Here is a 72,089-nt window from a genome sequence, read left to right on the forward strand (position 1 = left end):
TGGAAGTTAGCACCCATCTGTCACACTGACATGGCATTCCAGGAGGTATGCTGCCTGCCAAGGGCCCATATCTGAGATGTTACAAGGGATTGTTGAGGATCATCCAGCCCTCTGACTACTACCCCATGCTACTCAAACACATGGGCACTAATGATACTGTGAGGTATGACCCTCAGCAGATCAGAAGTGACTACAGGGCTCTGGGTGAAGGAGCTGGGAGCACAGGTGGTGTTCTCTTCAATCCTTCTGGTTCAGGGTAGGGGCCCAGGCAGAGAGAGATGCATCCTGGAGGTGAAAGGCTGTAAAGATGGTGTTGCCAGGAGGGCTTTGTCTTCCTTGACTACAGGATGTTGTTCCAGGAGGAAGAACTGCTAAGCAGAGATGAGGTCCACCTATCGAGGAAGGGGAAGAGCACATTTGGATACAGACTGGCTAACCTAGTGAGGAAGTCTTTAAATTAGGTTCAAAGGGGGCAGGTGACCAAAGCACACAGGTAAGTCAAAAATATGGAGACCTGAGAGAAAGTCAAAATCTGGGGGGAGCCTGGGTTGTTATAGCAGGTATAAAGGAGAGATAAGACAGAACTGGCGGGGGAAATAAATCAGTGTCTTAGATGTCTCTATACTAATGTGAAAAGTATGGTAAATAAGCAGGAAGAACTTGAAATGCTAGTAAATAAACACAACTATGACATAGTTAGCATCATAGAGACTTGGTGGGATAATACACATGACTGGAATATTGGCATAGAAGGGTACCACTTGCTAACTAACAAAATCATCCAAAGTACAGGACTTGGTGGTGCTGGGGGACTTCAACTACTCAGATATCTGTTGGGAAAACGAGACAGCAGACACAGATTATCCAGCGAGTTCTTGGAATGTATTGGAGACAATTCTTTTTATTTCAGAAGCTGGAGAAAGCTGGAGGCAGTTCTAGATTTGATTATGACAAATAGGGAGGAACTAGTTGAAAATTTGAAAATAGAAGGCAGCTTGGGTGAAAGTGATTATGAAGTGATAGAGTTCATGATTCTAAGGAATGGTAGGAGGGAGAACAGCAAAATAAAGACAATGGATTTCAAGAAGACAGACTCTAGCAAACTCAGGGAGCTGGTAGAAAAGATCCCACGGGAAGCAAATTGAAGGTAAAAAACAATAGAAGACAGCTGGCAGTTTTTCAAAGAGAGATTATTAAGGGCACACGAGCAAACTATCCCACTGCATAGGAAAGATAGGATGTATGGCAAGAGACTATCCTGGCTTAACCAGGAGAACTTCATGGATCAAAAATAAAAAAAGAGTCCTACAAAAAGTGGAAACTATGTCAAATTATGAAGGATGAATATAAACAAGTATGTAGGGACAAAATTAGAAAGGCCAAGGCACAAAACAAGATCAAACTAGCTAGAGACATAAAGGGTAAAGAAAGAAAACATGCCACATATACATTACAAGCAAGAGGAAGACCAAGGACGCGGTAGGCCTGTTACTCAATGAGGGGGAGAAAATAATAACAGAAAATGTGGAAATTGCAGAGGTGTTTAATGACTTCTTTGTTTCGGTTTTCACCAAGAAGGTTGGTGGTAGTTGGGCATCTAACATAGTGAATATCAGTGAAAATGAGGTAGGATCAGAAGAGGCTAAAATAGGGAAAGAACAAGTTAAAAATTACTTAGACAAGTTAGATGTCTTCAAGTCATCAGGGCCTGATGAAATGTATCCTAGAATACTCAAGGAGCTGACTGAGGAGATATCTGAGCCATTAGTGATTATCTTTGAAAGTCATGGAAGATGGAGAGATTCCAGAAGAATGGAAAAGGGCAACTATAGTGCCCATCTATAAAAAGGGATATCAGGATAACCCAGGGAATTACAGACCAGTGATCTTAATTTCTGTACCTGGAAAGATAATAGAGTAAATAATAAAGCAATCAATTTGCAAACATCTGGAAGATAATAAGGTGATAAGTAACAGTCAGCATGGATTTGTCAAGAATAAATTGTGTCAAAGCAATCTGACAGCTTTCTTTGACAGGATAACAAGCCTTGTAGATAGGGGGGCAGTGGTAGACATGGTATATCTTGACTTTAGTAAAGCTTTTGATACTGTCTCACATGACCTTCTCATAAACAAACTAGAGAAATGCAACCTAGATGGAGGTACTATAAGGCAGGTGCAAAACTGATTGGAAAACTGTTCCCAGAGAGTAGTTATCAGTGGTTCACAATCATGCTGGAAGGGAATAATGAATGGGGTCCCACAGGGATCAGTTCTGCATCTGGTTCTGTTCAATATCTTTATTAATGATTTAGATAATGGCATAGAGAGTACACTAATAAAGTTTGCGGATGATACCAAGTTGGAGGGGTTGCTTTGGAGGGTAGGATTAAAATTAAAAATAATCTGGACAAACTGGAGAAATGGTCTGAAGTAAATAGGATGAAATTCAATAAGGACAAACACAAAGTACTCCATTTAGGAAGGAACAATCAGTTGTACATATACAAAATGGAAAATGACTGCCTAGGAAGGAGTACTGTGGAAAGAGGTCTGGGGTCATAATGGACCATAAGCTAAATATGAGTCAACAGTGTAACACTGTTGCAAAAAAAGCGAACATCCTTCTGGGATGTATTAGCAGGAGTACTGTAAACAAGACACGAGAAGTAATTCTTTTGCTCTACTCTGCGCTGATAAGGCCTCAACTGGAGTATTATGTCCAATTCTGGGTGTCACATTTCAGGAAAGATGTGGACAAATTGGAGAAAGTCCAGAGAAGAGCAACAAAAATGATTAAGGATATAGAAAACATGACCTATGAGGGAAGATTGAAAAAAATTGGGTTTATTTAGTCTGGAAAAGAGAAGACTGAGAGGGGACATGGTAACAGTTTCAAGTACATAAAAGGTTGTTACAAGGAAGATGGAGAAAAATTGTTCTTAACCTCTGAGGAAAGGACAAGAAGCAATGAGCTTAAATTGCAACAAGGGAAGTTTAGGTTGGGTATTAGGAAAAAACTTCCTAACTAACTGTCAGGTGATTAAGCACTGGAATAAATTGTCTAGAGAAGTTGTGGAATCTCCATCACTGGAGATTTTTAAGAGCAGGTTAGACAAACTCCTGTCAGGGATGATCTAGATAATACTTAGACCTGCCATGAGTGCAAGAGGACTGGACTAGATGATCTCTTAAGTTCCCTTCCAGTCCTATGATTCTAAATCCCTCCTGGAATAGAACAGAGCTTAATGTCCCAGCAGGTCTTTTAATGTCCTCTGGACTTGGGAGACTTACAGAGACCAAATCACCAATGCTTTGAGGGCTTTCAACTCCTATGCTGCTGGAGGTGCTGTCCTAGTGTAAAATTACCAACTGACTACAATCAAAGCTACAGGGTCTGCATCAGAATCAAACATGCTTGGGCATAAACAATATGCAGGTGGTATGGAGTGAAGGCTAGTTTACAATACCAGTTCTTTAAGGAAACTTATTCAGCTCTTCCTTTCCTAGCAAGGGCATGGTCTTGGCTCCCTCAGGGGCAAGACTGAAGGGGAAGAAAGTGGAGGGCAGGGCTGGGAGCAGACTACAGCTGCACAAGGTGCAATTCATTGGTTGCAGGGGGTCCCATGCTAAATAACTGCTGCTAACTAACCATCGAGTTCTCCGTATTTGGCACTGATGCGACCACTGCTGGAATAGTTTGTCCAGTTCTGGTGTCTACAATTTGTGAATGATGTTGATAAATTGGAGAGATTCAGGGAAGATCCTCAAGAATGGTTAAAGGATTATAAAACATGCCTTATAGTGAAAGACACAAGGAGTTAAATCTATTTATTTTAACAAAGAGAAGGCTAAGGGGTGAGTTGATTTCAGTCTATAAGTATCTACATCAAGAACAAATATTTTATAATGGGCTCTTCAGTCACGCAGAGGAAGGTCTAACACATTTCACTAACTGGAAGTTGAAGCTTGACAAATTCAGACTGGAAATAGGCGTATATTTTTAACAGTGAGAGTAATTATCCATTGGGGTACAATACAGCTACGTTCTCATCATGCACCCTGTAATTACCATTCAGGGGAAATCAAAGCTGCAATGAGCAAACTAAATCTATTGGATCCTGGTTACTGTAGACCTAAAAAGAACAAGAAAATGTTATAAATACACTAGGTACGACAGTTGAACATCAAGGGTCTATCAGCCGCAAAGCACTCTGTTCCTGCAAACACTGACTCCCAACACAATGTCAATGTCACCTACCTTCAGGAAACCTGGGTTATTTCTTTTCGTGTTGGGCTTCCTTGAGGTCTTCTCAAGCTGAACATTGTGGACTTAGAGGCCACTGACTGGCTCAAGACTATTCATCTGTTTTCTACATTTAGCTTTGCTTGGCTTGCCCACAAGCAATCACTATCTATCTAACAGGAGAGGGGTCACTTCCTGTGGACTTCCTAACTGCTATGATTCAAGGGGTTGCAGTGCCCTCTATGGTTCCAGACTGTGGAATTTTCTTGTGCTATTGCCAGTTTTTTTGCAAGCCAGCAGATTTCTCAGTCTTGGTGGGTGAAGCGTCTCCTTTTAGTGCTTTTCCTCATGTCTGCGTATCTGTTTTTAATAAGAAAAAGCTAGGAAATTCCAGACAAAAAAAACTACAAGAAAAAAATGTTACAGAGGAGCGTTTGGCACAAAAAGTCAGGAAATTTCATTTTATTTTTGCTATTATGTAATTATTATTTATAGAATGGCAGTTCTCAGAGCACCTAATTAGTTGTGCTAGGCACTGCACAAGCAGAGGTAGACACAGTCCCTGGCCAAATCACTTGCAACCTCAAGACAAACATAGAAAGTGTGGTAGGAAATGGAGAACATCCAACAGATACAGTTGTCTAGATGTATATACATTTGCATTCTTTCGTATTACACAAACAAGTAAAGAAGTATCCACTTCTCCCAGCTGTCCCTCAGCTAAGCCTTCCTATACTGTGTCATAAACAGATAGCTAAGGGTTAATCAAGGAGCTGTGCACTAGCTTCGCCCCATTGTTCTCAGCCACCCCAGGACGGACTGAACGGGCATACCACTCCATTGACACAGGTAATGCTCATCCAATTAGAACCCCACCCTACCGGGTGTCTCCTCATGCCCAAGCTGCTATAGAAGGGGGAGATCCAGAACATGCTACAGATGGATATAATCCGCCCATCTACCAGTGCATGGGCATCTCCAGTGGTTCTGGTACTCAAACCAGATGGGGAAATACGCTTTTGTGTGGACTACCGTAAGCTAAATGCGGTAACTCGTCCGGACAACTATCCAATGCCACGCACCGATGAGCTATTGGAAAAGTTGGGACGTGCCCAGTTCATCTCTACAATAGACTTAACCAAGGGGTACTGGCAAGTACCGCTAGATGAACCTGCCAAGGAGAGGTCAGCGTTCGTCACCCATGCGGGGGTGGATGAATTCAATGTCCTTCCTTTCGGCCTTCGAAATGCACCCGTTACCTTCCAGAGGCTGGTAGATGGTCTACTAGCTGGACTGGGAGAATTTGCAGTTGCCTACCTCGATGATGTGGCCATTTTTTCAGACTCCTGGCCCGAACACCTACTACACCTGGAAAAGGTCTTTGAGCGCATCAGGCAGGCCGGACTAACTGTTAAGGCCAAAAAGTGTCAAATAGGCCAAAACACAGTGACTTACCTGGGGCACCAGGTGGGTCGAGGAACCATAAACCCCCTACAGGCCAAGGTGGATGCTATCCAAAAGTGGCCTGTCCCACGGTCCAAGAAGCAGGTCCAATCCTTCTTAGGCTTGGCCGGATACTACAGGCGATTTGTATCACACTACAGCCAAATCGCTGCCCCATTGACCGACCTGACCAAAAAGACCCAGCCAAATGCAGTTAAGTGAACTGATGAGTGTCAAAAGGCCTTTACCCAACTTAAGGCAACGCTCATGTCTGACCCTGTACTCAGGGCCCCGGACTTTGACAAGCCATTCCTAGTAACCATGGATGCATCTGAGCGTGGTATAGGAGCAGTGCTCATGCAGGAAGCAACAGATCACAACTTCCATCCTGTCGTGTTTCTCAGCAAGAAACTGTCTGAGAGGGAAAGTCACTGGTCAGTCAGTGAAAAGGAATGCTATGCCATTGTGTTAGCCCTGGAAAAGCTACGCCCATATATTTGAGGACGGCGGTTCCAACTACAAACTGACCATGCTGCACTAAAGTGGCTTCATACTGCCAAAGGGAACAACAAGAAACTTCTTCGTTGGAGTTTAGCTCTCCAAGATTTTGATTTTGAAATTCAGCACATCACAGGAGCTTCTAACAAAGTAGCTGATGCACTCTCCCGTGAGAGTTTCCCAGAATTCAGTAGTTAAAAAGTGTTCTTAAAATGTAGAAGTCTGTTAGTTATATACTTAGTGGTATATGTAAAGGTGCATGTGTTGTAGTAATCTGTTTATTTTAAAGTTCTAGACGGAAATCGCCGCCAGTGAGCTTCCCCACTGTCTGCAATTTGGGGGGCGTGTCATAAACAGATAGCTAAGGGTTAATGTCTCTTTCACTTGAAGCACCTGACCAGAGGACCAATCAGGAAACCGGATTTTTTCAACTCTGGGTGGAGGGAAGTTTGTGTCTGAGTCTTTTGTCTGTCTGCCTGCTTTCTCTGAGCTTTGGAGAAGTATTTCTGCTTTCTAATCTTCTGTTTCCAAGTTGTGAGTACCAAAGAGTTTGTTTCTTTTGTATTTACATGAATATAGCGCTGGAGTGCTTTGATTTGTATTCTTTTTGAATAAGGCTGTTTATTCAATATTCTTTTAAGCAATTGACCCTGTATTTGTCACCTTAATACAGAGAGACCATTTTTTATGTATTTTTCTTTCTTTTTTACATAGAGCTTTCTTTTAAGACCTGTTGGAGTTTTTCTTTAGTGGGAAACTTCAGGGAAATTTAGTCTGTACTCACCAGGGAATTGGTGGGAGGAAGAAATCAGGGGGAGATCTGTGTGTGTTGGATTTGCTAGCCTGATTTTGCATTCCCTCTGGGTGAAGAGGAAAGTGCTTTTGTTTCCAGAACTGGAATTACAGAGGGTGGACTCCCTCTGTTTAGATTCACAGAGCTTGTGTCTGTGTATCTCTCCAGGAGCACCTGGAGGGGGGAAGGGAAAAAGGATTATTTCCCTTTGTTGTGAAACTCAAGGGATTTGGGTCTTGGGGTCCCCAGGGAAGGTTTTTCAGGGGGACCAGAGTGCCCCAAAACACTCTAATTTTTTGGGTGGTGGCAGCAGTACCAACTCCAAGCTGGTAACTAAGCTTGGAGGTTTTCATGCTAACCCCCATATTTTGGACGCTAAGGTCCAAATCTGGGACTAAAGTTATGACATACTGGCAGCCTTTTCTCATAGTTGTTGCAGCAGAAATAGGGCTGAAATGCAGAGCAGCCTTGCACATCAGTTCAGGGAGGGCATACTAAGAACAATGGGCAGTGCAGACGAAAACAAGAAGAGGCATGCAAAGCGAACAGCCAGAGAGTTGAGGCTGGGAACACCTGGGGCCTGAGCAACGCCAGCGAGGACTAAATGATCGCTTAGCTGCAAAATAAGCAAACACACTGAGGTTGGCTCAGCTTTAGCTCTGCCCTCTGTCACATATTCATAATACAATCGTTAACTATGGTTAAATAAGATCACAGTGATGGTCCCAATCGTGTAAACATATATGCATGTGCTTCAGTTTACACAAGGGAGTCATTCCATTGACTTCAATGAGCCTGCTCATGCGCTTATAGGTTAAGCATGAGCAACTGGGTTTGCAGGACCAGCAGGCCTAAATTGGCTTCATTAATTACTTTAGCCCCTCAGCTGTATGTAAGGAAGGTTGCTGCTTGGGATTATCTTCCCTACTCTGCTGTACACCTAAGCCATCTACCCCACACACATCTGCTTTTATCAGGCTAGTGTCATAGGCCATTATTTAAAGGTGTTTATTTTTAAAGCATACTATTAATCTCCTACAAGTCTCTTCTATTAAATATTTATTTTCATTGGCTTTGTGATGTGTGATTTGTGCCCATCTCATTGCAGTGACAGATGACACATGATTTGCATGTTTTAGCAAAGGGTGCACTCTTGGCAAGAACAGTGAATAATGAACCAATTGGGCCAAATTACTCTCCGATGCAATACTATTAAAGTCACAAGGGATAGAATTCGGCCTCCTCTGAGGACCTGGCTAAAAGATGTATTATTGGCATTGATTTCCATTGTAGCTATCTTTTATCGGCAAATGAAACTAGCCACAGTGCCTATTGAGCTCCAGTAAAAAGTGAAGTGTAGTATTGTATGACATATTCCTTTTCCTACCTGGCCTCTGCTGTTACACAGTGTTTCAGTTTCACAGTACATTGATGCACCAAGAGCTACTCAGGAATGGAAAGTACACTGATGTGGAACCTCCAGCTTCAGATGTTTTCCTGCTCCAGGCTATGAGATTTGGAGCTGAGCCACACAATTTATTTCATCTCTTCACCAAACCTGATGCTGCAATTCATAGAAACAGAAGACGAGCGAGACTGAGACCCCACCATCCCAGCCCATCTGTAATAACAGCAAAGCAATCTTCTCGATACACCCTTCTTATAACAGATGAACTCTGCTCTGTGTCCTGAATATATAATTCCTTTCACCACCACCAAACACCAGCCACAGTGTTGAACGGAAAATCCCTCCCACGCTCAAACTTTTGCTTCAGTGGGATCAGCATCAGGCCTCTGATCCCTGCGCATCGGAACAGGTCTCACAATGACGGACATTGATCTATTGGCAGCCTTGACAGAATTTCAATTCATAATTTCAATGAATAATATTGATATTTATTTTCAAGCATTTTTATTTTTATTGATTTAAATTTTCATAATTGTTGGAAAATATGTAGGGTGAGGCAATTATTTTCTGAGTGAAATGTTGAGATTCAAAAAGTTAAGACTTTATAACCATTAAAACTCTACTTGTCAAAATATATTAAGTAAATATCCTTAAATCAAACTCTAAGATCTCAAGCAACATTTTTCTTTGCCTACCAGTAAATTTCTATTGTCAATTAAAATATATTTTCATCGTTTGTGTGTGTACAACTACCTCTATCTGTGACTCAGCCACCACTAGAGGGGGACAAACACATTCTGCTTACATTCCTGGACTCACCTACCAGGAAATGAATATACCTATTGAAAGGTACCCATCCCACCAGTGAAATGTTATGTTGCCAGCTCTGCTGCACTATTATTCCCTGAAATAATGGTCTCCGCAGATACGGCAGCCCAGAGCCTCAAATGTATTTATACAGGTATAAATCAATGGGAGTTAGGTTCCTAAATGCCTATGAGTACCTGGGCCAGCATGCTTGGGAATGATGGTTCAACCACACCAAACCATTTGGCAAAAACACCTACATGATTTAGGAGCACAAATCCCATTGCGAGTAAGTGGTCCTAAGTCACGTCCAGAAAATCCCACCTGGACACACAAATGCAACCCCAAAACACAGCCTGTCACTACAAATCATGCCTATATGTTGTCCGTGCTTTCCAATGGGGTTATGTATAGCCATCAATAATGACCTGGCATTTGCTTTGATTCCATAAGTATCAAAAGAACAGAAAAAATGCATTTCTCTTTCACTGGTAAGAAGAATAAAATGCAAAAAGAACTAAAGTGCCCTGATGTTGGGATAATTAGTGCCAAGCAAACTAAACTGGATGAAGTGTGGAAGGACATTTATAAGACATATGACACTAGAAGACTGGCACCATGTATTCAGTATTAATATTTTGATGAATGTTAGATGGAATTTGACTTGAAACGATGAGAAGACGCCATAATTGTTAATATTTTAAAATGGTTATTTCAGCTTATAAGAGGCTATCATGGAAATCCAAATGGAGCTGGTGATGACTGCATCTAATCAATGGGGCCAGAGCTGACTGAAGCAGCAGAGGAAACATTTGGAGAACAGAATGAGGAAGAAGAGAATATGACCTCAGAGACGACATGAGGATGATCTAAAAGCACCCTGGAGAGAAACATGGGACTAAAAACTTGGTTGGAATTAATTAATGGAGAATTTTAATAGGAACAGTGTGAGAAAGTGACTGTGGTAGGAAAGAGAAGTCTGTACTTACATGTGTAATTAAAGGCTCCATCTTGCAGAGTGCTGAGTCCCCTCAGCTCCCTCTGAAGTCTCAGTGAAAGTGCTCAGACAGCAATCACAGGAATAGGCCCAGTGTAACTGCTGGGAAGCCAATGAGGCCTGAGAGGGTAAATAGCCATTTGTTATTCCAATTACAGGGCAATACTGTTCTGACAGATGTGACTCTAACTTAAGGGACAGGTTCCTGCCAGGGTTCACAAAAGCTCGTAAGCAGTCTGAGTGGCTAACTCACATTGATTTTTGAGTACCTGAGACAAAAAATGGCTTATGAGTATGAAAAACAGTCTCTTGTCTTGCCTCTCACTCTGGCTAAAAACATACCCATCCAACCTGCACAGCATTTTGTGCAAGTATTAGTTAGTGAATGTGAAAATCTGAACTCCCCTTAAGATCTCTAGCTAACACAAAGGCAGATTACCATTTCGTGGGGCACTGGGTCAGACCAAGTGGAAGCCCCTCCCCACTCCTTCCGTCTGCAGTCCTCCCAATCCCGGTGCTCCTGCCAGGGAATGGGATTGGGATGTGGAAGTAGGTTGGAGTAGGGTGAGTGGGTGCTGGGTGGGCAGAGCAGGTCAGGACACGGGGGCACCCATTTTTATGGGACACCCCCCAATTGGCTAGGGGCCCTGGGCATGGGCCCCATTAGCCCAGTGGCGGATTAGCCACTGGGCCAGTAAAATGGCTGACTGATGATTCACTAAGATGGCAGTGCTGATGTCCTCTTATGTTATTTATAGAAAAGTCTCCACCTAGAAGAAGCTGAAAATAGGGACTATAGGTTGATTGGGCCTGATTCTTATTTAGCTCTAGTGTAAATTCTCTGAGATCAGAATCAGGCTAACTATCTCCTTCTACAAACATATTAAAGCAATGTAAAGAATGACTACCGTAAATCCAGTGTGTTACACAAACCTCTTCATTTAATAGACAATTCAAGCTCTCTTTCCTTTTTCCTCTCTCTAATAGAAGCAAACTTTAAATCACAAAATATTTATAGAAACGTCTCCCAGGGCTACCCCAAGAATCTTATGGAATGAGCTACTGACTATCCTAGACACAATGAGAGTGTCATAGGATCTTGAAGAAAATCATCCCTGTCTGACTTTAATGATTAGCTGATACAATGAATCTAGCAGCAGATGGAATCTGTGCCAAGAAAAAGTGCTGACCCATTCCTGGGAAATGAACAAAACATTCATTTACCAAGCAGAGATTTTATATAAATAGAATGGCAGTCACTAAGAAAGTAAATGGTCTCCTGGGAAGATAAATAGGTGGTTGTGCTCCTGGCGGTAAGAACACAGAGCTGAGAAAATAGTGCTCCCATTTACTTTATTTATAACGACGAGGAAGTATTACTGAGAAGAATTGTTTTCAGAGGTGGTGTTTGCCTGGTCTGTTTGATTGGGAAGAACAAAAAAGGGCCATAGGACAGCTAGTGCTCGTGTCCACGCCACAGTGCAGCTTAACTCAGTGCAGCTTCCGAGCAAACAGATCCCAATTCACCTCACTCCTACCCTTGTGTCTCTCCATTGATTCAGTGGAGATTAGCTATCTTCTGGGGGAAATTCTACAGCCTATGTTATACAGGAAGTCAAACTAGATGATCATAATGGCCTTCTCTGGCTTTAGCATCTATGACTCTCTTAAAGACATATAGTTCTTTCAGATGGATTGGAAAGGTAACTTTACACCACTCCTGAAAGTAGAAAATAAAGTCAGCATCAATGTCATAGTATCTTGATAGACTTATAGTCACAGTTTCTTTTTAAAATAAGCACTAACTATTTACTCAGCACTATACAAGATACAATCAGAGCTCCCAATCTTGCAAAAATTAAAATATGTCTTTTAGTTTAACTCCTGCCCTAAGAAAGTTATAAATGTCAAAGAGAACATAAGAACAGCCATACTGGGTCAGTAGTCAAGTGGGCAATGCCAGGTGCTTCAGAGGAAATGAACAGAACAGGCAATCACTGGGTGATCCATCCCCTGTCATCCACTCCCAGTTTCTGGCTAACAGTCACTAGGGGCACACAGAACATGAGATTGCATCTCTGACCATCCTGGCTAATAGCCACTGATGGACCTATCTTCCATGAACTTATCTAGTTCATTTTTAAATCTTTTTTTTAGGATTTGGCTTCACAACAGCCCCTGGCAATGAGTTCCATAGGTTATCTGTGCATTGTGTGACTCTCTTAATGGCTCTTCATGCATCTCTGGATCCTCTCAGTTCTAGAGCTCGGACGGTAACATTGCCTGAGGGTAGTGAGAGGATGGGTTATCAGTGAGGTGAGGATGGGCATGAGCCTAGCCAATAGGGGTAATCCTTACCAAGATACGAGCCTTTTCTTCACTCCTGTTAGAGTGATTGGGACCCCTCTTCTTGAGGAAAGCCTCTGGTGAGAGTCGATAGCCAGGCGGATTGCAGAGGATGAACACACATCCCTTTGGGGGAGTGGGGTGGGGATGGGCAACCCTTTCACGTATTTGCCTCCCTGGTAAGGGTTAGTTTCTCCCTGAGAAGGGTTAGTTTCCTCGAGAAGGGTATATCTGTTAATTATGGAGAAAAGTAATTTATATTTATATACCAGATTGGCGCTGGACCGGGTTAACAATGCCCCCACTGTCGGCTTTAATGCCCCGGCTGACAGTGTAAAATATATTAGGGGTGTGATTAGGGTTGCTGGACCGATGAACAAGACTGGGTGGATTGAAATGAAGTCTCAGGAAAATGAGGTTGAGAACCAAGTCCTTCCAGTTGAGACGAGAGTGGAGGAAGAGGAGAATATTGGTAAGGACCAAGGTGAGGAGATTTTATCTATTTTACCAATGGTTTTACAGGAAATGCTTTTAATAATTTATTTGTGGACAACATTGATCCAGATTTTAAGTATTTGAGCACATTTGATGATCCATATTTTAGAGAACCTGGAGATTTTAATTGTGATTTAGCAAGGAATTTTAATTTATTAAACCTATCTAGTTCGAATAGAGATTTTGATAGGGATTTGAGAAATAGTATGGGTGATAAAGTTAATTCATCAGAAAGTAGCTCATGGAAGGATGGGGTTTTCTATTGAGAATATCCCGTAGATAATTTTAGTTGTCCAATTTGTCCTCAGATATTAGCATCATTTGGTAAATGGGCCAAACACATTAATGTGGTACACAGAAGTAAGGCCATACGAGCATTATGCAAAAAATGTGGGAAATCTTCTCTATTTCATAATATAGCTTGCCACTACCCCAAGTGCATGCCCAGGGAGGTGGATACCCCGTTGAAGAGTCATGCCTATACTGTTTGTGGGCTTGCTTTCCATACCAAATCTGGCTTGAGTCAACGCTGTAGACATAGGCACCCGGTTGTTAGGAATGAGCAAAGGAAGGATGCTATAATTGCTAAGAGTAAGACTAAAGAGGGATTATCCCAAGCATGGATATGGACCGATGAGGAAATTAAGCAACTTATAGAATTGGAGAGGAAATATAGTGGGAAAAGGAATATAAATAAATGTATAGAGAATGAGTTGAGGACTAAAACTAATAAACAAACATCAGATAAAAGACGTGAGTTAGCAAAGAAAAAATTAGTGATTGATAAAGATAAGGATGGAGAAATTGAGGTAGGAGAAATTGTAGATAATATATTAGAAGTCCCTCCTCCGAAAGAAAGGATTTTACTATTAAAAGGACATTTAGAAGTGGATTTAGTGGGTCAAATTTGTAAGTGGCAGAAACAAAGTAGGGAGGAAAAGGAAATAATAAATAGCTTAATAGAAATTGAAGGGTTATTGAAGGAAGATTCAACTAAAGCCCTTGGATGGGCTAAGTTGGAAAAAATATGTCATTCATTAGCCGAAGGAAAAGATATTGGTAAGGAAAGACAGATTGAGCTTAGGGATAAAGGGAGAGGGAGGATAGTTAATAGTGAAAGAAGAAAACAGTCCAATGCGATTAGGAATTATGCTAACAAAAAAGCTAAATATAAGTTTTATCAGCAATTATTTGATAAAAATAGAAGAAGGTTAGCTCGTGTTATAATGGGGGAACCAGATAAAGTGAAGTGTGAGATTCCTATGGATGAAATAGAAAAATATTATACAGATATTTTGGGAGAAATTGGACATGGGAATATAGTAAGGTGGCCTTCGTCTACCGAGAAGGCGGATAATGATATATTAATGAGTCCGATCTCTGTGGACTAAGTTAGGAAGGTGCTAAGGGAGATTAAGAAAGATAGTGCCCCAGGCCCGGATAAAGTTAAGGTGAGTGATTTATGGGATATTTTTAACTTAGACTCCTTAATTCTCACAAAAATTTTTAATATATGGTTTTTAAATAGACAGGTCCCTGATTATTTTAAGGAAAATAGGACGATTTTAATTCCAAAGATACAGGATGAGGAGGAATTAAAGAAGTTAACCTCCTGGAGACCATTAACAATTGGGTCTGTATGGATACAAGTTTATACTAAGATTTTAGCTAAAAGGTTATCGGAGGCAGTCAGAATATGTAGTAGACAAAAAGGTTTTATAGCTGCCCCTGGATGTGAGGAGAATATTGTTATTTTGGATAATTTGATCAAGGGAGCCCAACGCAATGGAGATGAAATAGCCATAGTATTTGTAGACTTGGCGAAAGCGTTTGACTCTGTTGGACGTGGACATATAATAGCTGGTCTTAAAAGATTTGGAGTAGAAGAACATTTTATTGAAATTATTAGGGACCTCTATGATAATTGTACGACAAGGGTGTGGATTGGTGATACATTTTCTGAGTCTATTTTAGTTAGAGGGGTTAAACAGAGTGATCCTTTGTCTCCTATTTTATTTAATATTGCCATGGATCCCCTTTTAACTAGACTAGAGTCAGAAGGGAGTGGTTTTTATGTCCAAGGCCTTTTGTTTGTTCTAAACCTGCTGCCTATTAATTTCATTTGGTGACCCCTAGTTCTTGTGTTATGTGAAGAAGTAAATAACAGTTCCTTATTAATTTTCTCCACATCAGTCAAGGTTTTATAGACCTCTATCATATCACCTCTGAGTCTCTTTTCCAAGCTGAAAAGTTCCAGTCTTTTTAGTCTCTCCTCATAAGGAAGCTGTTTCATACACCAAATAAATGTTGTTGCCCTTCTTTGTACCTTTTCCAATTCTATCTTTTCTGAGATGGTGCAACCAGATCTGCACACAGTATTCACGATGTGGGTGTACCATGGATTTATATATAGACATTATGATATTTTCAGTCTAATTATCTATTCCTTCCCTAATGGTTCCTGCACATTGAGCAGATGTTTTCAGAGAACTATCCACAATGATTCCAAGATTTCTTTCTTAAGTAGTAACAGCTAGTTTATACCCCATCATTTTATAAATATAGTTGGGATTATATTTTTCAGTGTGCATTACTTTGCACTCTGAAAGTTTAATTTCATCTGCCATTTTGTTGCCCAGTCACCCAGTTTTCTGAGATCCCTTTGTAACTCTTTTCAGTTAGCACTGGACTTGACTAGTTTGAGTAATTTTACAACTTCATTGTTTACTCCTTTTTCCAGATCATTTAGGAATACGTTGAATAGCTCTGGTTTTATTACAGATCCCTGGGGGACAGCATTATTTAACTTTCTCCATTCTGAAAACTGACCATTTATTCCTACCTGTTGTTTTCTATCTTTTAACTAATTACTGATCCATGAGAGGACCCTCCCTCTTATCCCATGACTGCTTACTTTGGTTAAGAGCCTTTGTTATCAAAGACTTTCTAAAAACCCAAGTACACTATATCCACTGGACTCTCTGTTGCTTTTTACAGATCCAGACTAACAGGGCTACCCCTCTGATATATCCACTGGATCACCCTTGTTTGTCTACACCAACCCCTCAGAGAATTCTAATAGATCGGTGAGGCATGATTTCCCTTTACAAAAGCCATGTTGATTTTTCCCAAATAAATTGTGTTCATCTATGTCTGAGCATTCTTTTCTTTACTGTAGTTTCAATCAATTTGTACTGAAGTCACGCTTGCCAGTTTGTACTTGCTGGGATCACCTCTGGAGCTTTTTTGAAAAATTGGTGTCACATTAGCTATCATCCAGTCATTTGGTACAGAAGCTGATTCACATTCATCACAGTAAAGACAGATGCAAAAATTCATTTAGTTTCTCTGCAATGGCATTAGCTTCCTTGAGTGCTCCTTTAGCACCTCTATCATCCTGTGGCCCCACTGGTTCATGTACACAAAAAAAGTTTTGCTGTTAGTTTTTGAATCTTTTGCTAGTTGCTCTTTAGATTCTCTTTTGGCTTGCCTTATTATATTTTTGTACTTCAATTGCCACAGTTTATCTTCCTTTCTCAGTAGAATTTGACTTCCAATTTTTAAAAGATCTGTTTTTGCCTCTAACAACTTCTTTTATTTTGTTGTTTAGCCACGGTGGCACTTTTTTTGGTCTTCTTACTATGTTTTTTTAAGAGACTACACAAGCCATTGGGAAGCAGTTACTTTGGAATGTATTGTTATTTTAATTTCTGTCTCTTCCATTACCTAATGTTGAAGTGAAGAAGAGAGCTGATTTCGGCTGAGGTTTGTGAGCCTCGTGGAAGAAATAATGATGATGATGATGATGACCTATTGTTTTATACTTTGAACTTTTATAGTAACTTTTAGCTGAGGTTCCCAAAGTGCTTTGCAACACTGCACAAAGATGAGCAATTGGCCTTCCCAGAGAGGCATGCGCGGAGCCATCATATAATAACAGTACCTCGATCTTTTCATCCATGCAACTCAAAGCACTTTACAAAGGAGGTATAATTAGCTCCATTTTACAGATGGGGAAACTCTGGCAAAGAGAGGGGATGCAATTTGCCTAAAGTTACCCCACAGGCCAGTGGCATAACCAGGAATAGAATCCAGATATTCTAAGTCTAGTGCTTTAGCCAGTAGTCCACAATGACTCTGTGCAGACTGGTGAATGACAGCAGATGTGTGAACAAAATCTTGTGATCAGCAGTATCAAAGGTACCTAAGATATCCAATAAAATCAGCACAGGTGCTTTACTTGTACTCATAACTAAGAGAAGATCAACTAATTGCAATCCATGCATTTTCTGTTTGATAGCCAAGCGTAAAGCACCACTGTCCTCAGAATAATCTAAGGATGCTAGAAACCCCAAGAGTTGCCTTGATCCAATCTTTTCAATGACCTTTCTCTCTTCACTTTTTCTCCTCCTCAACCTCCAAAAGGAAAGAAATTTGATAATGGTCTACACTTAGCAAGACTGCTGCCATCAAGAGATGGCCTCTTGAGCAGAAGCCTCACCACAGCTTTCTTGAAGAGAGGTGGGTTCTTAGGTTATAATGTTAAATGTTCCTTTTCAAGAAAAGAAAAATGCTGAGGTTGATGGAAAGATAGATGGAAAGAAGTTCCACAGAGTCAACACATTGACACTAAATTTTCCATGTTATTAATAAGTGACCCCATTAATCAGATTAAAATCACTGGAGTCATCCTAATGGTAAACATGGCCCAATCCAGTGAAAGAAATACGTTAAAAGACGTTATATGAGATTTCTCCCCATTCCATACTCACTCAAAAGTGGTCCAAGTTTGATCGGAAGATACGGAACTTTAGCCAATCTTCTGATGAACTTGTTCTGATCTTTGATTTGGAACAAAACCAAATGAGTTTAGCATGTTTTGAGGTTTGGTCGGAAATATTTTGTACAGTTCTTGCACTGATTCTCATTAGTTATACCAACTACAATTCAGTATTTGTAAATTAGTCCACTTTTTAGTTGTTTCACCCTTTTCTTCCAACATAGCTTTGGGATACATTAATATCCAGTGTAACTGTATTAAAACCCGTGAAGTTACAGATGCAATTTATTTGATCCTTTGTGTGTCTTCTTGCTTGATAATGGAACATTATACTCTGCCAAAACACTGATCCAAATTCAGTGGTGTTAGCAAGCGCGTTTCCTTTCAGCTCAGTGGAGTTTCAGTCACTTACAGCACATGTGAATCTGGTGCAATGAATGAATTGCTTAAAACAGTATGTTTAACTTTCTTTACAAGTAGAGTTGAAATTAGAAAGCTCATCTATGGAGGCAAAATTAAGAGGTGAATTTTTATGACCTTAGTTGCACACTCAGCTGAAAAACTTCCATTAAAAGTAGCGAACTTTGCTTGACTAGTACTAATTAACCTAAATTAAGTTGTTTTACATGCAGTAGACTTGGAAATAACACTCCTGAGAATTACAAATGGGTTCTTATTACTGGTAGATAAACTTAAGGGCTCAGTTGGGATAAGCTATGGAAAGTTTGGGTGCCTATCAGCACTTTTTTCCCCCTCAACCATACTTCTCATACTCTATCCTCTTCTTTCCCCAAATTGTCACAGCTGGGTCATGGGCAACCAAACCTAGTAGCTGAAACCAGAGTCCGTCATCAGTTGTGTCAGGATACCAGGAGATAAGCAGCAGAAGACAAACTGGAGATCAGAGCCATGAGTTACTAATCAGAGTCAGACTGGGTCAGGATACCAGGGGTTCAGAGGCAGGAGACAAACTGGAGGTTGGGATCAATAAGTCAGAAGCCAGGAGTCAAGCAGAGAGCAGAAGCAGGAAGCACAATGAACACAGTCCATGGAACCCAGTTGGTAAGATAACTTTCTGTTCCTGTTGCTAGCTTAAGTAGGGCCAGCAGGCCAGTCAGACACTCTGGAACTCCACCAATGGACATCTGCAGTGGAACCACACAATGGGGCTGGGCTTCATGGTCCTAGGTCATCTATTGTCAGCAGGCTGCCATATGGAGGGATGGAGCATGGCTTTTTCCCATGAACCTTGCAGGCCTGGGTCCAAAACCTGTGGGTCATGACACAAATCTCTTCTTCCATTTTCTTAAACCCCAACAGGCCTCTTTGGGGAATTTTAATGAGGGCAGAGGGGGCAGTGATAATTTTAGAAGTTAGTATACTACTCATCAGGTACAATGCTTTGAAACTTTATGACACCATAACCCATTAATCAATTGCAACTCATTTGACCTAATGACTGAGCAACTGCAATCTGCGTAATCTCAGACATTTTCTTAAGCAATCTCAGTTTCCAATAAATGGGCACATCTTTTCTCCCACACCTCAAAAGAGTGAATGTATTCCATGTACCTATTAATACCTTCCACTCATTCTGACTTTTACTCTTCTTGGTTCTGGACAGTTGCTGTCTTAAAATCTTGCTTGTTCTGGATCTTCTTCAAGTCAGAAAAAGCAGAGAAAGCAAGGCCCTGAAATTCACCAGGGCTAAAGACTGTTGCCAGCTCAGCAGATTGCCATAATTCTGGGATCCAGAGGCAGTTTAGTCCTTTGGCAACCCTGTCCCTTCTCCTTGACCTACAACAGCCTACTTATCATTGATAAAAACTAAGGACCTTGAACAGGATGGAATTTTGGTTTGAGGTTGGGTTTAGGTTTGGACTGTTTTTTCCTAAACCATTCTCTAATTTTGTGACAATTCAAGAGGAAACCAGAATGTGGACCAGAGTCTACCCTCGTAACCCATATAAAAAAAACGTGATGTCCGAGAGGGGCTGTACACAGGGCCAGATTTAGGGGCAGACAACCCAGGCAACTGCCTGAGGTGCCAGGTTTCAGGGGCACCAGGTTTGGGGTGCAGTTTTTATTAGCAACAAAGGAGAAAATAGAATGTTTGATGTAATGTGTTTCAGGTTTCCGTATGTGGATTCATTTTTCACAAACCTCCTGGAATGTTCTGGACCTTTGTAAAAATTTCATGGAACTTTCCAGACTTTCTGAGAACTACATTTTCCTTGAAGCTTCTAGAATGTTGTCACCCATGCCCTCACAGGTATATAAGGGCAAGGCATCGCCAGTCAGTCAGTGAGATATAAGAACAAAGTGAAGTGAAGTGAGAGTCCAGCTACAATATTGAGAACCTTGTTTCATCGTGTAAGTGTGAAAGTGTTCTTGTGTCTTAAGACTTGAAGCGAATAAGTAGCAACTTATAAAGGACATATTTAATAAGAAGCCAGAGATATCTATCAAACCCCTATTTATGCAATAGTATAAAAGAAATACTGTTACTTCTTTTGGCAGGCTTAACACATAATGTTTGATGACTTTCTAAGACTGTGGAACATAGACTTTTGCTCTCCCTAGTATTGTCTGTTTTCCTCCGAAGAAAATAAATGATGACTAAGTTCTTCATCTGAGCTGATTTGGCTTTGTGACGGGGTGTGCTATGCACACTGGCTTGGCAAGAACTGAAGTAGGCCAGGTGAGCCCAATCTGCTAATTAGGCTGGAGGCAAGTAATTAGAGAGAAGCTTGCCTGTGAAGGACAGGTGGAGCTTCTACAAAAGAGAGGATATGGGAAGCAGAGGGGTCTGCAGGGAAGGAGTCTGTAGTCACTCCTTGGGGAAAGGGAGGTGTGTTTGGGAACTGCAGAGATGAGTTGTGTAAAGTTACTCCCTGGGAGGAGGGAGTGATGAGACTGGCAACCCCAGAAGAATGGGGAGGGCCAGGAGATGTAGAAGCAGCTCAGGAAAGGCACAGGGAACAGACCTTGGCTGTTGTGTAGAGAGGGTCCCTGAGCTGGAACCTGGAGTAGAGGGTGGACCCGGGTTCCCTTGACAGCCACTGCAGGAATGGCATTGAGAGCAGGAACACCTCCCCACCTGGTCAGAAGGCTGAGTCACGAAGAGGGCAGCTGCAGCTCCTGGGAGTGGCTGCATAGGAGACATTCATGGGATGTAACGGTTGAAAGGGGCATCAGCCTGACCGAGCTAATCCCAGAACTGCCAGCAGGCGGCACTATCCAGCAGTGAGTAGAGCAATCTGCTTTCAACTTTTTATTGTCCTTGCATATTTTAAATGCGATCAAGACACAATTACTTTTATCTAAGGTACCATTAATTTTTAGTTCTGTGATCAGTTCCTCTTTCTGTCAAGACAAGGTCTAATATAGAATTCCCTCATGTTGGATGAAACACGTTTTGCATTAGGAAATTGTGATCTATAATACTTAGAAATTCCAAAGATGTTTTAGTACTGGCAGCATGAGACCTCCAGTGTATGTCACTCAAACTGAAGTTCCTCATCATCATATAGCTTTTATTCCTACACATTATAGATATGTGCAAAAGGAAGCAGTCATCCTGTTGCCTACTGTGATTTGGTGGTATGTAACTGACACTAATACCCCATCTTGTGATTTACCTGGTAGGACACTGATCTATAAGCATTCACAATCATTTTCCTCCAAGTTATCGAAGAGTCAGAAACTGGTAATGCCATTTTTGACATGGAGTGCCACTCCCTCTCTCCTTTTGCCCACTCAGTCCTTCCTAAATAAGTTATAACTATTGATTTTAATAATGTGAATCATCCCTCCAGGTTTCAGTCATACCAGCTAGATGAAGTTTATGCTCATAAATGAGCAAATTCCAATTCCTCTTGAGTGTTAGTTACCAAGGCTCCTAGCATTGATGTATAGCCAATTCAAGAACTTTTCTTTTTGTCCTTTGGTTCCTTGATTAATTTTATTCTCAACATCTTTTATTTTGGGGCTAACTACAATCCGAAAGAAAAAACAGTGAATTCAAACCCCTGGGTTGCCTGAGACATCTTCAGCAGAACCCCACCCATCAGCTCAGGGCTTGTCTCCATGCAGCCAGTCCTTTTGGTCAATATTCCTGGGCCTAGCTATCCTATCGCTGGTAACAAGCTGTCTCAGGCTCTTGGCTGGAATCAGGCTTCCCTCGGCAATGAAGAAGCAATGATCTTCTCTGCTTCCTGGTCACCCCTGACTGAGTTGGGCCTCTTCCTTTTAAGTCCCCTCTCCACTCCTGACAACTGCTGCAGAGGTAGCAGGATGAGGTCAGTTGTGTCCACAGGCTCTTGTTATCCCCCTCCCTGCCAGCGTGGGGCATAACTAGCCAATACCCAGATTGGTGCCCTTTGGTACCAAAAAACAGTTTGTTTTTTCTCAGAGCTTCTCATCTTATATTAAATTAGCCCAAGGATGATATATAGGCCTTTAAAAAATAAAGTAGAAAAAACTTAATAGTTATTCTTTTTATTTTAAGAGCCCCCTGTCAGCTCAGGTTCCCCTTTCTCCTCTTCCACCAGTTGCTAACCTTTTCTGTGGGCCTCTCAATCCCCTGAAATGGCTACTCCTGAGCCCACCAGCCTGTTAAGGTCTGAACGTGAAGATACTTGGACTATATAAAGGTAGGTTCATTACATCTTTGCTAAACTTCATTGACAAAACAACAGTCTGATAGGTAAGCAGCAGAGCCGGCTCTAGGTTTTTTGCTGCCCCAAGGAACAAATTTTTTGGCTGCCTCCCATCCCAGCCCTGGGCTCCCCCCCAACCCTGTCTACCAGTGCTCCCCTCCCACTGCCCCAGCACTGGGCTCTCTCTCCCCCCCATCCACACCCCCTGCTGCCCCAGCATTGGGCTCCCCACCCCCAAACATGGGATCCGCTACCAGCACACGGCAGCTGAGCCATGGCCCAGCCGCGACTCCATCCCCATGCGGGTGGAGCTGCTGGGCGGTACAGAGCGGAAGTACTTCCAGGTGGCGGTGCGGCATGGGCTTCCTGGGCTTCGCGGTGCTGCTGGTGGCCGAGGTGGATCAGTTCGTGCTCACCGCCCTCACGCCTGGCATGCTGGAGACCAAGGACCTGGAGAGCCTGCCAGACCTGCTGCTCTTCAGCCTCATCGCGCGCTGGCCCAGCCCCGATGGGCGGGAAGGCGAGGATCTCCAGCTGCAGGGCTACCTGCTCAGCCTCGACGAGCCCAGCTGGCTGCTTACCTCCTCACACACTCCGGGAGCCCCTCTCACCACCGCAGACCAGACTTAGCTCCAGGGGACCCCGCTTCCCTCCCTCCCTGGCTCCTCACATACTCCAGGAGCTCCTCTCGCTGCTGGAGCCCTGGCTCTGGAGCCAAGCCTGGGCTGCGGCGACGGAGAGAGGGGCTCCCAGAGTGTGTGAGAAGCCAAGAAGGGAGGGAGGGCCGAGCCTAGGCTACGGCAGCAAGAGGGGGGGAGGTCCTGCTGCCACTGCCACTCTGAGTTTCCCCTGGGTGGCGCCGCGTTTCCCCAGCCGAGTGGGCTGTGCAGGGCGCCACTGGGTTGAGCAGGGGGTGTGGATCCCGGCTCGTGTACTGACAGGGCACGTGGCTTTTTGCAACTTCAAGCAAAAAAAAGGGGGGGGACAGAGTCCCAACCCTTAGAAAGTGCCGCCCCAAGCACATGCTTGTAGGCTGATGCCTAGAGCCGGCCCTGGTAAGCAGACTATAGATGCAGATAGCTGATATCCAAGATCACTGGATAAAGAACGTGTTATTTGAGTTACTTGAATTTTCCTAATGCATTAAGTCCCTCATGAATGCTTTTATACAACATTCAGAGTTTACAGTAGCTGCAGCTGAATGTTGTACTTTAGGTTTTGCACCAAAAGAAAAGAGGAAAATAAGTCATTTGATAGATAGAACTGGTCAAAAAATAAAAATTTTCAAGTTTGTTTGCCATCTTCAGAGTTCAAAATGGACCCATTTTTTGTTTTTCACTGAATATTTTCCTAAACTTTTTATTGCACTATTTCCCTAAATGTTGAGAGACTTTTTTATTTACTGAAAGCTGGGTTAAACAAGAAATCTGAATCATTTCTATAACCATTTCAGAACTTCTGATTTTTTTTTTTAATTTATTTACCCTGTGTTTTTGGTAACCAATCATGGTTTCAATAACAATTTCAAGTTTAAAATGAATGAAAAAGAAAAAAGGTTGATAATGTCATTTTTTCATACACAAAAAATCAATTTTTAAACTAGACTTTTTTGCAATGGAAAAAATTCTTTGGTCAGAAAAATGTCAATGAGCTCTGATTGTTCAAGGATTGATCATGCACCCATTGGAATCAGTGGTGCAGCTCTCATTGGCTTCTGTGGTGCAAGATCAGGCACTAAGACTGGCAATCTGTGGAGATACTCATTGAAAAGATATCACATAATGTTGAAAGTTGCAAGACCACATGCTTCCCTCCTGCTTGGACCTGAGAGGAGAAAACTGATTCAGAAAACCCCCAAACCTGCAGGAGAGCGGGAACATTGCCTCCATAGCATTCTCCTGCATGCCTCCAAAGACTGCAGAAGCTTCTCTAGAAGAGAGAAACATGGGGTAGGCACTCTGCACATCAGGAAGGGTTGGAGCTCAAACATGAGGGATAAAGACAGAGGGAAGACTGTCTCTCTCCATGGTATTGGCTCCCTGTGAATTTTATACTTACCTGTGTAATATAATGCTGGCCTATTCCGTATTTCCTGTGCAGGTGCCTTTCCCAACATAACTCAAAAGGAAATGTTCATGGAGAGCCATAGGGATCATAGGTATATGGTCAACTACGTAAACCAAAGGAGCAGTCTGAAGGAAGCTTTGAGAGTGAGAACTCAGGGGATTCCTGTCCCCTTTCCTGCAGAGAAGATAACTTGACCCTTAATCATTACACAGAAAAGATATATAATATGTGTGACACTCTGTACCTCAGGGGAACACCCTGCACCCCCATGTTAATCCTTATAATATGATTGTGTGGTATCCAATGCAAAGTTTGTCATGTCTAGTGTCTTCAGAAGGCTCATGACGCACTGAGCAATGATGTTACAGTGATGTTATAGGTTGTAATTTCACATATATAGGTATGAGGATGAAAATGTATTCTCATGGCTTGAAACAAGCCCAAACAAAACTCTCCAGGAGCAGAGGGGCAGTTCACACCTCATCAGGGCACATATGGGACAAACCCAGCCCAGCCTCACAGGAACAAAGGACACTGGCCTAGGCAGAAACAAAGGATCTGTTGGACTTTTGAGTGAGTAACTCCCCCTTCCCTTGGTCAGTTCAGGACTACAATGAGGTAAAGCTCATCTGATTCTGAAGCAGGGGGAGCCAAGAGGGAAGAAAGAACATGATAAAAGGGGGAGACATTTGCCATGCTCTCTCTCTTCCACCTCCATCTACAGACATCAACACACAGTGACTGAAGTGCTGATCAAAGGGGAGAGCCTGGCTGAAGGGCAACCAACCAGCCTGTGATGAGAAGCATCTAACTTTGTAATGGCACTAAAAGTGTTAAGCTCAGCTTAGAATGCGTTTTGCTTTTATTTCATTTGACCAAATCTGACCTGTTGTGCTTTGGCTTATAATCACTTAATCTCTTTTTTGTAGTTAATAAATTTGTTTTATTCTACCTGAAGCAGTGTGTTTGGTTTGAAGTGTGTCAGAGGCTCCCCTTGGGATAACAAGCCTGTCTAAGTGGGGGCGTGGCCGGGGCTCGACCCTCCCGGAGGAGGAGGGGAGTCACACCGGCCTTGACCTGTCGTCTGAGGGTCTAGGTCCTTGGAACTGCAGCCCACCATCTGGGTGGCTCAGTCTCTGGGGATAGAACCGGGTGGCGGCACACTCAAAGGGGGCCTAGCCCTTGGTTTGGGTGGGGCACCAATACACAGTTATCTCAGCTCCGGCCCTCTTGGTTCAGGGACGGGCTGGCAAGGGTGCGGGTCGCTCGGGCCCTTTGGGACAGGACCGAGCAGTGGCACAGTCAAAGGGGGCCCAGCCCTTGGTTCAGGCAGGGCACCAATACACAGTTATCTCAGTTTAGCTGGCCTCTTCAGGCCGAGGGGGGAGAGGGATTCTGCCACCCATGGACGGGTGGCAGGGGGAACACAGGCCCACCCACTCCACTACGTTCCAGCCCGGGGCCCTAGAAGCAGTGATCACGGCTGCAGGTGGTCAGTGGGGATCCTGACCGCAATACACTTCCATGGGTATCGGGAAATCTGCAGCCTGACTTGGGTCGGCTGCCCCCGGGCTACTTCCAGTATCCCCCTCCGAGCCTACCTGGTTTGTGGGCCCCGCTTCGGAGACATCCCACCACGGAGGGTCCTCACGGCCAGGGCTGGGCGGCAAGTCCGGCAGCTCCTCCGGGAAGCCCAGCCAGGCCTGTTCCGGGGCTGCAGCAGGGGCGGGATGGTTCTGGCAGCTCCTCGTTATAGCCAGTGCAGGGAAGCTCTGGCAGCTTCTCGTTATAGCCAGTGCAGGGAAGCTCTGGCAGCTTCTCGTTATAGTGAGCGTCGGGAGGCCCCGGCCAGTCCAGACACCGGCCTGCGGCCTCAGCAGCTTCCCAGTCAGGAGCTCCCGCTGACAAGTCTGCTCCTGACGGTGGCTGGCCCCCAACTGAAGGCTGAGGACCGGCTTTTATTCTTCTGGGTCGCCACTTGACCCTTTGAGGGGCGGGACTTCTGCTTAGTGGCCCCGCCCCTCTGGGTGAGTGACGGGGCTCGACCCTCCCGGATGAGGAGGGGAGCCACACCGCCTTGTTACACCTGGTATATATCAATTTCTTTGTTAAATTGACAAACTCATATAAGCTTGCAGCTTCCAACGGGCATAACTGGATACTGCAAGATGGAGATTCCTAGGTTGTGTCTGGGACCCGAGATATTGGCTAGTGTCATTCAGTTGCACAATCCAAGCAGTGGCTGGCCAAAAGTGCTCACTCACTTAGCTGGGAGCAGCTTACATGCTAGAAGCTGTGCACGAACAGTCCAGGAGAGGGGGTTCACACAGTGGAGCAGGGTAAGACTTGCTCCCAGAGTCAAGGATTGGAGTGACCTTCAGATCACCGGTCCAGATAACACCAGGGGAACATTACAATATGGCATGAGTTAAACATAATTAATTGCTGGTGTAATTGAAGGCAATTTTCCAGGAGGAATTTACAGCCAATGTCCTAAAATGTTTAATGTCATTTGCAGTTCACTTAGCTAGACAAATCATTAATAAAATGTATTATAGTAAAATCAAGGATTCCTTAGACTGAGTTTTTTAAATCCTGCTCAGGTTCAGGGCGGGATGTACATTCTACTGTCCAGTCAAATCCATGTTTTTCTAGATTTTTGTCTCTGAAATATTCTTGAAATTCTATGCACTGATCACCTTAGCCACAGCTGTTCTTTCTTGTAACATGTAAAGAGACTGATGTGTAAGTCTAAATGTACCATACAGAACCCTCAGTGATGTGAGTAACCCCTGATGATATAGGTAGCCCCACTGAACGCTAATAGGATTAATAGGGTGAGTATGGATTGCTGATGTAAATAGAAGCTGCAGGATCAGCTTGTCTCTGGCTTTCATGCCAGGACCTAACAAACCAGAAAAGTTCTGTGTTCAGGGGATGGCAAATCAAGTGCCTGGGAGCACAGCTGAAATATTTATATATTCAGTCTAGTTGCTAGGAAACAAAGTATTTTAAAGTATGCAAGGTTACAAGGCTACCCTAAAGTTAGACTAATCCTGTGTAGCATCTCTATGGCAACCAGGAGTGAACGGCATATGAGGTGAAAGTAGAAGAGAAGATAGCATAATCATCAGCAATAAATAAACCTTGACAGGGCTTAGTCTGATTATGTTGTCAACCTGTTAAAGAATACGAGTGCCCTGCTATAGTTCAACCACTCGGCTGGGAACAAAATTTTCCCTTTGCAGGTCCTGAGGAAATGACATTTTAAAAGTAGAAAGATAATGTCTGATGCTGTGGATGCTGACAATTGGAAGGATCAAATAAGGGAGGGATGACATGAGAATAACCCCTATGCATGCTACATAATAAAAGCCTTCTTCCTTAGTACTTACTAGCTTGAACCAAATTTCCATAGCAGATCTAACTACATTGCCCACCGTGGAAACCTTTCCAGTTTCGCCTGGGATAATGAGATGATGTTGCCGTATTATTTGCAGGGTTCCTTATGAACCATTTAAACACTGTGTATGGAATTCAGCCAACGCTGTGATAATATTAAAGTAGTTAAGCTAACTCGATATTATCACCCTGTAGACAGGGTTCACCACTAAAAAGTCAGTTTTGCCAACAGTTAATTCATAGTGATATATGGTATTTATTATACTGAATTAGTGCTCACAGACCCTAACCAAGTTCAGGCCTCCATTGTGCTAGGTACTGCTGAAACAGTCCCTGCCCTGAAGAGCTTACTGCCTAAATAGCTGGGCAACAGAGGTACAGAAAAATGAAGCATCATGCCCAAGGCCACATGGCAGGTATGGTGGAGTCACCATCACTGGTGGTTTTTAAATGAAAATTGCTTCTCTATTCAAACAAGTATTAGTTCAGGGAAATCATATGGCCTGTTCTATTCAGGAGGTCAGACTAGACGATCAAAATGGTCCCTTCTGGCCTTATAAAGTCAGGGCCTTAGCTACAGAACAATATGAGATATCACAGTTTTCCCATCTGCTCTGAACTTCATAGAGTGTGAATGATTAAAGACCATTTGAGAAGGTGAATTGGGCCCCAACTTCTCACTAGTTTCACATGCGCTTATTCAAGGCTGGTCTTGCACCACTGAATTCAATGGGAGTTTTCCCCTTAAATTCAGTTGGGCTGGCTGGCAGTGCAAAGTACCTTTGGAAGTTCCCCTCAGTCTTCTGCACTGGTGGCCATACTCATTTTTGACTCTGCCATCTCAATGAAGATTTGCTGCTGCTTTGCAGACCCCTGAAGGAATGTGCACTAAACAGTTTGGGGCTAGTCCTCTGCATCATGAAAACACGGTGGGGTTGCCCCAGATTTGCAAGGAGGCAGTTAATGGGGGCAAAAATTGTCCCTTTTAATTTATTTTTGTTTCAGAACAATTCTACCATAGATAGAACAGCCATTAGAGCTGGCATCGGCTGAGCTAGCTGCGTGGTCTATCTAATGCACTTATATGGCCCCTAATGTCAGAAGTATCTGAGTACCTCACAGACATCTCTGTATTTATCCTCACAACACCCAGTGAGGTGGGGAAGCGTGATCATTCTCATTTTATAGAGGGGAACAGAGGAGACTGAGATGCTAATTGACTTGTCCAAGGTCACAGAGTAAGTCTGTGGCAAAGCAGGGACTTGAATCCAGGACTCCCATATCCTAAGCTGAGGTTCTAACCACTCTACCATCCTTTCTCTCTGTCATGTTATTCTATGAAACCACTAGGGATGGGAAGGTCATTACTGTTCACTACAGCAGCTTTGCCTTTATGACAGAATATGGACATCGCAGTGGACCCCACTGCCCTTGAGACAAATGAAAAAAAAATAATCCAAATTCTGACAAACACTGAGCCTGACTGAAAACTCACTGAAGTCAATGAGACTTTTACCACTGACTTCAGCGAGCTATGGATCAAGGTCATTGTGAACCGCAATAAAATATCTAACATTCACACAGAGAGTCAATATACCACAGTACTGCATGGAGAAGTTCTCATCATAGACTTAAGCTAATATGTTACGACAGTCAAAGTATTATCCGAACTGAGGATGCAGAACTATTTTGTGCTCAAATCAAGATATGCCAGTTCTTAAATATATTTATCATATTTATGTTATAATTTACATTTCCCATATTAACATATTTCATACTTTGTTTACTTGGACTGATGGTGAATTTTTTCTGAAATAAATCCAAGGATCTCACTAATTAAAATAATTTTTTTTCCAAATTAAGTTGCTCAAAAAAGCTCTTAGTTTTGAATGTAATTGGGCAATTATGATATGTTAAGTAAATAAGAATTGACTGTTCAAAGTGCCTAATTATGTTGATTAATTATAAGTTTAAATCCAGAGGAGCTATAATTAACAAATTACTGCATATTTTTATTAATATATTAAAACTTGGAAGAAATGTAGATAGGACCTGATTTGAAGTCTATAGAAAGAATCCCATTGACCTCCATGGGCTTTGGATCAGGCCCATGGAATAAATAGGCAGTGCTTTGGGATCCTCCAGGATTGAAGGCATTGTATAAAAAAGGTTATTTGTGATCTTCAAAGGGATACAATCCAGAATTGCGGTGGGTCAGCAAGATGCTATCAAAATGAAGTGGGCAGCTTGAAAGTATTTCCAGTCCGGAAGCTTCATTGCCTGCAGATCTTTTTTGTGGTGCATGGCATCAGCCTTCTAGGGGAAAGAACAACTTGCTATTTTAAGCCAGTGAAGACTGTTATCAAAACATTTCCAGCCCTTAATTGGCTCTCTGCTTTTAAGCCTCCAGTTAGGCTTCAGCTACAGGAAGAGCTTCATTTTTTAATAAAAGCTGCTTTACAAACAAAATCCACCTGCGTCTTTTAATTAATTAATTTCTAAAAAACTCAGATTCAGGAGCGATTTCATTCCATGGTGTGCTCATATCCTCCTTCCTATGTCACCTTTATCAGGGAGCTTTTACGTTTTAAATACCTGCACGTCGTGCTGTTTTCATTCAACATGCAGTGTTGGGCAAGGTTGGTGGATTTTTTTTTCCTTTTTGCTTGCTGCATTAAAATGTTCTCCAAGGATGAAATTTCTCATTGTGCAGAGTGGAGCGGTTGGGGGGCAGGGACAGCCCAAGGTCCTGGGGGACATAGGTCTCATGCTGGGCTTCTACATGGGGCCGAATTTCACAGTAAATTAATTGATATTAATGAAATTACCTAATGGAACTATATTCTGATGAGATATTTACAGAAACCTTGAGTTATTCTACTTTAAGAATAAATATTCTTTAATGCCTAAAAGTTAGACTAGATGACCCTTGCGGTCCCTTCCTATCCTAAAATTCTAATTAATCTCAGGACAGATTGTTTCTGATGCTAACATAGTTGCATGGATTGGGAAAAAACACAAGACCACCTCCCACACAAACACCCTGAGTGGAGGCTGTGACTCTACACCCCATATTCTTTACAGAGATATTGTTATGATGTCAGTATGGCATAACTAAGATGTGGTTTATGCAAGATGGGCCTTGTGAGATATTGGAAAGGTTATGATTTATTGAATATGATTATCCTATCTGTATGCATCTATCATTTTTGTATTTAAATTTAGGAATATTGAATATACATCTGTACTACAAAACTGTTTGCACCTGGGGAATGCGCTCCAGACAAAATGCAATCAGTCTGGCTGGTTGGAAACAAGTCAATAGACCATTAGGGAGAACAATAGGTCTTTGAAGGTGCTAATTTCCCACCTTCCTCGGATGCTACAAACAGCCTTTGACTCATGGCTGCTTTGAATGTATGGCTCCCAAGAGACATGAAACACGTTCAGTGTGTGTGGGAACTGGGGCAGGATGTGTTTATCATTATAGAGCCAAGGAAGGGGCTGGGGAAAAGGTATGAAGACAGGCAGATGCTAGGAAAAAGCAAGGATGCAATGGCAACATGTCAGACAAAGCAGACCTTGGCTCCTCATCCTCAGGAACTTGGCCTGGAACCCAGTGTAGAGGGTGAGCCTAGGTTCCCCTACTAGCCACTGGGACAGTGGTGGGAAACCCCTTGATACAAGGGGATAAAGACAATTAAAAGCCCTGAGAAAAGGGTGTGAGGAACATGGTACCCAGAGTTGAGGGCTGAAGACCGGATATAAGTGTTGAGACTATTATTTGTTTGACGTTTTGTTACCCTGGAAGGGGTGGAACTGGAACAGGATGTGTCCAGAAGGCCAAGCCATGAGAAGAGACAGACAACCAGAAATACCATCAGCATGGCGTGTGTAGTAGAGTGGTGCCGGGGCTCGACCCTCCTTGAGGGGGAAGGGGAGCCACACCGGCTCACCTCACTCCTTCTGCCTCGGGCCCGTCCCTTGCTGCTGAGTTGAGCACAAGAGAACAGTATATAAGTACGCCCCGGCCCTTGGGCGGGGCGGAGCAACACACACAGTCTATGCTCAGGCCTTTCAGCAGGGGCTGAGCAACAAGGTAACAATATATATATAAGCTCAGGCCCTTAGGCAGGGCAGGGCAGCACACAGTCTATACTCAGGCCTTTCAACAGGGGTTGAGCGACAAGCGAGTGGAGACGGCCTCCCCAGGTCAGGGGAGGGGGAGTCTGCCACCCTTGGAGGGGTGCCAGGGGGAACGCAGGCCCTCCCACTCCACTGCATTCCAGCCCGGGACCCTAGCAGCGGTTAACGCTTCTGACGGTCAGTGGGGAATCCTGACCGAAACACACTGCCATTGGCTCAGGCGAGCCTGCAGCCTGACTGGGGTCGGCTGCCCCCGGGCCACTTCCAACCTCCCCCTCGCTGGGTACCTGCCCTCTGCCAGCGTCGTCCAGGGCGTCCCAGATCATGGGTTCCTCAGGGTGTCCGGCGTCGGGAGGTCCAGTCCACTCCTCAGGGTACTGGGCGTCGGGAGGTCCAGTCCACTCCTCGGGGTACTGGGGTTCAGGAGGTCCGGTCCACTCCTCGGGGTACCTGGCGTCAGGAGGTCCGATCCACTCCTCGGGGTACCGGGCGTCGGGAGGTCCGATCCACTCCTCGGGGTACTGGGTGTCGGGAGGTCCGATCCACTCCTCGGGGTACCGGGCGTCGGGAGGTCCGATCCACTCCTCGGGGTACTGGGCGTCGGGAGGTCCGATCCACTCCTCGGGGTACCGGGCGTCGGGAGGTCCAGGCAGCTCCTTCACAGGCCGAGCGTCGGACCGCTCAGTCGGCTCCTCTGAGTGCTGGCCCCAGGGGAGGTCAGGCCAGTACCCCTCCGGGTACCTGGCATGGGGTAGGCCGGGCCCAGCAGGAGCTTGGGCCCTAGCGTCTGCTCTCTCTGGCCGCCTCCCTCTAACTGAGCCCTGGGGCTGGGCTTTTGTACTTCCTGTTCCGCCCCTTGACTTCCAGGGGGTGGGAACAGGCGGCGGGGGCTTCGCCCACGGCTTTTCCCTTTCTGGCTTGTTCTCCTCAGGAGCGCGAGGGAGTGGGGCCCCCTCGCTACAGGGTGCTAGAGAGGAAAGAGCTGCTATGCCACACCCTGCCATGAAAGGGCGCACCAGCAGTGAGTTTACTCTTCTACACACCCCAAAGCTCACCCCTGAGGGCCATATCCATAAGCCTACCCTCACCACACACTTGAAATGCCCTTCAATCCCTTCCTGCTATGCACTCCTCGCTGCTGGCTGCCAAGATAGCTGACACCTTCCTGAGCATGCCAGGGAGGGAAATGGCAACAACATGGGCAAGGTCTCCTCTCCCTTGCCCATAGTGCAGCTATGCTGGAGCAGCCTTAGACTTATCAATGATTCAGGAGCATGTAACTCAATCCACAGTAACTGGCTGGGACCAATGAACTAGTAACTAGTAACTCTAGGGATGTTAACTCCAGCACCTTGGCCAAATTCTAGTTGGGGTATTACATTCCACCCACCTTCAATTTCCATTGGTTAGAGTACAACATTCTTCTTCACTTGGGACCTGATCCAGATCCCCCAGGCTGAAAAGTACTGTCTGGACTTAATGAGAAAGAGATGTACAACTGGGCTTCATTGACATATCACTATGACTGAAGTCCACAGCATTTCAAGAGTTGTTCCTCAGTTTAAATCCTTCCAAACTGTGCTCTTTTTTATTCATTATGTGGTAATTGTACCATAAATGGAAACTCGGATTAAACTTTCACATTTCCTTTTTATGGGCATGATCTGCAACACATAGATATACATCTTTATGTAGAATACTACCAATTTCATCATTCATTTCACAAGTAATTCCACTGATAAAATTCACACCAGGCAAAAACATTCCTCATTGTGTGTTCCATTCATTGCTTAACTTCTTAGCCTTTTACAGTTTTCACTGATTGATTGTATCCTGTTGGACAGTGAAATTAGAGTGTTCAATAAGGAACAAGCAACTTTTTATTGACCTATTATCCTTCCATCTGAGTTGAGTATTGGTCTGCTGGTGGTTAACGCTTAAACTATACATTATCCCTCAAAGAAAGAAGTGCTGTTTTGGTTAGTATCTGTTGTAGTCTTATCAAGGAAGACCAAAATATCAAGGTCATATTTCAGCAATAGAATTTACTCCTAGAAATAAGTGGGAGATATTTCCTTAGGCTCATTCTTCCTCTGCAATGGAGTTATCCTTGATCTTCCCATGATAAGAAAAAAATCTTTTGATCAAGAAGAATCTGTTAGAAGTGTTCCAACTAGGCCACTTTTTTGTGGTTTGCTTAAACTTTAAAGAATTTCAATAGTCCATTTTCATCTGACTGGAATTGTTCTATTAAACTGAACCGATACACAAAGTGTATGAAGCAATCCTTCAAGATCTAGCCTTGTGATTAGTTAAGGGATCTGGAAGTCATGACCTTTGGGTTCCAATCTTCTCTACCACTGATCTGCTGTATGACGTTGGGAAAGTCACAAAGGTGAGGGAGGAGACAAAAGCAGAGAGTTATATCATCACGTAAAGATCGAATGAGCAACTACAAAATGGGAATAACTGGTTAGGTGGTAGTACTGCTAAAAAGGATCTGGGGGTTATAGTCAATCTCTAACTGAATATTACTCCCAGGGGAATTCTGCATAAAAAAATTAAAAATTCTGCACAGAATATTTTCAAATTCTGCAAAATTCTGCATATTTTATTTGTCAATGCAACACAATATAATCACACCAGTTTTGATTATTTTAGTCATTTATTTTACAATACCTGTCAGCAAGTATGTTACTATCAATGGAGAGAACAAAAAAGATTCAGAAAATGTTTTTTAACAAATAGATTCCTTATTAGGAATGTTAATACAGAACTCTGAGTAATAATTTGTTTAAATGACAACACAGAACCATATTTCCTGCACCCCTCAGAGCAGTGTAAGGGCTTGTGGGAGTCAGGGGTAACAGAGGAGCTGAGGAAGAGGGAAATAATTTCTGGGAAGGAGTCTGGGTGTGAACTTGAAGGTTTGTTAGCTACAGGTGGGAAAAGTATGGAACAGGTTTTTTGAGGGGAGCAGAGTGGGACAGTTAGGAAGTTTCTCCCATGCAGACCCTGGCTGACCCCTAGCCTCTCCCATTTAGTCAGGCACATCTGCCCCTGTCCCTATGTGTTCCTGCACCCCTATGTGTCCTTGCACCCTCTGGCCACTTGTACCCCTCCACCCCCACTCGGACTGCCACTCCCCCATCCCCGTGTGGTCTTGCACTCCTTTTCCCTGTCCCCATGCGTCCTTGTGCCACCTTTTCACTTGTATCCCTCCACCCCACTCAGACATCCACTGCCCCATCCCCATGTGGCCCTGCACTCCCTCCCCCAACCCCCACTCAGTCACTCCCTGTCCCCATGTGTCCCTGTGCCTCCGTTCAGCCACCTGCCTGTGCCCATGTGGCCCTGCACACCCTCCCCCTCTTGCCATGTGGGCCTGCACTCCCTCCCCCACTGGCCCTGCACCTCCACTCCCATTCAGACCCTGACACAGTCTGTCCTCCCCCACTAGCCCTTAGGAGCCCATGTCTGACCCCCCAGCAACCCCATGCTGTCTGTCTCCCCATAGCCCCTGTCTCCTGACCCGGCCCAACAGGCGCTGTGAAGAAGGCAGGCTCTTTCTCTTTCCTAGGTGGCTGAGAGCAGCAGCTGTGTTATAGCGTCACAGTGCCCTCTGGTGGGCAAAAGGCAGAACTGCAATAAAATTCCAGCAGAAGCTTTTTTCTGCAGAAAAAAATAAAAATGTGTGGCTAATTAATTATGTTAATTATGGCACAGAATTCACCTAGAAGTAGAATATAAATCAACAATGCAATACACTTGCTAAAAAGGCTAATATAATTCTAAGATGTTTCTGCAAGAATTTCATATATAAGACACAGAATATAATTATCCCACTCGGCACTGGTGAGGCCTCAGCTAGAGGATTTTTTTCCAATTCTGGGCACCACTCCTTACGAGAGATATGAAAAAACTGAAGAGAGTCCAAGGAAAGCAACAAAAATAATAAAAGGTTTAGAAAACCTGACCCATGAGGAAAGGTTAAAAAACTGGGCATATTTAGTCCTGAGAAAAGAAGACTGAGGGAGGAACCTGATATCAGTCTTCAAACATGTTAAGCTCTGCTATAAACAGGAAAGTGATCATTGTTCTCCACTGAAGGCAAGACAAGAAGTAATGGGCTAAATCAGAGATATTAGGAAAAACTTTCTAACTATAGGGATAGTTAAGCACTGGAATAGGTTAACAAGGAAGGTTGTGGAATATCCATCATTGGAGATTTTTAAGAACAGGTTGGGCAAACACCTGTGAGGGATGGTGAAGGTACACTTGGTCCTGCCTCAGCAGAGCGGGGCTGGATTAGATGATCTCTCAAGGTCACTTCCAGCCCTACATCTCTATGATCAGCAGCAGCCTAGAATAGCTAGTTTGGGTATTTTCAATTTTTTGGTTTGGATTGTCAAAAGAGACTGAAACCTTTTCTCCTTTTTTCAGTCCTTAGTGGATAATCACATATAAGTCATTCTCTGAATGGGTTTCTCTTGCTGCCTACATTTACTCTGGTAAAAGTTGTTGCCTCCCACCCCCCCATTAATAACAGGTCAGATAGAGATGAGTAGATTTAAGAAAATGAGGCACTTTTTTTGGGCAAGATAATGAGTAAAGGTTATTCTGCCTGGCAGTCCTCATTAATCCCAAAGGAGACCAGTTCATCACTTCCCAAATGACCTTGAGAGTTTTTGCTTAAAACTTGTCCAGTAAATTATTATATAAGCCTCAATTATAATTCTCTGCATAGTCCGTCATTTAATCACAGGATTCCCCACCTGCCCCATCTTCTATTTATGCTGTGATAGCTAGAGTTCTGTCATCTGTAGAAAGCTGAAAAGAGAAACTTTCAGACCATCCACCCAAGAAGGATAAAAATAAGAGCCCCCTTGGGACTGTACAGAGGAAAGCCCTTGGTGGAATGGACAAACCTGTTCTACCTATAGCACAGCAACATCAGACAGGTGTGCAAATGGAATGATTAAGACAGAAGGATGATCCCATGGTCAAGGAACTGGGCTGGGACACAGGAAAGAGTCACTTCTTGGTTCTGCCAGAGACATCCTGTCTGGCTGCACACTAGGTGAGCTTTGGGGTGTGTAATCTCTCCCAGGTAGGGACTATCTCTAACTATGGGTGTGTGTCAACAGTCTAGCACAGTGGGGCGCCACTTTTGGTTGGGGCTCTCTAGCCAATATTATAAAGCAAGCAAAGTAGTAATTTTATTGAACTTTATATACAGTTACAGGGTCTGATCCTACACACATGATGAGTAATTTTAGTTAGGTGAACTCAGCAAGACTGTTCATCTGCATAAAGTTACTGACAGGCAAAGGAGTTTGTTGGACCAGCCCCATTTCTATTTATTCTGTCTTAATGGAGTCCAGGTCAAGGCCCTGATCCTGTGGGGTCCGGACTACTCTACACCTGCCATTGAACACTCTTGGTATGGGACACTTGGGATCTATCCACATGCATCCTTGGTCCATATGCATCCATTTTCACTTCTCTTTTCGGCCTTGCGTACCCAGTGGGAGTTAGGGAGACTACACTGAGCCCCTGGATCTGGGATCTGTTGAAAGAGAATAAATATAAATCTCATGCGATTTGAACAGTTACTTTATAGACAGTAACTCCATTGGAGGTGTGGCTCCTCAGCACTGCTCGGATTTGTGTCTCTGTGGCTATAATACATAACAATTTCTAAAGCACCTAACACAATGGTATCTAAGTACCTCAGTTCCCAGTGACAAAGATTCTGCAGCTGATCCTTAACTGACAATTCTATTGGCCGAGAGACAAACCTTGAAATCTTTACAAAGGTTTAATCAAATCCTAATCAGGCAAAGTCTCAATGTGAGGTGAGCAATTTTTATTCAATGTTTGTAAGGATTCCATACTCGGGCTCTAAATATGGACCTCAGAATTTGGCCCAATAAGCCAAATAAAATTCAGCTCATTCTCTCATAGGTCTATAGGCTCTGCAGTGGTAATAGTAAGAAAAAACAGAGAGGTGACTCACAAGCAGTTGAAGTAACATGGGATCATTTTTACAATCACTTTTCTCATTGTATTTTATACATTCCACGAACGGATTCTCAGTTGCATTAAAGTGCAGTTCAGTGATCCCTAATAGAAACAGAGATGGCAGGGAAGGAAGCAATGAGCTCATATTGCATACCTGGGATACACATTTCTGCCATCTTTATCTTTTTACAGATTACAATATCCTATACTGGAATGTTAGGGGTTCTAGGTTCCAAACCTGACTGTGAAAATTCACAACCCTTTTGGCCTCATTTTACCCATCTGCAAAATGGATTTGCCCACCCCTGTCGTGAGGCTGAATTAATTCATATTTGTAAAGAGTTTGAGAGCAGTGGGAGAAAAGTGCTATAAAAATGCAAAAGATTTTTTTATTATTGTAGACGAGCTCTCAGCAGAGTAAAATGCAAAACAGCTTAAGCATGAACAAATCTGTACTTTGCAAATGCTGCATATATTTACTGTGGCTAGTAAGTGCTGGTCTGCCTCATCCTTTCAGCTGTGGAAATAATCACTCGGCACTAATTACAGCTTTTGTCATCTGAAAACAGGTGTGCTGTGTATCTGTGCAAGTTGTAGAAAGCTGGTGGCAGTTTGTCATTTTGGTGTTGACACATTGTTACATTAGGCTTCGCAACATAATGACACGATACCATGAAAGGATGACATGAAAATTAGTGTGTTCACTTCTCTCCCCTAATTTGGTGCCATCAGTAAATGTAACTATATTACAGATTTGTCCTTCGCTCTAGGTCATTTTCTACACAGGGCTTTAAACAGAATGCTTCAATGGATTGACTTGAGTGTTTTCCTGAATTGGATACATGCAGATTACTTTGCACACGATGACCTGGCCTTAGTTATTCAAGCTTTTGTCACTTCTTATCTGGACTATAGCAATGCTATATATCTGAGCATGAAGATAACAGCCCTTAGCAAACTCTAGCTATCACAGAACGTTGCAGGACATCTCATCAGCAAAAGAGGTAACCATGAGGATATCAGACCTGTCCTCTGCATCTCTACAGAGTATCAAGTCAAGTTCAAGGCCTTGGTGCTTGTCCTCAAGGTACTTCATGCTCTAGGCCCAGGATATCCAAAAGATCACTGGAAAGTCCAAGATGAGGACTGTGGTCAATAGCTCTGCTGTTTAGGTACAATGGAGCTGTCCACAGCAAGGTTAAATCTCCAGGGCTGCCCGGGGGGGGGGGTGGACAAGTTGAGCAATTTGCCCCAGGCCCCGGACCCCACAGGGGCCCCCACAAGAATATAGTATTCTATGGTGCTGCAATTTTTTTATGGTAGGGTGTCATAAACAGATAGCTAAGGGTTAATGTCTCTTTCACCTGGAAAGGACTAACCTGAAACACCTGACCAGAGGACCAATCAGGAAACAAGACTTTTTCAAATCTGGGTGGAGGGAAGTTTTGGGTGTGAGTTCTTTGTTCTTGTGTTCTGCCTGTACTCTCTCTCGGCTATGAGAGGATTTCTGTCTCCTGCTTTCTAATCTTCTGTTTCCCAGTTGTAAGTACAGAAAGGACAGTGATTTATATGTTTTTTTTTTTTTGTATTTACATGTGTGTAGCTGCTGGAGTGTTTTGAATTGTATTCTTTTTGAATAAGACTGTTTATTCATATTTCTTTTAAGCAATTGACCCTGTATTTGTCACCTTAATACAGAGAGACCATTTTTATGTATTTTTCTTTCTTTTTACATAAAGCTTTCTTTTTAAGACCTGTTGGAGTTTTTCTTTAGTGGGGAACTCCAGGGAATTGAGTCTGTAGCTCACCAGGGAATTGGTGGGAGGAAGGAGTCAGGGGGGAAAATCTGTGTGTGTTAGATTTACTAGCCTGACTTTGCATACCCTCTGGGTGAAGAGGGAAGTACTTGTGTTTCCAGGACTGGAAATAGGGAGGGTGGCGTCCCTCTGTTTAGATTCACGAAGCTTGCTTCTGTGTATCTCTCCAGGAACCCAGGGAGGGAATACCTGGAAGGGAGAAGGGGGGGGAAATGGTTTATTCCCCTTTGTTATAAGACTGAAGGAATTTGGGTCTTGGGGTCCCCAGGGAAGGTTGTTGGGGGGACCAGAGTGCCCCAAAACACTCTAATTTTTTGGGTGGTGACAGCTTTACCAGGTCCAAGCTGCTAACTAAGCTTGGAGGTTTTCATGCTAACACCCATATTTTGGACACTAAGGTCCAAATCTGGGAATATGTTATGACACAGGGGCCCCTGAAATTGCTTTGCCCCAGGCTCCGTGAATCCTCTGGGTGCCCCGGTAAATCTCATTAGTGCAGGCTGTGAAACACATTCCAACAGGATCTAAGACCTGCCTGAAACATCACCACTTTCCATTCCAAGATCCAGGAGCCTTTGACCTGCCTGCATATTACAGCAGACATTATATTGAACATCCTCACAACATTCCTACTGGGGAGAAAGAATGACAAATGCTAATCATCTTGCTCTTTGCACGACTGGGAGGCCTTCAGATACTGTGGTGATGAGGGCAAGTTAAGAACCGGAACAGAATAGACATAAACCGATAACAAGCTCCCGGATGTGCCTATAATCCATTCATTATGCACTCCCTCTGTAGCCTTTCCTGTCTGATCAGGTGAATGAGTTACCAGCGAGGTCTTATACCACTCTCCATAACTCTCACAGCCCTCTCCCCACCAGAGGAGGAAGCATGGGGCATGGGAGGAAGGAAAGGGGTAAGCCCGGATCGCTGTTGCACCCAGCTATTCCCAGTTGGCTTACCAGGCCCTGAAGGACTTAGCCAGACAATGTAGATTGGAGTAGTTCTAAGGCTATTCTATGCTCTCCTAGGACCAGCACACAACTGGTCAGCACTACATCCTCACAGCAGGATGTAGTAAATGGCTGTTTAACACATGTACATCTATTGGGTAGAGCTGGGTGAAGACTCATTTCCACAGATATACAACTCTGGGAAAAAGCTGGCCTTTCATATTTCCGTGGTCTGTGAACAACTCTCTTGTAACAGCAGAAACCAAATGCGGTCACTAAACGTAATGAAATGCCCAGGCTTTGTTGCATCTCTCCCTAGTAGCCTGCCCGAGGCTGGATAGGGAAATATGAGGAAATATGATAGGGCAGCAAATGTGCAGTTAACGTTCTTGGGTTTCATAAGTGGGCTGGAAAGTGCCAGTGGACTAATGACTCATTCTTTCTGTCTCCAGAACATAGACAGGAACAGCAGGTGTTTATTTTTTTTCCTGCTGCTGCTGCATTTAGGAAGAAATATGTGTTGGAAGATGGAAAGAATAATAAAAAGATACATTTTTGGACATGACACAGATAACTTGTGACGAGTTGATCAAGAGAGACTAAAGCAACTGAATTTTCAAAGCAAACAAAGCTCGCTGAACAGTCAAAAAGAGAAACAACGTTTCATACAGGCTGTTTAACATTAATATATGTTTGAACCAGCATCTGTGAGTCCACAGAGGCACAGAAATCCAGCCCCAAAATCAGCTACAGTGGGTCAGGAACATGCAAAAGTCCATAGAAGAGACTGTTTAATAACCAAATGTTTTGAGCAATTCATAATAAAACAATAAGAAATACTAGAATAATAGGACAATTTAGCACTTTGGCCCAGATCCTCAAAGATATTTAGGTGCCTAACTTCAACCAATGGGGCACTGAAGCCCAGAAAAGACTGAGTGACTCACTCAAGATTGCTGAAGAAACCTTTGATGGAGCTGAGAACTTATCCCAGATCTCCAGAGTCTCATTCCCGTGTGTTAACCACAAGACCTTTCTTCTGCCTCCCTATGTTACTGCTAAGTATATAATTAGGAGATTACATATATATTTAGAATCAGACTTGAACTAAGATTAAAATGGAGGCATTGACAAAAGACCATAGGGAGGCATTTTGCACGTTCAGTATACTGTATCTGCACATGCTAATCAGGTAATTGCATACAGAAGTAATTGTTTGCGCACACAAATGGTGCAACCCCTTTTTTGCAGATACCTTAATTATATTCACTTCTGATAATCTAGCCTGAAACATCTTCCTCTTTGCACTCTCACCTCTTCTGTAGTTAACTATGAACAGCTATAAGCTTGAATAAAAGCTCCTTTCTCAAATATACTTCTGTGTCAGGGTCATCTTTATACTCACACCCTTCCTGCAGATCCTAATTCCTTTTCCTAAGTTGAGAAACTTCAGAAGGGAAAATGCCCTGTTCTCTCTTTGTTGTTACCTTTGTTTATGAACTGGTTACCAATGCTCCAACCTAATTTCTCTCATACATTTTCCACATAATTAATTGTGTGAATTTTCTGTGCTTGGAAGGCTGTTTATCTGTGTTAAAATGCAGAATCTGTTAGCCAGCCAGAATAGGAAAAAAGACCAGATGGCATCAATAACTTAATATACTCCCAAGCTTATGCTCCTGCATGCATCTAATAGCTGGCTTAAGTGTTAGCCAGTAATATTCTTTCTGTGCAATTGTTTGTATAGTTTACGTTTTAATTAACCATATGTCCTTAGGGAGATACTGAAAGTATGAGATTGCTCCATATACTCTCCCCACCACACACACAAATACCCAAAATAACTCTGACTCAGAAATTTAGATAAGAAATGAACAGAGTTTGGTAACACTACATTTTCTTTTCCTTTTTAAAAAGGAGTTTTTCAAGAGCTGCTTTTAAAATGGTTCATCAGCGAGTCAGTGGGGTCTAGTGGATAGGAGTCTGACCTGGGAATCAGAAAATGTAAGTGCTGTTCCTGGCTTGACCACTGGGCAATCCTGGAAGTCATTGCTCTCTTTGTGTCTTAGTTCCCTCTCTCTAAGAACAGGGTTATGTTACTTACCTTCCTTTGCAAAATTATCTGAAATCTACAGGTAAAAAGTGCTCTGTACAAGCTAAGCATTATTACTGTGCTGAAAACAAAGCCAGTCTTTAGGGCCTGGGATTAGGATTGGGAAGACACAGAATCATCAGACCTTGACTTCGAACAGTTCTCCTGGAAAATCTAAAACATTTGCTATAGATTAGATTAACTGATTTTTTCCTAAACTCACAGGTTACCTGGGCCTTTGGGTCCCAGGGCCAAAGTCCCTGATTTTTGGCAGGACCTTTTTCTGGCTGGGAGACCCACTGCTATCCAGGCTTTTGCTGATGGTGGGAAGCAATTCCTGAATCTAAGAAGCAAATAATCAATTTGTTCCAATTTGGAGCAAATTGATCAACTAAACAGTAAGACGTCCCCAGGACCATACACGATTCACTCGAGTTCTGAAGGAACTCAAATATGAAATTGCAGAACTACTAACTGTGGTGTGTAAACTGTCACTTAAAATCAGCTTCTGTACCAGCAGCAAAGAATCCTGTGGCATCTTATAGACTAACAGACGTTTTGGAGCATGAGCTTTCGTGGGTGAATACCCACTTTGTCAGATGCACTTTGACATGCATCTGACGAAGTGGGTATTCACCCATGAAAGCTCATGCTCCAAAACATCTGTTAGTCTATAAAGTGCCACGGGATTCTTTGCTGCTTTTACATATCCAGACTAACACGGCTACCCCTCTGATACTTCTGTACCAGATGATTGGAGGATAGTTAATGTTATGCCAACTATTAAAAAAGGCTCCAGAGGCCATTGTGGCAATTACAGGCCAGTAAATCTAACTCTGTACCAGGCAAATTGGTTGAAACTATAGTAAAGAACAGAATTATCAGATACCTAAATGTACACAGCTTGTTGGGGAAGAGTCAATGAAGCTTTCATAAAAGGAAATCATGCCTCACCAATCTATTAGAATTATCTGAGAGGTCAAAAAACATGTGGACAAGGGTGATTCAGTGTATATATTGTACTTGACCTTTCAGAAAGCCTTGCAAAACCCTTCCTCAAAGACTCTTAAGCAAATTAGGCAGTAATGGGATAAAAGGAAAGGTCCCTTCATGGATCAGAAACTCGTTAAGAGAAAGAAAGCAAAGGGTAGGAATAAATGGTCAATTTTCAGAAGAGGTAAATAGCAGGGTCCCCCAATGGTGTCTGTTCCAGGACCAGTGCTGTTCAATGTACTCATAAAAGGGTAAACAGTGAGATGGCAAAGTTTGCAGATATTAAAAAATTACTCAAGATAGTTAAATACAAAGAGTTACAAAGGGATCTCACAAAACTGGGTGACTGGGCAAAAAAATGACAGATGAAATTCAATGCTGATAAAAGCCAAGTGGAAAATGCATGCTGGAAAACATAATCCCAACTATATATGCAAAATGATGGGGTCTAAATTAGCTGTTACCTACTCAAGAAAGAGATCTTGGTGTCATTGTGGTTATTTCTCTGAAAACTCTCAAAGCTCAATATGCAGTAGCAGATAAAAAAAGCTAGCAGTATGTTAGGAAACGTTAGGAAAGGGATAGATGATAAGACGGTAAATATCACGATGCCACTATATAAATCCATGGGATGCCCACGTCTTGAATACTGCAGGCAGTTCTGTCACCTCATCTCAAAAAGATATAATAGACTTGGAAAAGGTACACAGAAGGGCAACAAAATGATTGGGGTATGGAACTGCTTCAATATGAGGAGAGAATAAAAACACTGGGACTGTTCTGCTTGGAAAAGAGATGACTAAGGGAGGATATGAGAGATGTCTATAAAATCATGAATGGTGTGGAAAAAGTGTTATTTATCCCTTCACATAAACACAAGAAACATAGGTCACTCGATTAAATTAATAGGCAGCAGGTTTGAAACAAACAAAAGGAAGTACTTCTTCACCTAACACTCAGTTAACCCATGGAACTCATTGCCAGGTGATGTTATGAAGACTAAAAGCATAACTGGGTTAAAAAAATAGATAAGTTCCTGGAGGATAGCTCCATCAATGTCTATTAGCCGAGATGGTCAGCAATGCAATCCCATGCTCTGGGTGTCCCTAAGCTGTGACTGGATGATAGGAGCATGGATCACTTAAAATTCCCCTGTTTTGATCATTCCCTTTGAAGCATCTGCCTCTGGCCACTGTCAGAAAACAGGATACTGGGCTAGATGGACATTGGTCTGACCCAATATGACTGTTCTTATGTTAAATGTGACCACTGGCCAGTGGGGCAGCCGTCTTGATAGCATGAGAGGTAGCCAATTCTAGTGGACTAAGCATATGACTGAAAGCAAGTTACCCCTGTCTTCTAATTCTGGCTCTTACACTGACTTCCTCTGAAGCATCAGTCAAGTCATTTAACTTCTCTGCCTCAGTTTCCCTCTCTGTAAAATCAGGATAATACTATTATTTACCTATCTTGCAGGAGAATGGCAATGATAAATGAGTTAATCTTGGCATAGTGCTATGGAAATGCTAAATTCCATATGCTATGTCTCAGAGGCATAGCTCACACAGTCCATGATGAACATGGTATTAATACATAAATGGAGAGAGAGAACCTGCAAACCATACTCACATGAGCAACATCACTTAATCAAAATAGTGCCGCTGACTTCACTTGGTCTCACTGAGTGAGTAAGGGTTGTAGGATCAGGCAATTTTCAGACAGAGAAACTGAGGCACAGACATGTGAAATGACTTGCCAAAGGTCACACAGAAGGTCAGCAGTAGAGCTGAGAAAGTACAGTGCATTCTTGGGTAGAGTTGCTGTGAATTGTTAAACAGCTGCTACACTCCAGCTTAGCCTAGAGAAGGCTGCATATCAACCATGAGGATCTTTATGTATCATTTTCTATTTCAGTTAGAAGTGCCTTGGAATCCTTCCGGATGAAGGGAGCTCCATAAATGTTAAATATCACTGTAGCTAAGATAATTTGTTCTGAAATCCCCAGAGTGCTCACGTCTCTGATATAGCAGGGCGTTTTATAACTCGTCAGTCTGTAGCTGCTGTTTTATGGCTTGTTGATGTCAGAAGGAACAATGGATTATGGCTACTAAAAGCATGGCTCAGTACAAAAGTATTGTCATCACCTGTATGTCATTAGAGCAAATCTTAGTTATACCATCTCAACAAGGCGAGTATGATAAATCAATGTCTTAAGTCACAATTGAATCTGGTGGTATCAACTGACAATAATTTGTCAGGTAGAACAAGCGACCAAATTGCTCAACAGCAAAGAAATTGAAGAGTAGCATAAGATACTTTACATAATGTAGATAGGAGACCATCCTGAAGATGAAAAGCATCAAAACAGCAGATTTATTGTAATAGCCATCCAAATAGAGAATAGGTGGATGGGGGGAGGGATAGCTCAATGGTTTGAGTATTGGCCTACTAAACCCAGGGTTGGGAGCTGAATCCTTAACAGGGCCATTTAGGGAACAGGGATAAAAATGTGTCTGGGGATTGGTTCTGCTTTGAGCAGGGGTTGGACTAGATGACCTCCTGAGGTCCCTTCCAACCCTGATATTCTATAAATCATCACTCTATTGGACACCTGACATGGCAGTACTAACTTCACAGATTGCATTTTAAAGGCCTGTTTTAAAATACAAGTTATGAGTGCTGCAATGGAAGCCCCAAGAAGAAAGCTGGTGGACTCAGCCAGACTACTTCCTGGAGATCCCAGGGTCCACATGCTAGGGAACCATAGCCCCAGCCAGCCTGTTCCTTACTCCATCCCTACCTCCAAGTAATTAGCCGTGATTCTGCTCCTCCGATAGATCACAGTTGCACCATATGCTGAGGCACAAGGAGCAAAGGAAAGGCATCTGCACAATACCAGCCACAGTCTGGCCTCTGAGGGATCTTTTCGGATATGCAAGTGGGCCAGCTCTGTCTAGCACTGCTATTCAGTTCAGGTGGGTTGGACTGAAGAATGAGTATCATAAGCAGAGTTAACATTTGAGCCAGAACTAAAAGAGACTGAGGTGACTATTCCCAGAGTTTCCTGTCTAAGTCCCACTCCAATGCTAATCTGAGGCCTTTCTCACTGCATGGGGGCAGGAAAGTAGGGAGGATTTGAGATTTACCAGGCAAGTAAAAGATTTGCTAATAAATTATTCCAGGACCAGCCATTCAAGCGAGTCCCTTCTGCCTGACACTAGTTTAAGGGGCAACTTTCTAACTGCAATTAAACATGCATCTCCTGTGAACATTCAGTGGGAACTGAGGGCCTCACTTGCTTTTGTGCCTTCAAAAATCTCCTCAAACTTTTAACTACCATCCACTTGAGACAACATGCTCTGACTCCCTCAGACTCCTGATCTCGTCCTCCCATCCACTTAGCCTTCCAGGAACCTACTGCAGAGCACCCTGACCTGCCTACTACTTCCCAGATCCCTCTGACTCCTCTGGAAAGAGCCCCATGTCAAACCTCTTTTCTCTGAGATCTATTCACTCCCATCCCTGACTGGTTTTAGCCCACTTTCTTGCTTGGCCTGCTTACTTATTCTCTCCCCTGAGCCCACTGGCCACAAATCCTCAGTCTTTCCCTGTGGGAGAGCAGTCCCTTCAGAGCCAGGAGCAGTGAGGAGCACAGCTGGGTCTAATTGTATAAGGGATCTTGTTGAACCTAAATGAAGTGGAGCAAGAGAAGGGCTCAGTTCAGCTGGGGGTTGTTTGGGCTCTGCCTGCAGTTATGAAAGCCTTGGTTTGGGAGAGACAAAGCTAGTAGGGAGTCTGGCTACAGAGGCAGTTGGTCTCTTGAGGCAATTTATTTAACAAAGGCTTTATTAACTCAGAAGCAACCTCCTGTACAGGGGTTTTGTATGTGGGAGGCCATGTGATCTAGAGGATAGTGCACTGGAGTGGGCCTTAGGAGATATAGGTTCTGCCTGGCACTGGGTATAACCTATAGGCAGTTTTCTAAGGGTTAAAGGTAGTCTATTAATCCCCCTAGTGTGTGAGAAAGGAAGTATGTAGGTATTAGCACTAAGGGGATTTTTCCTCCCCTGCCTTACCTGTATCCTAGCTAGAGAGGAAAGAGAAATCTACTTTCCAAAGTGTAGTCATTGATAGACAATATATCTCTGCTATTGAGAAAAAGCCCCTTTAAAGTGCAAACAAAGGTGTTGCCAAGACAACCAGTTCCAGGACTAGAAGAAGTGAAAAACAAAATGGACCCAGCGAAAACCTGTTCTGGTCCTTCGGAGAACAGGGAAGGGGAGGAAGCACTGCTGGGTTGGTAGGCAAATGCTAGTAGCAGGAATGGTGCTTTGTAAGAAAGCATTAGAATGTACATCTCACAGAGTTAAACAGGCATGAGGTTTTCTAGTCTCAGCCATGGGTTAAATTCCTCTATCAAGTGTCTAATAAGACAGGTCTCATGGCTCATATGCAGTCCAAGAATTTAATATCCTACCTATAGGATTCAGATGGCCAATTTGCTAGTGAAGTTTCCTCCAAATCTAACTACCTGCCACATCTGTCTAATTTATAAAATGCCCTGTTGCTGGGATATTTAAGTTCTCTAGTACAGCAGGTATATAATATTTGTTTTCCTCAGATGAAAAATGCTATAGAAGAGAACTCAGACCTACAAACCTAAACAAATTAAGCCTCCCAACACCTGAAGCAGATCATCATTAGATAAGTTTATTGACTCGCATTTATCAAGTGACTTGCTCAAGGTTTGGGTCTGTGAGTTGAAACCAGAACTTTCAACTCTCAAAAATAAGCTTGAATCACTAAATCATATCTCTTCTCATAAGCTCAACAATAGGACAAATGTGGAACTCAATTATGGACCTTTCGGAAGGCCCTTTATCCTATTAGAATAGAAAGGATGATTGTTCTGTTCTCTCTCTTGTTTTTATCAAACCTTGCTGCCACCAAGTGTCTTGTCTAAAGACTTTTTTTTTTTTTTGCAGCAAGAAATATTGTCAATGAATATTATGTGAAAACTTTATCATGAGCTTCACATTCCTGAAAGGCAACAGACAATGTCTTTACTACGGAAATTGCAGTAGCACCTAGAGATCTTAACCAGGTCAGGGCCCCATTGTGCTAGGAGGATGTTAAACATGATAGTAAGTGACGGTCCCTGCCCCAAAGAACTTACAATCTAAGTGTTTGATCCAACTCCCAGGGAAGCCAATGGAAAGACTGCTATTAACTTCAGGTAAATTTCAATGGTAAAACTTTTGCCCTGATCCAAAGCCAGCTGAAGTAAATGAGAGACTTTTCAGTGACTGTCAGTGGGCTTTGAATGGGGTGCTAAAAGTCTGAGACATAATTGGTGGATAACCAACAAGTGGTAGAGGGGGCTATAAGGGAAGACAGGGTATCGATTATTATAGAATGATTTAGCACAGCATAGTTGGGTGCATTATAATTTGCTCTGCATAGTTGTCCAAAGTGCCCTCGTGAATGTAGACAGAAGGACACAGTTCATGCGAAAGCACTCTGGGGTGTAAAGGGGGCAGGGAGGTTGTTTTCTGTTAGTGATAGAAAGAAAAATCTTTCCTCTCAACTTCAAATGTCCTCTGACAAAACTATTGACTGCTTGCTGAAAAATTAGCTCTATGGGGAATGCTCTACTTCTCTCTTCATGTACACCTGACACACAGTGAGCAGGAGGATGCAGCTCTGTCTTTTCCCTTTCTTTCCCTTTGTGCATCCCTTGTTACATTTTCTCTTTCTCTCTCCTTTTGTCTTTTCCTGGCCTGGATCAAAGGCATCTGTTGCCTGTACACAGACCAAGTAACATTCTTATCTGTCATGCTAAAGTGATCCAAGGCCAGCCCATAAGGACAAGCCATCTTCATCAATCTTTGTCAGAGCGCTCTACAAGTGCCCCTCGCAATTACTTCTGATGCACTTTTTGCTCATCTCTCTGTCTCCTGTCACTGGTCCCCATCCTGCAGTGAGCTACTGACTAGACTCTCTCCACCTTAATTTGCTAGTGTGATGTGACAGATGGCAGTGGATATTGTTGGCTGCCGAGTCTGCAAGGAGAAATGCAAAGTTAATGGGATAGAAGGATTCATCTTAGAATACTACAATGATGCTTGCAGTTTCCCCTAAACCCGAAATATATCAAAGACCACTCCTTTCTCTGGAATCACATTTTAACATTCAGCTAATGCTCAGCCAAACACGCACACTGAAAACTATGCAGAGAAAAGTGGCTGTTTTGCTAAGATGTCAGATGGATTCCATGTCTTGCATAGGACTCCTCCAGACCACATAGCCAGAGTGATTGTTTTTACTGTTGGTCAAGCCGCAAGACAAAAGACTCATTTTTCTGCCAAACTGCTCATGTGGTTACCTGGTCATCCCAACCCATTTATCTCTTTTGTCCATTTGTCACTCTCTTTCTGACATCTAGACTGTAAGTTTTCTGGGAGAGAGAGACTGTCTTCTTTATTCATCTCTGCAGCACCTAGCACATTGGGGCCCAGCTCCTTGACAGAGCTTCCTAAACATTACTGTAATACACATAACTAATCAAAACAATACCTTCATTGTAGTCTTCATCACTGAACAGACAACACATAACCAAAGTTATCACACAGTGATATCTGAGTTATTCTGCATTTATGGGAATACAGCTCTATCTCTGATGTAACAGCGGCTGAAAGTGCTCTCACACCTGAAGGATCATGATTGCAAATGGCCTGTGTCAAGGTTTTTTCCCCACTTTGAACTTTAGAGTACAAGAAGTGGGGACCTGAATGAACACTTCTAAGCTTAATTACTAGCTTAGATCTGGTAACACTGCCAGCAGCCAGAATTTAGTGTCTGGCAGACTTTCTGTTCCCCCAAAACCTTCCCTGGGGAACCCAGACCCAAACCCCTTGGGTCTTAAAACAAGGAGAAATTAACCACCCCCCTTTTCCCCCCCCAGACTTTCCCCTCCCTGGGTTGCCTTGAAAGGCTTCACACAGACTCAAACTCCCTGGATCTTAAAACAAGAAAAAATCAATCAGGTTCTTAAAAAGAAAGCTTTTAATTAAAGAAAGAAAAAGTAAAAATTATCTCTGTAAAATCAGGATGGAAAATGCTTTACAGGGTACTCAGATTCATATAGACCAGAGGGAACCCCCCCCCCCCCCAGCCTTAGATTCAAATTACAGCAAACAGAGTTAAAAAATCCTTCCAGCAAACGAAACCTTTACAAGTTGAGAAAACAAACATAAGACTAATCCACCTTGCCTGGCTATTACTTACAATTTTGAAACATGAAAGACTGAGTCAGAAAGATAGGGAAAGCCTGGAATGATGTCCCGTCCCTCTCAGTCCTGAGAGCGAACAACGAACAAAGCAAACAGCACAAACAAAGACTTCCTTCCACCAAGATTTGAAGGTATCTTGTTCCCCTATTGGTCCTCTGGTCAGGTGTCAGCCAGGTTTACTGAGCTTCTTAACCCTTTACAGGTAAGAGAGACATTAACCCTTAACCATCTGTTTATGACACGCCCCCCAAATCTCAGACAGTGTAGAACCACACTGGCGGTGATTTGTTCCTATAACTTTAGAATAAACAGATTAATAAAACACATGCACCTTTACATATACTACTAATTATGTAAACTACAAGACTTTTTACGTTTTAAGGACAATTTTTAACCTGGGAAACTTTCATGGGAGAGTGCATCAGCTACTTTGTTAGAAGTTCCTGAAATGTGTTGAATTTTAAAATCAAAACCTTGGAGAGCTAAACTCCATCGAAGCAGTTTTTTGTTGTTTCCCTTGGCAGTATGAAGCCACTTCAGCACAGCGTGGTTGGTTTGTAGCTGGAAACGGCATCCCCAAACATATGGGTGTAGCTTTTCCAGGGCATACAGAATAGCTTAGCATTCTTTTTCACTGATTGATCAGTAGCTTTCCCTTTCAGAAGTTTCTTGCTGAGAAACACGACAGGATGGAAATTTTGATCCGGTCCTTCCGACATTAAAACTGCTCCTACACCATGCTCAGATGTATCTGTGGTTACTAGGAATGGTTTGTCAAAGTCTGGGGCCCTTAGCACAGGGTTAGACATGAGTGTTGCCTTAAGCTGGGTAAAGGCCTTTTGACACTTATTACTCCACTTAACTGCATTTGGCTGGGTCTTTTTGGTCAGGTCTGTTAGTGGGGCAGTGATTTGGCTGTAGTGTGGTACAAATCACCTGTAATACCCGGCGAAGCCTAAGAAGGATTGGACCTATTTTTTTTGACTTTGGGACAGGCCACTTTTGGATAGCATCCACCTTGGCCTGTAGGGGGTTTATTGTTTCTTGACCCACCTGCTGTTCAAGGTAAGTCACTCTGTTTTGGCCTATTTGACACTTGTTAGCCTTAACAGTTAGTCCTGCCTGCCTGATGCGCTAAAAGACTTTTTCCAGGTGTTCTAGGTGTTTTGCCCATGAATCAGAAAAGATGGTCACATTATCGAGGTAGGCAACTGCATATTCTCCCAATCCTGCTAGGAGACCATTTACAAGTCTTTGGAAGGTGGCGGGTGCATTTTGAAGCCCGAAAGGAAGCACATTAAACTCATACACCCTTGCATGGGTGATGAAGGCTGACCTTTCTTTGGCCTGTTTATCTAGCGGCACTTGCCAGGACCCCTTGGTTAAGTCTTTTGTAGAGATGAACTGGGCACGTCCTAATTTTTCCAATAGTTTATCGGTGCATGGCATTGGATAGTTGTTGGGACGAGGTACAGCATTTAGCTTACGGTAGTCCACGCAAAAGCATATTTTCCCATTTGGTTTGAGAACTAGAACCACTGGAGATGACCATGCACTGGTAGAGGGGAGGATTATACCCATCTGTAGCATGCTTTGGATCTCCCGTTCTATAGCAGCTTGGGCATGAGGAGACACCCAGTAGGGTGGGGTTCTAATTGGGTGAGCATTACCTGTGTCAATGGAGTGGTATGCCCGTTCAGTCCGTCCTGGGGTGGCTGAGAACAATGGGGCAAAGCTAGTGCACAGCTCCTTGATCTGCTGTCACTGCAGACATCCAGGGTTGTGGAGAGGCTCATCTCTTCCATGCCACCATCACTTTTTCCTTCGTAGTAGGCACCTTTAGGCCACTCAGCGTCATCTTCTTCCTGGACTGTAAACTGACAAACCTTTAAGTCTCTGGAATAAAAGGGCTTGAGAGAATTAACATGGTACACTTTAGGCTTTAGGGTTGAGGTGGGAAATGCTATGAGATAGTTATCAGCTCCCAGGCGCTCTTGGACCGTGAATGGCCCTTTCCATGATGCTTCCATCTTATGGGCCTTTTGCACCTTCAAGACCTAACCTGGTCTCCTACCTTGAAGGAACGCTATCTGGTATGTTTATTATACCAGGCCTTTTGCTCTTTCCGAGCATTCTTTAGGTTTCTTTAGCAAGGGCTAAAGAGTGTTGGAGGGTGCTTTATAGGTTGCTTACAAAGTCTAGAATGTTAGTTCCTGGAGAAGGCGTAAACCCCTCCCATTGCTGCTTCACCAACTGTAAAGGCCCCTTAACCTCGTGGCCATACACAAGTTCGAATGGTGAAAATCCTAAACTGTGATGTGCTACAGCCCTGTAGGCAAAAAGCAATTGCTGCAACACCAGGTCCCAGTTATTGGAGTGTTTATTTATGAATTTACGTATCATGGCCCCCAAAGTTTCATTAAACCTCTCCACCAGGCCATTGGTTTGATGGTGGTAAGGGGTGGAAACCAAGTGATTCACTCCATGAGCTTTCCACACATTTTTCATGGTCCCTGCCAGGAAATTAGTTCCCTCATCTGTAAGGATGTTGGAGGGCCAAGCTACCCTGGCAAAAATATCTGTTACGGCCTGGCACACAGTTTTAGCCCTGGTGTTGCTTAGAGCTACTGCTTCCGGCCATCGGGTAGCAAAGTCCCCGAAAGTCAGTATGTTCTGCTTTCCTCTGGATGTCTTTTTTGGGAAAGGACCCAGAATATTCACAGCTACTGACTGAAATGGGACCTCAATTATGCGGAGTGGCTGGAGAGGGGCTTTGACATGGTCTTGGGGCTTTCCCACTCTTTGGCACACCTCACAAGACCGGACATACTTGGCAACATCCTTGCCCATCCCCTCCCAGTGGAAGGACTTCCCCAACCGGTCTTTGGTTCTGTTCACCCCAGCATGGCCACTGGGATGATCATGGGCTAAGGTTAAGACTTTCCCCAGTACTTAGTTGGAATTAACAACTGTTTGTGAGGATGCCAGTCTTCCTGGTGTCCATCAGAAAGAGTCTCCTTGTATAAAAGTCCTTGTTCTACAACAAACCGGGATTGGTTAGAAGAGCTGAGAGGCGGTGGTGTGCTTCGTGCCGCCGCCCAAGCTTTTTGAAGGCTGTCATCTGCTTCCTGCTCAGTCTGGAACTGTTCCCTTGAGGCTGGAGACACCAGTTCCTCCTTAGACTGTGGACTTGGGCTTGGTCCTTCGAGAAGCGATGTAGGTGATGGGGTTGTTTTCGTTGATGGTGAACCGCTTTCCACTGGGGCACTATGCGATATTTTAGGCTCTGGCTGAGCCTCTTGGGTAGGGTTGTCTGCTGCTTCTGCCAGTTCAGGCCCGCTGGTGCCCTCTGGAGTTGGGGTTGGAGATGGGTTTGCAAGCGCTGGCGTCAGTGCTGGCAACAGTTCTGGTGCTGGTTGCTTTTCCAGTTCTGGTTCTGGGACTGGATGCACTGTGGCTGTTGCAGTCATTGGCAGGGGATCCGGGTCCATCACCTCTGTCTGGGTCTCTGATAACACAGATGGGGCCCTTGTTGACGGCTCAGGAACAGGGATGGGTCTGGAAGCTTGCTTAGCTTGGCTGCGTGTAACCATTCCCACCCTCTCAGCCCACTTCACCTGGTTGGCCAAGTCTTCCCCCAGTAGCATGGGGATGGGATAATTGTCATAGACTGCAAAAGTCCACATTCCTGACCAGCCCTTGTCCTGGACAGGTAGTTCAGCTGTAGGCAAGTTTACAGATTTTGACATGAATGGGTAAATTGTCACTTGGGCCTCTGGGTTGATGAATTTGGGGTCCACTAAGGATTGGTGGATAGCTGACACTTGTGCCCCCGTGTCTCTCCATGCTATAACCTTCTTTCCGCCCACTCTCAAGGTTTGCCTTAGCTCTGAGGGTATTTGAGAAGCATCTTGGCCTGGGCCTCTTTGGTGTGATGGTGGTGTAATGAACTGTACTTGGGGTTCTTGGGGCAGTTGGCCTTTATATGTCCCAGTTCATTACATTTAAAACATCACCCAGCTGACTGGTCACTGGGTTGAGGTGGGTTGCTGGAGACTGGGTGAAGTGGGACAATAGGGTGTCTAGGGCTTTCCTTGGGTTGTAGGTGGGGTCTTGGGTTGGCCTCGGTGATAGGGTTTATTTTCGGTTTGCCCCCTGTGATATTTGCTCCCCTTCCTAGTAGCTTTTTTCTTTTCTGCCACTTCCACCGATCTGGCTCCAATCTCCCCTGCCTCGGTTACAGTTTTGGGTTTCCCATCTAGGATGTACCTTTCTAGTTCCTCAGGAACACCCTCTAAGAACTGCTCCATTTGCATTAGGAGGGACAGCTCTTCCAGAGAGTTAACATTTGCTCCTGATATCCAGGCATTCCAATTTTTTCCAATGTTGTAGGCATGTCGGGTAAATGACACATCTGGTTTCCACCTTAGGGCTCTGAACCGCCAACAGGCATGCTCAGGTGTTAGCCCCATTCTGATTCTGGCCTTGGTTTGAAATAGTTCATAATCGTTCATGTGTTCCTTAGGCATTTCAGCCGCCACCTCTGCTAAGGGTCCATGGAGCTGTGGCCTCAGCTCTACCATGTACTGGTCTGTAGAGATGTTGGACTCATGGCAGGTCCTTTCAAAATTTTCTAAGAACGCCTCCGTGTCATCACCTGCCTTGTAGGTGGGGAATTTCCTGGGATGGGGAACAGTACCTGGAGAAGGGTTGTTAGGGTTGGCTGTTCCATCCTGTTTAGTCTTTTCTAATTCCAGGGCCTGCTGGTGGGTCTCCCTTTGGATCTTCATTTCTTATTCTTTTATCTCTATTTTTTTTGTTTTATCTCCATCATTCTCCTGTGGTCAGCCTTTTTGGCTCTTTCTTCTCTTTCTTTCATCTCCATCTCTTTTTCTCTTATCTCTAGCTTTCTCCTGTGGTCAGCCTCTTTGGCTTTCTCTTTTGCATCCAGCCTAGCCATTTTCTGTTTAACTGCTTTCTTGGCACTCATTTTTCTGCTTTCTTGTGCTGGCTGCATCCCCCTGCAGCTTACTGACTGGGATGCTTCAGCTCAGGGCTGCTTGGTTAACAGAGATTTTCTAACTAGCTATACCTGAGAGGTAGAACTAAAGAAAACAATTCAACTTGTAAATGCCTTTTGCTGGCTGTCTGCTGGATCACAGCTTGAAGCCTCCTCTTAACAAAGACCCTTGTTAAAAACTTAACACCTCTGACATCAGGCTGCTTTCCAAGCAGCTAGAAAGGAGAGAAAAAAAAATCCTACTGGCTTTTGGTCCCTAGAAATCCCACTTCTACCACCATGTGAAGGTTTTTTCCCCACTTTGAACTTTAGAGTACAAGAAGTGGGGACCTGCATGAACACTTCTAAACTTAGTTACTAGCTTAGGTCTGGTACGCTGCCACCAGCCAGAATGTAGTGTCTGGCACACTTTCTGTTCCCCCAAAACCTTCCCTGGGGAACCCAGACCCAAACCCCTTGGGTCTTAAAACAAGGAGAAATTAACCATCCCCCTCTTTTTCCCCCTAGACTTTCCCCTCCCTGGGTTGCCTTGAGAGGCTTCACACAGAGCCAAACTCCCTGGATCTTAAAACAGGGAAAAATCAATCAGGTTCTTAAAAAGAAAGCTTTTAATTAAAGAAAGAAAAAGTAAAAATTATCTCTGTAAAATCAGGATGGAAAATGCTTTACAGGGTACTCAGATTCATATAGACCAGAGGGACCCACCCCCCAGCCTTAGATTCAAAGTTACAGCAAACAGAGTTAAAAAATCCTTCCAGCAAAAGAAGCCTTTAAAAGTTGAGAAAACAAACATAAGACTAATCCACCTTGCCTGGCTATTACTTACAATTTTGAAACATGAAAGACTGAGTCAGAAAGATAGGGAAAGCCTGGAATGATGTCCTGTCCCTCTCAGTCCCGAGAGCGAACAACGAACAAAACAAAAAGCATAAACAAAGACTTCCCTCCACCAAGATTTGAAAGTATTTTGTCCCTCTATTGGTCCTCTGGTCAGGTGTCAGCCAGGTTTACTGAGCTTCTTAACCCTTTACAGGTAAAAGAGATATTAACCATCTGTTTATGACAGCCTGAGATAGGAATTTTTGAGCATGCAATTTATTTCCTCGCTGTACTATCAAATGCAGTCACTCTCGGTAACTTTTTCACAAGTGACCACACACCTTTTGTGACGTCCTTTTTCACAGCACCTTTAAAGAATGCAGAGTGTGGCATGCTGTCCAGATTCCTTGTTTTAATAATGGTCAGAGGTTTGGGTGGAGTGGGCTCCAGCTATCCTCTTTCATTTCTAGAACCTAGCAAGAAACCATACCAGAAATGTACCCCAGATTCTCTCATGCTGTTGTGACAATAGGAACTCCTCTGGGCATAGGCACTGACTTTTGTTTTTATCAGTGGGTGCTTTTGAAGAGACGTGTGTGTGTGTTTGGGGGCAGGCTGTTTCCAACATATTTATACACTTCTTTCATATTCTAGTTATTGAATATGTGCCTATCATTGATATCTTTACTATTTTAATAATGATTAAATTGCTATGAACTACATAATTACATTATCATGAATTACAGTGTATTAAAATCATTGCAAATACCTACAAGCTGTCTTCACTAATGTCTCAGTTTAAAGACATTATGTCTCACTGTAGCTTTCTGGATGAAACTGTCAGCAAACTTATTTACATCTAGTTCCCTGGTATGGTGAGCATAGTGCTTCCAGAGTACTGCAAATGACTCCAAGATCTCTTTCTTGATGGGTAACAGCTAATTTAGACTCCATCATTTTGTATGTCTAGTTGGGATTGTATTTTGCTATGTGCATTACTTTGCATGTAACATTGAATTTCATCTGCCATTTTGTTGCCAATTTACCCAGTTTTGTGAAATCCCTTTTTGGACTTAACTATCTTGAGTAATTTTGTGTCTGTGAGAGGTTGGATCACAGAAACCCCTTTGGGGCTGCCAATTGATGTGTTAAGACTACTTCTGCCCCTGCTTTCCCTGCCAGCTTGAGACTTCAGTGCCCTGCCTGGTTTGAGCCAGATCCTCTAGCCTGCTGCAAACCCAGACCCAGGTCTGAACCACGTCCTCAAACAGCTGTAGGCTTAATTGAAAGCAGCTTAAGAAATGTTTCTGTCTTTAACACTTAGATGTTCAACTCCCAATGGGGTCCAAACCCAAAATAAATCCCTTTTACCCTGTATAAAGCTTATACAGGGTAAACTCATAAATTGTTCACCCTCTATAACACTGACAGAGAGATATGCACAGCTGTTTGCCCTCCCCCAGATATTAGTACATACTCTGTGTTGATTAATAAGTAAAGAGTGATTTTATTAAATACAAAAGATAGGATTTAAGTGGTTCCAAGTGATAACAGACAGAACAAAGTGAATTATCAAGAAAAATAAAATAAAACATGCAAGTCTATGTCTAATATAGTAAGAAAACTGAATACAGCTAAAATCTCACCCTCAGAAGTTTCAATAAGTTTCTTTCACAGACTGGATGCCTTCCCAGTCTGGGCACAATCCTTTCTCCGGTACAGCCCTTGTTCCAGCTGAAGTGGTAGCTAGGGGATTTTTTATGACTGCCTCCCCCTTTGTTCTGTTCCATCCCCTTATATGGCTTTGGCACAAGGCGGGAATCTTTTGTCTCTCTGGGTCACCACTGCCTCCCTTCTAAATGGAAAAGCACCAGGTTTAAGATGAATTTCAGTACCAGGTGACATGGTCACATTTCCTGTGAAACTTTAAGCCTTTATTTCTCCCAGCCTGACTCACAGGAAGGCCTGCCTGCAAACAGAGCCATTCACAGTCAATTGCCCTGGCTGATGGGAACCATCAAGATTCCAAACCACCATTAATGGCCCACACTTTGCATAATTACAATAGGCCCTTAGAGTTATATTTCATATTTCTAGTTTCAGATACAAGAGTGATACATTTATACAAATAGGATGACCACACTCGGTAGATTATAAGCTTTGTAATGATATCTTACAAGAGACCTTCTGCATGAAGCATATTCCAGTTACATTATAGTCATACTTATTAGCATATTTTCATAAAATCATATAGAGTGCAACATCACAGTGTCATCTGCAAATTTTGCCACCTCACTGTTTACTCTTTTTTCCAGATCACTTATGAATATGTTGAACAGCACTGGTCCTAGTACAGGCCCATGGAGGACTCCACTATTTATTTCAATCCATTCTGAAAATTCAAGTATCAGGGGATAGCCGTGTCAGTCTGTATCCACAAAAATAACAAGGAGTCTGGTGGCACCTTAAAGAATAACAGATTTATTTGGGCATAAGCTTTGGTGGGTAGAAAACCTCGCTCACAAAAACTTATGCCCAAATAAATCTGCTAGTCTTTAAGGTGCCACAGACTCCTTGTTGTTTTCATTCTGCAAATGGACCATTTATCCCTACACTTTGTTTCTTATCTTTTAACTGGAGTGCCTGACAGTGTTTTCAGGATCATCTAAGTATCCTTAATTTAATTTAATGACAAGTTGTTTTTAATCTTAATCTCCCTGCCCCATGAGCAGAAACTGGGAACAGCACAGAATTTATCATATTCCACACTCAAACTCCATCTGGAGCTAGGGCCTGCACTGTGAGCAGACCTTAAGTATGAAACTCAGGAGGGGCCATGAACCACTATGGTTCGGTGGTGCTGAGCCCTCTCCCCCCTTTTTTTTCCTGTGGGTGTTTGAGTCCCGGGGCACCTAAGTTGCCGAGTTGGCGTCTAAGCTGCTGTTACCCAAATCAAAAGCTACTAGAGTCAATTCTCAGGGTATCCTCATAAAACAAAGGGAAAAGCAACTGTCTGCAAAATCCACAGAGAAACCATTGCACACTACTGTACCTTACCAATATCATGTTCATGACACTTGGCCTTTCTGAATTACAAAAGAGAAAACTGATGTCCTCATCCTAAACAGATCCAAAAACCGCAGCACATACTGTTTTACAGAATAGACCCTCAACACATTCACCAAATGATGGTCATATCTCCATATCAGCTTTAGTGAAAGCCAAATATGCATTCCTTGTCCCATGTGAGCCTAAAATTTAGAGATATACATTCAGCCTTACAGCAGCAACCTCATATGGATAAGCGTTGAGAAGGCGACTGCTCTCAAAACAGGAGATTGAAAGGAGGCTGAAGAATAGACTGCCTGAAATCTAGCAAATCTGTATAAGAGGCAAAAGCAAGAAATATTGGTATATTATTTGTATTGTTTTCTGTTGCTTTTGCCCCAAGAACTGGGTGAATAACAGAAAGAATTCTCAGCAAATATTTGTTTGAATTTTCAATTCAATTCATTCCTACTGTGTTCAGACGCCTTTCGTGTTTCTTTCCGCAAATGTTCAAGCAATTGAATTTTACTGCTGGTGAAAAGCAAATTTCAGAGTTTCATGCATTGGGTTTTCATGGACATTGAACTGTTAATTTGTATACACAAGTATTTGTGCCTGATATGATAGAGTGCCTATCCAGACAGGGATCAGAAACACCATGTGACTTATCTAACCAGTCACAACTTAGCAACACAGCTCAGATTTTGAATATTTATGATCAATCCATACAGTAAACAATTGGAAAACATAGCCATCGAATGAATTCACAGAATGAGTAAATGTGAAAAAGTCACAATCTGTTTGCATATATTCCAGAAGCAGAAAGAGAGGCTATATTAGCAAAATATATTATTCATGTGAACTATCCTCCAATTGCTCTCCTTTTTACACATCTGTAAAAAAAGAGAATCTGCTGCCTCAGAGTAAATGATATACTACTTGGAACATGACTACATGACTTTAGATTCCATTTCCTTAAATGAAAGAAGAGCTGGCAGAATTAACTCTGTTCACTGCCTACTAGCTATGTTACTTCACACCATTTGGCAAAGCACTTGAGGAATGTTTCCCCATGCAGCATCCATCAACACCCCACAGAGTTTCTGGAAGGGAATCTCACTGCTAGAAAAGATTCCATTTGAAGAGTAACACAGTGGCATTTCATAATGGGGTATGTCAGGTCACATTCGAAATCACACTTGCTTTGGTTTTAGGGGAGAGCTACATTACATTCGAGATGGGGAATATACAGCTGATGTCATGAGTTATATGCAAGACTTGGGTATTCAAGTTACATGAGACTTGGGTATTTTCTTTTCAAAATTGTCACCTACATCATCTGTTCCTGTCGTTTTGCTTTCCTCCAGTTATATGGCATGGCAGTTGCTCTGAAATTCACTTGTCTCCATAAACACTGGATTCCCTAGGTAGGACCTTATCTCTCACAGAATGAGTGACCTAAATAATTTATACACACAAGTGTAAGTGATATTGTAGATGGCATTTCTCTTATCAGATTCCAAGAGAGGGACTTGCAATGCTTTTCAGTGAACAAGCAAGCATCTGGTTCAGATAATCACCCTAAATAATTATCAATGATCATCATTATTTATCTTCTATTAGTACAGTGCCCACCATGTGCTAGGATCCTTACTAATGAGGAGGCATTTGGGCAGAATAGCTGAAAGACAATTAAACAGATTAGACATATAAATAATTAGAAGGCAATAAGGCAGGTTTGCAACTTTCACAACCAACTCTGGGCTAAATTGTAAGAGAACAATTAAGTTTAAGAGATGTAAATGATGCCAGTGCTGAAGCTAGTGTTAACAGCAATATATTATAAACCTGAAATTAGATTACACAGATTGTGTTTTTATTCATCTGGGTAGCTGTCTTTGTCATCCATAACAATAATTTCAGGCACGATAAAGATGTCTTCAGCATCCTACACACTTCATCACCCTCCACAATGCCACAAAAGAAGATACAATTTTAATTCATATATATGAAAACAAAAGCAGATATACAAGGATTTTTAGATCTGCACAAGATATGCAAGGATTACACTCGTGAACAATATTGAAACTATGTTCAAGAAAATGTTGCACACGTGGCAAAGAAGGCTAAAGTGTGCTATTCAGGAGCTGATCAATGTTGGAGGTAATACAAAGGTGCATGGCTATGGGGGTTATTAATTAATTTTATGCGTATATATATATATATATATATATATATATATATATATGTATATATATACGCATAAAATTAATTAATAACCCCCATAGCCATGCACCTTTGTATTACCTCCAACATTGATCAGCTCCTGAATAGCACACTTTAGCCTTCTTTGCCACGTGTGCAACATTTTGCCACGTGTGCAACATATATATATGAGTGGCTTTACTCATATGAATAGTCAATTATCTAACTGAGTACTTATTTGTTCCCCATCACCACAGAAGATGAGAGCCAACCTGGTCATTAAAATTCCATTGGGACTATTTATGAGATCAGTTGTGTAAGTGTTTACAAGAGCAAGCTATAACTGTCATAATTTATCTAAAATTAAATATATGTTTAGTTCATTTCATCTTAACTCTGAGTTCTTTTTTATTGCTTTCTTTCAACTCTCTAATTTTTGAGTTGTCCAGAAATGAATGTAATGTCCCTAACTGTGTCCTGTTCTAACAAGGGTTAGTAAAACTGTGAATTTGATTGCTAGATAAGGTATGTCAGTTGTCCCTGCATGCATTTTTGAATTCTGAGTATCCTTCAGAGAAAATTCTGCTTTCAGTTCCTGACAGAAAATTTCTACTCAGACATGCTACGTTCCCTCCATAAACGGGACTCCTACTCACAACAGTTTACGTTCTCTAGATTCGTAGATTCCAAGGCCAGACGAGAACATTGTGATCATCTAGTCTGACCTCCTTGTATAGCACAGGACCAGTGGTGGATTAATGATTTTGCTGCCCCTAAGCCCTGAAATAATTGCCACCCTCAGCCCCATATGAACTTATTAAACATCAATATTTTCAATATCAACACCAATATTTTCACTTTTTACTTCACTACTACTTTCAATTACTTTTTCTGTCTCACTGTCGGCACTAACTGATACAACAAAGGAATCTATTTTGTGCATTTTTGCTATCATTTCATTTTCCCTTTCTTTCTTTTGTATAGATTTTTTTTTTAAACTGAGAGCCGCTTAATTTCTTCCTTCCAGTCATATTATTAACGTTTAGGATTCCCACTAGTATGTTTACTAAATGGCTTCGAGCCGTCATTAGTGGTTTCAATTCGTGCTATGATTGGTAGAATCACAGCGTCACTGACGCCACAATTACAATAATGCTTCTATTATAAATTTGCCGCCCCTGCAAATTTGCCTCCCTAGGCCTAGGCCTTGTGAGCCTAGGCGATAATATGCCGCTGCACAGGAAACAGAACTTCCTCCAAATAATTCATTGCACTTTTCTTCATTAGTTAAAAGAATTTTTTTTTAAAGGAGGCTGGTGATTTAAGATGAGAAAAACATTCACTTGAAAAGATATCAGCAAAGAAGTCTTGGAAGACTTATTTGGTAGTTAAACTTCAGTGTGTTTTCTCCTTTCTCTTCTCTTGCAAACTTTCGAATGCAAATGTAGAAATGGCTGTAGCCTAGTTCTTCAAGTCATGTGCTTGTTTTTGAGTCATTGCATTTCCATAGACATATACTATAGTTTATTTTCACTGAAAGATAGACTAATCATTCGTGTTCAGGTTCATGCTATGAATATACAAACAAACAAAAGTGGGGGGACACCTTTAAAATCATCCATTCTGCAGCTGCATAAACAGGATAACTGTGTTGGTAACCTGGACCTTGTCTACATCGGAAAAATGTCCTGTTGCTGACAATGGGAGTTGGCAATGGATGCAGGTGAATTGGTGCTGACCCCGACTTAGGTGCAAGCAGAGGCAAAAGGCAAACATATTCACTCCTGTTTCAGAAGCTGAAGTTTATATTAGTCTCAACAAGGTGCTGGAAATTGTTTCTTTTCTCTATACTTGCAGGTACACCGCATTGATGATTTTTCTAGCATAACAAGCTTTGGAAGAGCAAAATTTTCATCTCAGATTCACCGACGGGATTGGGAATTTGACATTCTGCTTTCCTTACATGTATTTGGACAAACACAATAAGTTATATATACTTAGTGCTTTACAAGGACCAATTTCACATAGCTGAAAATAATTGAGCCAGATCAACTGGGAGGAAGAATTTAATCAGAAAAATGTTAGTAACAATTGGAAATTGTTTAAGAAAACTTTAGTAGATGTGCAAAAAGCCACAGTCAAGGAAGAAGGCTGTACTAAAAAACAAAACAAAAACAAAAAAACAAAAAAAAACCTGGTTTAGAGGGGAAGTGAAAGCAAATGGCAGAAAGGGAAAGCTGATAGTAATAAATATGAATTGGAAGCTAGGAATTATTGAAAATTCATATCTCAGAGGGTAGCCGTGTTAGTCTGGATCTGTAAAAGCAGCAAAGAATCCTGTGGCACCTTATAGACTAACAGACGTTTTGGGGCATGAGCTTTCGTGGGTGAATACCCACTTCCTCAGATGCATGTAATGGAAATATCCAGGGGCAGGTATATATATGTGTGCTAGCAAGCAAGTTAGAGATAACGAGGTCAGTTCAATCAGGGAGGATGAGGCCCTGTTCTAGCAGTTGAGGTGTGAAAACCAAGAGAGGAGAAACTGGTTCTGTAATTGGCAAGCCATTCACAGTCTTTGTTCAATCCTGAGCTGATGGTGTCAAATTTGCAGATGAACTGAAGCTCAGCAGTTTCTCTTTGAAGTCTGGTCCTGAAGTTTTTTTGCTGCAGGATGGCCACCTTAAGGTCTGCTATAGTGTGGCCAGGGAGGTTGAAGTGCTCTCCTACAGGTTTTTGTATATTGCCATTCCTAATGTCTGATTTGTGTCCATTTATCCTTTTCCGTAGAGACTGTCCAGTTTGTCCGATGTACATAGCAGAGGGGCATTGCTGGCATATGATGGCGTATATTACATTGGTGGATGTGCAGGTGAATGCACCAGTGATGGTGTGGCTGATCTGGTTAGGTCCTGTGATGGTGTCGCTGGTGTAGATATGTGGGCAGAGTTGACATCGAGGTTTGTTGCATGGATTGGTTCCTGAGCTAGAGTTATTATGGTGTGGTGTGCAGTTACTGGTGAGAATATGTTTCAGGTTGGCAGGTTGTCTGTGGGCAAGGATTGGCCTGCCACCCAAGGCCTGTGAAAGCGTGGGATCATTGTCCAGGATGGGTTGTAGATCCTTGATGATGCGTTGGAGGGGTTTTAGCTGGGGGCTGTATGTGATGGCCAGTGGAGTCCTGTTGGTTTCTCTCTTGGGTTTGTCTTGCAGTAGGAGGCTTCTGGGTACACGTCTGGCTCTGTTGATCTGTTTCCTTATTTCCTCGTGTGGGTATTGTAGTTTTGAGAATGCTTGGTGGAGATTTTGTAGGTGTTGGTCTCTGTCTGAGGGGTCAGAGCAGATGCGGTTGTACCTCAGTGCTTGGCTGTAGACAATGGATCGTGTGATGTGCCCGGGATGGAAGCTGGAGGCATGAAGGTAGGCATAGCGGTCGGTGGGTTTTCGATATAGGGTGGTGTTAATGTGACCATCACTTATTTGCACCGTGGTGTCAAGAAAGTGGACCTCCCGTGTAGATTGATCCAGGCTGAGGTTGATGGTGGGGTGGAAGCTGTTGAAATCATGGTGGAATTTTTCCAGAGTCTCCTTCCCATGGGTCCAGATGATGAAGATGTCATCAATGTAGCGTAGATAGAGAAGGGGTGTGAGTGGACGAGAGCTGAGGAAGCGTTGTTCCAGGTCGGCCATGAAGATATTGGCATATTGTGGGGCCATGCGGGTGCCCATAGCAGTGCCACTGATCTGGAGATATATATTGTCATCAAATTTGAAATAGTTGTGTGTAAGTATAAAGGCACAGAGCTCAGCAGCCAGTTGTGCTGTGGCATCATCAGGGATAGTGTTCCTGACAGCTTGTATTCCATCTGTGTGTGGGATGTTTGTGTAGAGAGCCTCTACATCCATGGTGGCTAGGATGGTGTTTTCTGGGAGGTCACCAATGCATTGTAGTTTCCTCAGGAAATCAGTGGTGTCGCGGAGATAGCTGGGAGTGCTGGTGGCATAGGGTCTGAGTAGAGAGTCCATATATCCAGACAGTCCTTCAGTGAGAGTGCCAATGCCCGAGATGATGGGGCGTCCAGGATTGCCGGGTTTGTGGATCTTGGGTAGTAGATAGAATAACCCTGGTCGGGGCTCTAGGGGTATGTTGATTTCTTCTGGTGTTAGTGTAGGGAGTGTCCTGAGTAGATGCTGTAGTTTCTTAGTGTATTCCTCAGTGGGATCTGAGGGAAGTGGCCTGTAGAATTTGGTATTGGAGAGTTGTCTGGCTGCCTCCTTTTGATAGTCAGACCTGTTCATGATGACAACGGCACCTCCTTTATCAGCCTCTTTGATGATAATGTCAGGGTGGTTTCTGAGGCTGTGGATGGCATTGCGTTCTGCACGACTTAGGTTGTGAGGCAAGCGATGTTGTTGTTCCACGATTTCTGCCTGTGCACGCCGGCGGAAGCATTCAATGTATAGGTCCAGGCTGTCATTTCGACCCTCAGGAGGAGTCCATGTGGAGTTGTTTTTCTTGTGCTGTTGGTGGGAGGGCACCCGTGTATCAGTGCACTGTTCAGTGTTGTCCTGGAAGTATTCTTTGAGTCGGAGACGGCGAAAGTAGGCTTCCAGATCGCCACAGAACTGTATCATGTTGGTGGGGGTGGCAGGGCAGAAAGAGAGTCCCCGAGATAGGACAGACTTTTCTTCTGGGCTGAGTGTGTAGTTGGATAGATTGACGATATTGCTGGGTGGGTTAGGGGTACCACTGTTGTGGCCCCATGTGGCAGGTAGGAGTTTAGACAGCTTACAGTCCTTTTTCCTTTGAAGAGAGGTGAAGTGAGTAATGTAGATCTCCTGTCTTATTCTAGTGAAGTCCGTTTGTATAGAAGTTTGGTTATTAATGAGAGTCTCCAGGTTGGAGAGCTCTTTTTTGATGTTTTCCTGTTTGCTGTATAGGATGCTGATCAGGTGGTTCCTCAGTTTTTTTGATAGAGTATGACATAATCTCTCACTGTGGTCTGTGTAGTATGTAGATAGCAGTGGATTTTTTACCTTTAGTCCATTTGGTATGATGTCCATCCGTTTGCATTTGGAAAGGAAGATGATATCTGTCTGTATTTGTGCAAGTTTCTTCATGAGGTTGATGGATTTCCATTCCATACGGCTAAATGCAGTGCCTTGCATGGTGTCAAGTATCAGAGGGTAGCCGTGTTAGTCTGGATCTGTAAAAGCAGCAAAGAATCCTGTGGCACCTTATAGACTAACAGACGTTTTGGGGCATGAGCTTTCGTGGGTGAATACCCACTTCCTCAGATGCATGTAATGGAAATATCCAGGGGCAGGTATATATATGTGTGCTAGCAAGCAAGTTAGAGATAACGAGGTCAGTTCAATCAGGGAGGATGAGGCCCTGTTCTAGCAGTTGAGGTCACACCTCAACTGCTAGAACAGGGCCTCATCCTCCCTGATTGAACTGACCTCGTTATCTCTAACTTGCTTGCTAGCACACATATATATACCTGCCCCTGGATATTTCCATTACATGCATCTGAGGAAGTGGGTATTCACCCACGAAAGCTCATGCCCCAAAACGTCTGTTAGTCTATAAGGTGCCACAGGATTCTTTGCTGCTTTTACAGATCCAGACTAACACGGCTACCCTCTGATACTTGACACCATGCAAGGCACTGCATTTAGCCGTATGGAATGGAAATCCATCAACCTCATGAAGAAACTTGCACAAATACAGACAGATATCATCTTCCTTTCCAAATGCAAACGGATGGACATCATACCAAATGGACTAAAGGTAAAAAATCCACTGCTATCTACATACTACACAGACCACAGTGAGAGATTATGTCATACTCTATCAAAAAAACTGAGGAACCACCTGATCAGCATCCTATACAGCAAACAGGAAAACATCAAAAAAGAGCTCTCCAACCTGGAGACTCTCATTAATAACCAAACTTCTATACAAACGGACTTCACTAGAATAAGACAGGAGATCTACATTACTCACTTCACCTCTCTTCAAAGGAAAAAGGACTGTAAGCTGTCTAAACTCCTACCTGCCACATGGGGCCACAACAGTGGTACCCCTAACCCACCCAGCAATATCGTCAATCTATCCAACTACACACTCAGCCCAGAAGAAAAGTCTGTCCTATCTCGGGGACTCTCTTTCTGCCCTGCCACCCCCACCAACATGATACAGTTCTGTGGCGATCTGGAAGCCTACTTTCGCCGTCTCCGACTCAAAGAATACTTCCAGGACAACACTGAACAGTGCACTGATACACGGGTGCCCTCCCACCAACAGCACAAGAAAAACAACTCCACATGGACTCCTCCTGAGGGTCGAAATGACAGCCTGGACCTATACATTGAATGCTTCCGCCGGCGTGCACAGGCAGAAATCGTGGAACAACAACATCGCTTGCCTCACAACCTAAGTCGTGCAGAACGCAATGCCATCCACAGCCTCAGAAACCACCCTGACATTATCATCAAAGAGGCTGATAAAGGAGGTGCCGTTGTCATCATGAACAGGTCTGACTATCAAAAGGAGGCAGCCAGACAACTCTCCAATACCAAATTCTACAGGCCACTTCCCTCAGATCCCACTGAGGAATACACTAAGAAACTACAGCATCTACTCAGGACACTCCCTACACTAACACCAGAAGAAATCAACATACCCCTAGAGCCCCGACCAGGGTTATTCTATCTACTACCCAAGATCCACACACCCGGCAATCCTGGACGCCCCATCATCTCGGGCATTGGCACTCTCACTGAAGGACTGTCTGGATATATGGACTCTCTACTCAGACCCTATGCCACCAGCACTCCCAGCTATCTCCGCGACACCACTGATTTCCTGAGGAAACTACAATGCATTGGTGACCTCCCAGAAAACACCATCCTAGCCACCATGGATGTAGAGGCTCTCTACACAAACATCCCACACACAGATGGAATACAAGCTGTCAGGAACACTATCCCTGATGATGCCACAGCACAACTGGCTGCTGAGCTCTGTGCCTTTATACTTACACACAACTATTTCAAATTTGATGACAATATATATCTCCAGATCAGTGGCACTGCTATGGGCACCCGCATGGCCCCACAATATGCCAATATCTTCATGGCCGACCTGGAACAACGCTTCCTCAGCTCTCGTCCACTCACACCCCTTCTCTATCTACGCTACATTGATGACATCTTCATCATCTGGACCCATGGGAAGGAGACTCTGGAAAAATTCCACCATGATTTCAACAGCTTCCACCCCACCATCAACCTCAGCCTGGATCAATCTACACGGGAGGTCCACTTTCTTGACACCACGGTGCAAATAAGTGATGGTCACATTAACACCACCCTATATCGAAAACCCACCGACCGCTATGCCTACCTTCATGCCTCCAGCTTCCATCCCGGGCACATCACACGATCCATTGTCTACAGCCAAGCACTGAGGTACAACCGCATCTGCTCTGACCCCTCAGACAGAGACCAACACCTACAAAATCTCCACCAAGCATTCTCAAAACTACAATACCCACACGAGGAAATAAGGAAACAGATCAACAGAGCCAGACGTGTACCCAGAAGCCTCCTACTGCAAGACAAACCCAAGAGAGAAACCAACAGGACTCCACTGGCCATCACATACAGCCCCCAGCTAAAACCCCTCCAACGCATCATCAAGGATCTACAACCCATCCTGGACAATGATCCCACGCTTTCACAGGCCTTGGGTGGCAGGCCAATCCTTGCCCACAGACAACCTGCCAACCTGAAACATATTCTCACCAGTAACTGCACACCACACCATAATAACTCTAGCTCAGGAACCAATCCATGCAACAAACCTCGATGTCAACTCTGCCCACATATCTACACCAGCGACACCATCACAGGACCTAACCAGATCAGCCACACCATCACTGGTGCATTCACCTGCACATCCACCAATGTAATATACGCCATCATATGCCAGCAATGCCCCTCTGCTATGTACATCGGACAAACTGGACAGTCTCTACGGAAAAGGATAAATGGACACAAATCAGACATTAGGAATGGCAATATACAAAAACCTGTAGGAGAGCACTTCAACCTCCCTGGCCACACTATAGCAGACCTTAAGGTGGCCATCCTGCAGCAAAAAAACTTCAGGACCAGACTTCAAAGAGAAACTGCTGAGCTTCAGTTCATCTGCAAATTTGACACCATCAGCTCAGGATTGAACAAAGACTGTGAATGGCTTGCCAATTACAGAACCAGTTTCTCCTCTCTTGGTTTTCACACCTCAACTGCTAGAACAGGGCCTCATCCTCCCTGATTGAACTGACCTCGTTATCTCTAACTTGCTTGCTAGCACACATATATATACCTGCCCCTGGATATTTCCATTACATGCATCTGAGGAAGTGGGTATTCACCCACGAAAGCTCATGCCCCAAAACGTCTGTTAGTCTATAAGGTGCCACAGGATTCTTTGCTGCTTTTGAAAATTCATAAGGGAAGCAAAGGGACACCAGGAGAAATCTATGGCCAGCAAAGTTCAGAACAATGGAAAGGAGTTTTTTCAACATATTAGTGTGATGGGAGATACAAACCGTACACTGGGATGGAAGGAGTTAAAGGACTATACTGGGTCCTGTCCCTCTAAATGTGCAGAGCATGGTCCTACTGGAGACAGGGTTGGAAAGGGAGCAACCCAGCTCAGAAGGAGGAGGCTGGGAAGGAGTGCAGACCTACCCTGAAGGTTCTTGCCAAAAGGGACGGGAGAAGCCTCCCTGAAGGAACAGGACTGTATGCGGAGCCCAGCTGGAGTTGGCAGTTTGGTTTTCTTTTCCATTTTCTTTTTTCCTTATCTGGGACCAGAGGCTGAGGGAGGGAAACAATGGTAGGAAGAAACCCAGGGAAGGTTATTCAGAGGGCCCTTCCCGAAGGACAAATGTTGTTGATCCACCTAGAACCCTGAGTCAGAGCCTGGTGGAGCATGCAGGCCTGGGCACCCCGCCACTGCCCCATAACTGAGTGGGCACTAACCACTTGACTTCTCAGCCTACCGAGCATCCTATTACAATTAGAAACAAAAAGAACCCTGACAATGGTATTGGTTCGTTATTAGATGGAAATGCTAGAATTATCAATAATGCAGAAAGGGCAGAAGTTTTCAATAAATATCTTTGTTCTGTATTGGGGGGGCAAGGGGTAGATGTAGTCATATCATATGATAATACTCATTCCATTGCACTAGTATCTCAGCAGGATATTAAACAGCAGCAACTGAAGTCAGACATTTTTAAATCAGCGAGTCCAGATAACTTGCATCCAAGACTTCGAGCTAGCTGAGGAGTTCACTGGACCATTAATACTGATTTTTTTGTAAGTCTTGGAATACTAATTTTGAACATCAAACAACACCAGTACTCAGTAACCTGTTCATGAGCAATTCACAGCATATAACGAAAACCACAAGGAAAATCCACTGAGTGCATTCAAATAATGAATAAATGTGAGAAATTGGGATCTGTTCACCCGTAACCAGGAGCAGACAGAGGATGGACACGCTGACTACACAGGCCCTGCAAATAATCACTCAGCTGTATTATTTACATTTTCGCAGGTTCCCCTTCCTGCCTCAACCCCTACACTAATCAATCTCTATATCTGCCCTAGACATAATCTAGTGTTTGGCTATCAATACTGTTCTTCACTTCCTA

Source organism: Gopherus flavomarginatus, chromosome 2, assembly GCF_025201925.1.
Source record: "Gopherus flavomarginatus isolate rGopFla2 chromosome 2, rGopFla2.mat.asm, whole genome shotgun sequence".
In the NCBI taxonomy this organism is placed as follows: Eukaryota; Metazoa; Chordata; order Testudines; family Testudinidae; genus Gopherus; species Gopherus flavomarginatus.